Source organism: Eulemur rufifrons, chromosome 28 (assembly GCF_041146395.1).
Source record: "Eulemur rufifrons isolate Redbay chromosome 28, OSU_ERuf_1, whole genome shotgun sequence".
Lineage (NCBI taxonomy): Eukaryota > Metazoa > Chordata > Mammalia > Primates > Lemuridae > Eulemur > Eulemur rufifrons.
In genome coordinates this window covers 62,538,677-62,610,765 of record NC_091010.1, presented here as the reverse complement: position 1 = coordinate 62,610,765, position 72,089 = coordinate 62,538,677, and the positions used below count along the sequence as shown (strand labels likewise).

Sequence of the window (72,089 nt, the reverse complement as noted above, 5' to 3'; positions counted from 1 at the left end):
TGTGCTAAGAACTTCACAACTCAACAAGGGAAGCACTCTCATTAAGCCCATTTTACAGATGAGGAAACTGAGGCACAGGGACACTGATGTGTCGGGGCTCACGAACTGGCAGATGGCTGAGCTGGGAATTAGCTGTGGGCCCCGGCTCCTCAGTGCCCAGGGAGCTGTGCTCAGGCACGTGCAGGACTGCCATGGGGGACACTGAGCAGGTGGAGCGAGCAGACCAGGCGGTGGGACAGGGCTGAGGCGCCCCCTGTTCTGCCCCGACCCCACAGGCACGCACGCGGCGGGATGGAAATGCTGGCTTTTCAGGACAGAGGGTGCCTCTTGGTTTTGTACCTGTCTGCAGATTTCAGAGAGGAAAACACGGAACAATGACACATCGTTTTTTTTCTTGAAAGTACTTTTTTCTGTATTCATTAACTACAATAGAAGATGTGGTTAGACTAACTAAACACTCCAGTTATTAAGTCTTCTGAGAATTGCACTTACATAAAACACCATGTGTATTTTCTAAAAGAAATGAAATATGATGAGAGACAAACAGGGGGAGGGGCTAGTCCTGTTACTTGTGCCAGGGAAAAAATGGAAACTGTCGAAATGAGATTACCCAACACCTGTCAGGAACCTTTCTAGAACATTCTCCAGACAGTTTGGGGGGGGGGGCCTACCTGTCTGGGCAAAGTCTGGTGCCTTACAGGTGAGGATTCTGGGTCTAAAGCATCCCTCTGGCGCTTTGTGAATAGGCCCCAACCTGCAGTGGGGCAGAGGGACGGGGGTGAGGCCACTGAGTCCCCACCTCCTGGACCCAAACTGCCCTCAAGTGTGGTCTGCTGGGCCCCGCCAGAGTGGTCTGAAGGCCTGGCAGCCTCACAGCAGGGCAGGCTGGAAGCGTCTGCCCTTTCCTTCCAGCCCCTCTGTCCCTGCTTGGGCCAACCACGCCGCCCTGAGGACGCAGCTCCCCTGCCACCCACAGCAGCTGACGGAGTCATTGCCCCGTCCTCGGGTCAGCTGAGCACAGGCAGGACCGAGCCCTCCGCTGGGCCCTCCAGGAGGCATCAGAGCAGCCGGCCAATCCACCCCGTCACCGAGTCCTGGAGGGCGAGTGCCAGCGTTCCAGAACAAGGGAACCAGCTACTTGCTCTTGGCTCTGGGGCTGGGTTCCCAACCACAGCGCTTCCTGTGCTGTGCTATCTGGACACCCGGTGCTTGGTCCTCCCTGCCGGTCCTAATTCTGTCCCTCTGTCAGGGTCACGTGAAGATGCCTCCTCCTCCAGGAAGCTGCCAGGGGGTCCCCTGCTCTCTTTCTTTACTTGCTGTGTGACTCTGCTGGGACTGTTTTTCCCTGTCCTGAGCACCCAGATCCTGTCCCAGCAGTGCGAGGGGAGCGTGTCTCCGTGGGTCCTGTTCTATTCCTCCTTGGTCAGGGTGGCTTTCCCTTTCTGGCCAGGGTTGCTCCTGGCCTCTCTGCCCCTCCCACCCCGATGGCCTCAGTAAGAAAGCAGAAGGGAAGGGAAACAGAACAGCACAGCGTGGCCCTCGGAGCTGTGACCTATTGCTTTCCCTCGAAGGCCTTGGAAGCCTGGGACTGTCCCTTACTGCTCCTGCCCTCAGAAAGCACAATCAACCATGGGGGAAAGACAGACATCAGATGGAACCTGAAGTGACCAGGCCTTTTCTGTCCCTGCTGCTGGGAAGTCACTGATGGAGGGGCCGGGAGTGGGGAAGACGACCAGGCCCCAAAAGGCTCCATGCAAGTTCCTTGCTGTGCTGGCCCCTCACCGGGCCTGGAGAGCCCCCCGGCCAGCCTGGCTTCTCCCCGGCCCTCCCTGGCTGGAGCCCTCGCTCAGCTCACATGGGCCCCAAAGCGGCACACTCTCTCCTGCCTGCTCAACTCTGCCCAGAAGGTTCTCCTCTCTGGTGCCCACCTCGGGCCTGCTTGCTCTCCATTCATCTGCAAGTGTCCCCGCTCAGTCTCCACCCAGCCCCTTCTGGCGCACCATGAGCCCTGGCTGGGTGGCTGTCCACTGCCTGCCTGGTGCCTCCTGCAGGGGTGTTGACTCCCTGGAGGAGGGGGTGGCCCAATGAGTACTTGGAGCTTGGAGGTTCCCACAGATGGGAATGGGGCAGGGGTCGGGGTGGGGAGCGACTAGGGTGAGAGGCAGCAAAAGGGGTGGGGTGATCCTCGGGCAGGAGGACGCTGCGTTTGTGGGATTCCCAGGGCCAGGACTACCAGGAGCAGGCAGAGCCTGTTCTTAGAGATGCCTCGAGGAGAGAAGGTGCTCGCCTGGCTCCAGATTAAGTTCCTTCTGCTCAAAACAAGCTCTCTGCAATCACAGGGCTGGTGATCTTAGAGGTTTTAGGAACCAATCTTGCCCTCTTTCCCCTTTTTCCTCTCTCGTCCCCAGGTCCCGCCATTCTAACCCCAGCTCCTGCTTGTCTGCCTTTTAGGCAAGACTCCCGTTTGTGAATGAAACCTCACAGTGCGACAGTCTCATCCCCTTCCCAAGAGCAGCGTGTTGGCGGGAGGATGGCGCACGTTCCTGAATAACTGCCAAGGTGTGGCACGTCCTTTCCAGGCAAGTCCCTGGGCCCTCTGGAAGGTGCAATGGTACCACCAAAGCTCAAGCTCAGATCGGACCCTTAACATCATTTGAACATACGTGAGAGTCTGGTGGGTGGTCTAAAACACTACCCACTAGGACAGCTTTCTAGCTGCTTAACGGGATGAGGTGTATTTTCCTTGGCCCACTCTTGGCAAAGATCAGCACTTGAGACCAGCGAGGGGTTGTCCTTCAATTAAATTCCCGAACACTGGGACATAAAAGCTTGGAGGACTAACTTTGTCATTGGACAGGTGGTTCTTGAGAAAAAGATCTGAGTCATCCCCCTGTCCCCAATCGGCCTTGAAAAATCTTTTGTGTCTCAGGCTTCGCTCTCTGCCTTCCACAACGTACCTGTGCAAACTTAGGGTTTGCCAATTTCCTCCTTGACTTTTTTCCATTTGATTATATTGCAGACTTGTCCCCTCTTCACTTCCAATCATTATTGCACGTCCTGGGTCAGCTCTGCGGGGTCAGTTGAAGGCCTGGCCACCAGACACCGCGGGGGGCCTGCCCCAGGATTCTCTTCCCGAGTGGGACGCACACGAATCCCTGCACTTCTGTGGCAGGAGTGCACACCACTGCTTTAGGACCTAACTGTTCCGCACCCTCTAGCCCACCTGAAGCATTTGGGCCTAGAAATGATGACAGAATGGCAAAAGATTGGAATAGAGTGAGGATCTCAGAGCATCGTGTTTGGAAGTGTCTGAAGTAAGATTGAGATTTGCTTAAAAATGTTTTGATAGTGAAACAACTTTTGGGTGTAGATTTTTCTATCATCTCTTCATGCCTTTTACCTCAGGATTACCAAGAACAAGACTAAGGTCAGCTCTGGCCGATACACCCTGTAGTTTCCCGGACCCACTCCCACAGGAACTTGGGCCTGCGAGGAAGCCAGGTGGGATGAAGCTCGTAACATCCTTCCAAGGAGGCAGGTTCTAGTGCACCTAGTCGTGGAAAAATCACAAAGGACCTCACAGCAATCTGTAACCAACAGGGCCACGGGGCAGCTGAGATTTCATTACAAGGAGGAGTTTTGGCCCCAGAACAGGAGTTAGCAAACTTTTTTCTGTAAAGGGCCAGATAGGAAGTATTTTAGGCTCTTCAGGTCATGTGATGTCCATCCTACCTTCTCAACCCTGCTGTGGAAAGCAGACGATGGATGGGTGGGCACGGTTGTGTTCCTGTAAACTTTACCCAAACAGGCAGGGATGCGGGCTGCAGGGTGTAGCTGGCTGACCCTAAACCTGGAGCATCACCCACCAGGCACCATGACAGCAGAGACCCCTTCTCATGCACCTTTCCTCCCCTGCCTCCATGTCAGCCACCTTGCTTCACTTTTTAAAATCCCCTGGCTGCCAAGAGAAAGCTCACCGCTCCAGCTACAGAACTGCATTCTGAAAGCCCAGTGCCTTCTCTTTGCTTTTATTTTTTTTACTTTTTTTTCATTTTATTTATTTATTTCATAAGTAAACATAAACTATTATTTTTATTATCATTATTATTTCAGCATATTGTAGGGGTACAAAAGTTTAGGTTACATATATTGCCCTTGCCCCCTTGCCCCCCCAAGTCAGAGCTTCAAACGTGTCCATTCCCTAGACAGTGCACACCGCTCCAGCTACATTTTTCGGGCAATGACTGAGGAATATCTTTTTATCTAACTCAAATTCTCAACGGTTTGTTCAAATCCAGTCATTCTGAAGCACACAGGACAGGGGCTCCAATAAGCCTTCTTCCTTCATCGCCCCTGGCTTTGCTAACTCTAAATAAATATGTAAGACGAGAAAGCTAAAAATCACCCCAAGTCGACTGTGGAACCCAGGATGTCCTCCTTTCTCTTGTGCTCAGGACAGTCACTGTTAAGTCACATTTCTCAATGTCCCTGAAAAAAGTAAGGCCAGGGTGGTGTTTATGTGGCATTTTTAGACATGAGACCCAAACACTGCAGAGAAATGCCTGAAACTGCCCGCAGGGACTGGTCTGAGACTCTCGGTCACTCGCCATCTCCTGAGCGGGAGAAGGAGTGTCCCTTTCCTGACTTATTTGAGTGGGTGCTGCGTGGCCGACCAGACGAACACGTGGAAGGAAAGAAAACACGCAAGGCCCTTGACGGCCAGGCCAGGCGAGGACGCTGGGCAATCTGCTTTCCCAAGTCCCTTTTAGACCTGCCATCTCATTGCATTCCAGCAGTTCCCAGAACTGCATTCTGAAAGCCCAGTGCCTTCTCTTTGCTTTTATTTTTTTTTTTACTTTTTTTTCCATTTTATTTATTTATTTCATAAGTAAACATAAACTATTATTTTTTTTATTTTTATTATTTCAGCATATTGTGGGGGTACAAAAGTTTAGGTTACGTATATTGCCCTTGCCCCCCTACCCCCCCAAGGCAGAGCTTCAAACGTGTCCATCCCCTAGACAGTGCACATCGCACTCATGTATGTATACATGCATCCCCTCCCCCACCCACATCTGCCCGACACCCGATCAATGTTATTCCTAAATGTGCTCTTAGGTGATGATCAGTGAAACCAATTTGATAGTGAGTACATGTGGTGCTTATTTTTCCATTCTTGGGATACTTCACTTAGTAGAATGGGTTCCAGTTCTATCTAGGAAAATACAAGAGGTGCTATATCACCATTGTTTCTTATAGCTGAGTAGTACTCCATGGTATACATACACCACATTTTATTAATCCACTCATGTATTGATGGGCACTTGGGCTGTTTCCACATCTTTGCAATTGTGAATTGTGCTGCTATAAACATTCAGTTGCAGATGTCTTTTTTATAGAATGACTTTTGTTCTTTTGGGTAGATGCCCAATAATGGGATTGCTGGATCGAATGGTAGGTCTACTTATATCTGTTTAAGGTATCTCCATATTGCTTTCCACAGAGGTTGCACTAGTTTGCAGTCCCACCAGCAGTGAATGAGTGTTCCTGTCTCTCCACGTCCATGCCAACATTTATTGTTATAGGACTTTTTGATAAAGACCATTCTCACTGGAGTTAAGTGATATCTCATTGTGGTTTTGATTTGCATTTCCCTGATGATTAGAGATGCTGAGAATTTTTTCATATGTTTGTTGGCCATGCTTCTATCTTCTTTTGAAAAATTTCTGTTCATGTCCTTTGCCCACTTTTTGATAGGGTTATTGGATTCTTTCTTGCTGATTTTCCTGAGTTCTAAATAGATTCTAGTTATCAGTCCTTTATTGGATGTGTAGCATGTGAAAATATTTTCCCATTCTGTAGGTTGTCTGTTTACTCTCATGACAGTTTCTTTGGTTGTGCAGAAGCTTTTTAATTTAATCAGGTCCCATTTATTTATTTTTGTTGTTGCTGTGATTGCCTTTGGGGTCTTCCTCATAAATTCTTTGCCTAGGCCAATGTCTATAAGTCTTTCCCACATTTTCTTCTAGAATTCTAATCGTTTCACACCTAAGGTTTAAGTCTGTAATCCATTGTGACTTGATTTTTGTGAGAGGTGAAAGCTGTGGGTCCTGTTTCAGTCTTCTGCATATGGCTATCTAGTTTTCCCAGCACCATTTATTGAATAAGGATTCTTTTCCCCCGAGTATGTTTTTGTCTGCTTTGTCAAAGATTAGATGGCTATATGAAGATGGTTTTATATCTGGATTCTTGATTCTGTTCCCCTGGTCTGTGTCCCTTTACTTGTGCCAATACCAAGCTGTTTTAATAACCACAGCCTTGTAGTATAGTTTGAAGTCTGGTAAATTAATACCTCCCATTTTGTTCTTATCGCCTAAAAGGGCTTTTGCTAAACGGGGTCTTCTCTGGTTCCATACAAAGCGTAAAATTATTTTTCTATATCTGTGAAAAATGATGTTGGTAATTTAATAGGGATTGCATTGAATCTGTAGACCACTTTTAGTAGTATCGACATTTTAACAATGCTGATTCTTCTGATCCATCAGCATGGTATGGTTTTCTAGCTGTTTACGTGCTCTGCAGTTTCCTTCCTCAGTGTTTCATAGTTCTCCCTGTAGAGGTCTTTTACCTCCTTACTTAGATGTATTCCTAGGTACTTTATTTTCTTTGTGGCTATTGTGAAGTTCTCTTTGCTTTTGACACATTGACTGCCACACTAAAAATTTTTTTTCCTTGGGGCCATGGTGTTTTATTATGAAAATAGAATAAAAACTTCAAAAACAAAATGATCCTTTCTAATTTAATGAAAAATTTGTTATTTTTTATTGTTTTCTGTGTGTGAGTAACGTGCAACTTGAAAAATAGTTCTTGCATCTCCCAAGGTGAAGAGACACGTGAGTTACATATGCTTGACAAGGCCCCGAGCCCCAAACTAGCGTGAGTTAAATATAATTCACGTGGCAGCTAATGTGTTAAAGCGGCAGCCAAGTGTAAAGTGGAACTGATTGAAATCGCCATCACATTCAGGCTCCCTGAGAAACGGCCCCCTGGGCTAGAACATTCTCACTTGTCTGTCGTGCCTGCCTGGTGCTCTTGTGTTTCATCAGCACAATTCCACGTCTGTGCCTGACGCTTTACTGCAACCACGTATTGCGGCTGAGAATGAAACATCACGGGGAATCACAGCTCAGGGTTCACTGAAACATAACACCGTCCTCACGCAAGAGGAAGGCTCAGGAAATAAACAGGTGAGAGAGGAATTATTTTCTTAATCAAGGTCTGTTACGCTGAGACTTTCTGATTAGGCGTGTGTGGGAGGGACAAGAAGTTTGTACAGATCTGCTCTGATATCTACTTTGAAAGAACAGGATGTCCTGCCACCTCCTCCAAAGTAGTGGGAAGACCCACAGCAAGCCTTTGGTGAGCCATGCCACCTTTGGCAGAACGATCCATCAGCGAAAGAGCAGGAAAAAGGTAACAGTGAGTGACAGGCAGGAAATGGCTCCGACAAGCCCGGCCAAGAGGAAGCACCTACACTGGGCCCTCCTCCTGAGGACTCCCTCCTCCCGACGCCCACTCCCCACCAGGCTCTGTGGCCAGGGAAGGGCTGAGCCCTGAGCAGCAGCTCCTGTGGGGGCTGGCACAGGAGGGGCTGCTGCCCTGAAGTCATTCTCAGCCTCATTCCTGATGCCGGCCGGTTGTTTCACCCGCTGAAGCCGTCTTGCTAATACATCAATAACCGTGTTGTTAAAGATCCTTCATGAAAAGATCCGCTGATATTCAGAAAGGCTGAATGTGAAAAATGATTCATACTTATTCAGCTCCTGATTTCTAATGCTTAATAGAGGTGGCACAGCACAGTTCCAGCTCTGTGCCCGTACCGCCACCAGGGAGGGGGATCCCGTGTCCTGTTTAAAAAGGGACTCGCAGCTTTATCTTGACACAGGCTAGGTCTCTGTCTTGCTGTGAGAGTACGAACAGCTACGCCAGCCAGCTGGCTGACACGGATCCAGGCTCTCGCCGTGTCTGCCGCCCGGGTTCCTCCCCAGCTGCTGTGCCTGGCTCCTCTTTCCTTCCCACAGTCAGGCAATGCCTCATTACCTATTCGATGGCCTCAAACTCAGAGAATATTTATTTTTCAAAATGCACTACTCGGGAATAAAATTTCTTCTTTCTCCTCTCTGCTTACTAAGTTCAGCACAGTTGGTGGTGGTTATGAACTCAATGTTTGTGTCTCCCCCAAATCCTACCTTGAAACCTTTCCCTGCAATGTGATGGTTTTGGAGGTCCGGCCTTTGGAGGTGATCAGGTTCAGATCAGGTTCAGATTGGGTCCTGAGGGCTTCACCCTCACAACGGGATCAGCGCCCTTTAAGAGGAAGACAGATCTCACTCATTTCATGTGCACACGCAGAGGAAAGGCCACACGAGGACACAGCACAAAGGTGGTGCCCCACAAACCAGGAAGTTCCTCACCAGGAACAAGTCTGTCAGCACCTTGATCTTGGACTTCCAGCCTCCAGCACTGTGAGAAAAAAACGTCTGCTGTTTAAGCCACCCACCCACTCTATGCTATTTGGTAATAGTCCAAGCTAAGACAATGGGTGAATAAATAAAATATATCTGGACAATCATTTTAAGTCATAAACAACGTAAAGAGAGCTGTGTTTTCCCATGGCCTTTAGAAAGTCTAATGTAACCTGCCCAGCCAAAGAAAGGGTAGTAAAGTAGCCAGGTACAGCACAAATGATGGATCGTGGATTTCTTCTAGAACCGTTAGCCAAGGCCCTGACCTAGGAACAGCATTCCTAGGACGTTCCTCTCCATGGAGCTCAGTTCCTTGGCAGAGCGGATCACACTGTTTCAATTCTTTTTTGTTTTTTATATTCCTACAGCTTTTTTTTTATTTCAGCATATTATGAGGGTACAAAAGTTTAGTTTATGTATATTGCCCTTGCCCCCCGATCCCCCCGAGTCAGAGCTTCGAGCGTGTCCATTCCCCAGACAGTGTGCATCGCACTCATTATGTATGTATACACCCATCCCCTCTCCCACCCCCGACATGTGTCCGACACTCGATTAGTGTTACTCCCAAATGTGCACTTAGGTGATGATCAGGGAAACCAATCTGCTGGTGAGTACATGTGGTGCTTATTTTTCCATTCTTGGGATACTTCACTTAGTAGAATGAGTTCCAGCTCTCTCCAGGAGAACAAAAGAGATTCTATATCACTGTTATTTCTTATAGCTGAGTAATACTCCGTGGTATACATATACCACATTTTACTAATCCACTCATGAATTGATGGGCATTTGGGTTGTTTCCACATCTTTGTGATTGTGAATTGTGCTGCTATAAACATTCGGGTGCAGATGTCTTTTTTATAGAATGACTTTTGTTCTTTTGGGTAGATGCCCAATAATGGGATTGCTGGATCGAATGGTAGGTCTACTTGTATCTGTTTAAGGTATCTCCATATTGCTTTCCACAGTGGTTGCACTAGTTTGCAGTCCCACCAGCAGTGAATGAGTGTTCCTGTCTCTCCACATCCACGCCAACATTTATTGTTATGGGACATTTTGATAAAGACCATTCTCACTGGAGGTAAGTGATATCTCATTGTGGTTTTGATTTACATTTCCCTGATGATTAGAGATGCTGAGCATTTTTTCATGTTTGTTGGCCATTCTTCTATCTTCTTTTGAAAAATTTCTGTTCATGTCCTTTGCCCACTTTTTGATAGGGTTATTGGATTCTTTCTTGCTGATTTTCCTGAGTTCTAAATAGATTCTAGTTATCAGTCCTTTACTGGATGTGTAGCATGTGAAAATATTTTCCCATTCTGTAGGTTGTGTGTTTGCTGTCATGACTGTTTCTTTGGTTGTGCAGAAGCTTTTTAATTTAATCAGGTCCCATTTATTTATTTTTGTTGTTGCTGTGATTGCCTTTGGGGTCTTCCTCATAAATTCTTTGCCTAGGCCAATGTCTATAAGTCTTTCCCACATTTTCTTCTAGAATTCTAATCGTTTCACACCTAAGGTTTAAGTCTGTAACCCATCATGATTTGATTTTTGTGAGAGGTGAAAGGTGTGGGTCCTGTTTCAGTCTTCTATAGTGGCTATCCAGTTTTCCCAGCACCATTTATTGAATAAGGATTCTTTTCCCCAGAGTATGTTTTTGTCTGCTTTGTCAAAGATTAGATGGCTATATGAGGATGGTTTTATATCTGTTCCCCTGGTCTGTGTCCCTTTACTTGTGCCAATACCATACAGTTTTAATAACCAGAGCCTTGTAGTATAGTTTGAAGTCTGGTAAATTAATACCTCCCATTTTGTTCTTATTGCCTAAAAGGGCTTTTGCTAAATGGTGTCTTCTCTGGTTCCATACAAAGCGTAAAATTATTTTTCTATATCTGTGAAAAATGATGTTGGTAATTTAATAGGGATTGCATTGAATCTGTAGATCACTTTGGGTAGCATAGACATTTTAACAATGCTGATTCTTCTGACCCACAAGCATGGTATGGTTTTCCACCTGTTTACATGCTCTGTGATTTCCTTCCTCAGTGTTTCATAGTTCTCCCTGTAGAAGTCTTTTACCTCCTTAGTTAAATATATTCCTAGGTATTTTATTTTCTTTGTTGCTATTGTGAAGGGTATTGAGTCCTTAATTTGGTTCTCCGTTTGACTATTATTGGCATATATGAATGCCTCTGTTTTGTGTGTATTGATTTTGTATCCTGAGATTTTACTAAATTCATTTATCAATTCCAAGAGTATCTTGGTTGAATCCTTGGGGTTTTCTAGATACAATATCATATCATCAGCAAAGAGTGAGAGTTTGATCTCTTCTGTCCCTATTTGGACACCCTTGATTCTGCTCTCTTGCCTGATAGCTCTCACAGGGGCTTCCGGTACTATGTTGAAAAGTAACGGAGACAATGGGCAGCCTTGTCTGGTTCCAGTTCTGAGTGGGAATGCTTTCAATTTTTCCCCATGCAGTATGATGTTGGCTGGGGGGTTGTCATATATGGCTTGTATCATTTTTAGATAGGCCCCATCTATGCCTATTTTGTTAAGCATTCTTATCATAAAAGGGTTTTGAATTTGTCAAATGCTATTTCTGCATCTGTCTATTGAGAGGATCATATGGTCTTTATTTTTGCTTCTATTTATGTGGTGAATTACATTTATAGATTTGCATATGTTGAACCATCCCTGCATCTCTGGGATGAAGCCCACTTGGTCGTGATGGATTATTTTCTTGATAAGCACTTGGATTCCATTTGCTAGGATTTTATTGAGAATTTTTGCATCTATATTCATAAGGGATATTGGTCTGTAATTTTCTTTTTTTGTTGCATCCTTTCCTGGTTTTGGTATCGAAGTTATGTTGGCTTCATAAAATGTGTTGGGGAGAAATCCGTCCCTCTCAATGTTGGAGAAAAATTTATGTAGGATGGGCACCAGTTCTTTATAGGCGTGGTAAAATTTGGGTCTGAACCCATCTGGTCCAGGGGTTTTCTTTTTGGGAAGGTTTTTTTTTGTTTTGCTGTTTCGATTTCAGTTCTTGATATTGGTCTATTCAGGAATTCTATTTCTTCCTGGTTGAGCCTAGGAAGGCTGTGTGTTTCTAAAAATTTGTCCATTTCCTCCACATTTTCCAGTTTGTGTGCATAAAGATTTTTGTAGAATTCATAGATGATATCATGTATCTCTGTGGCATCGGTTGTGATTTCTCTTTTCATGTTCCTGATGGAGGTTATTAGAGATTTTTCTTTTCTGCTCTTGGTTAGTCTAGCCAGAGGTGTGTCTATTTTGTTTACCTTTTCAAAGAACCAACTTTTTGTTTTATTAATCTCCTGTATGGTTTTTTTGTTGTCCTTTTCATTTAGTTCTGATTTGATCTTATTAATTTCTCTCCTTCTGCTGGGTTTGGGGTCGGTCTGTTCTTCTTTCTCCAGCTCTTTGAGTCTATTCATTAGGTTGTCCATTTGTAAGTTTTCTGTCTTTTTGATATAGGCATTTATGGAAATAAATTTTCCCCTCAGGACTGCTTTAGCTGTGTCCCACAGATTTTGATAACTTGTGTCTCCTTTGTCGTTTAATTGAAAGAATCTTTTGATTTCCATCTTGATTTCTTCATTTATAAAATAATCATTCAGGAGAACGTTGTTTAGCTTTCATGACTTTGAGTAGGAATGAGAATTTCTGTTAGGGTTAATTTCTACTTTTATTCCGCCGTGATCTGAGAAGATCCATGGTATAATTTCTATTTTTTAAAATTTTTTAAGACATACTTTGTGTCCTAGGATATGGTCAATCTTAGACAATGTCCCATGAGCTGATGAGAAGAACGTATATTCACTGGATTTGGGGTAGAATGTCCTGTAGATGTCAGTCAGGCCCATTTGTTCTAGCATTCTATTTAAGTCCATTATTTCTTTGTTTATTTTCTGTTTGGAGGATCTGTCCTGTGCTGTCAGTGGGTATTAAAGTCTCCGGCTATTATAGTATTATCTATCATTTGGTTCAGATCAAGTAGGGTTTGCTTTATGAATCTGGGTGCACCTAAGTTAGGTGCATATATATTAAGTATAGTTATGTCTTCTTGTTGAATTGTACCCTTCACCAGTATATAGTAACCATCTTTGCCTTTCATTACTTTTGTTGATTTAAAAACTAAGTTATCAGAGATTAAAACTGCCACGCCAGCTTTCTTTTGGCTTCCATTTGCTTGAAATATCAATTTCCACCCTTTTATTTTCAGTCTAAATGCATCCTTGCAGGTTAGATGAGTTTTCTGAAGACAGCAGATACCTGGTGTGTATTTTTTTTATCTATTGGGCCAGTCTATGTCTCTTGAGTGGGGAATTCAAGCCATTCACATTTATTGAGAGAACTGATAAGTGGGACAGATTTCTGTTCAACCTGTTGGGTAGAACTTCATTGCTGTTTTCTCTCTTGAGCCATTGTGGTAACTGGGTTTTGATCTTTAGCTCTCGAGTAGTTTTACATTCGTGGGTTTTTCTTGTGCTGGTCCATGTGTAACTCTGTTTTGAGTACTTCTTGGAGGGCTGGTCTTGTCGTGGTGAATTCCCTCAGTCTTTGTTTATCTGAGAATGTCTTAATTTCTCCTTCATATACAAAACTTAGCTTAGGTGGGTACAAGATTCTAGGCTGGACATTATTCTGTTTCAGAAGAGTGAGAATGGGGCCCCAGTCTCTTCTTGCTTGTAAGGTTTCAGTTGAGAAATCTGGCGTTATTGGGATGGGTTTTCCTTTGTATGTTACTTGTTTCTTTCTCCTTATAGCTCGAAAAATAGCCTCTTTAGTGGATATTTTGGTTAGTCTGATGACTGCGTGACGTGGTGTCTTCCTATTTGCAATGAATCTCCCAGGGGTCCTTTGAGCTTCTTGAACGTGTATATCTAGAGTTTTAGCAAGGCTTGGGAAATTTTCCTCAATTATATCTTCAAATAGCTTATCCAACCCTTTCGTATTATCTTCTTCACCCTCAGGAATGCCCATAACTCTCACGTTAGGCTTGTTCACATAATCCCACATTTCTTGCGGACTCTGGTCTTTTCTCTTATTTCTTTCCTCTATTTCTGTGACTGACTTATTTAATTGTAAGGTGTTATCTTTGATCTCTGAGATTTTTTTCTTCTGTTTGATCTACCCTGCTATTGAGGCTTTCCACCATGTTTTGTAGTTCCCTGAATAAATTCTTCATTTCCAAGAATTCGGTTTGATTTTTCTTTAATATTTCAATTTCTTTAGTGAATTTTTCTTCCAAATCCTGGATTTTTTTGTGGTTTCTTTGTGTTGGTTATCCATTTTTTTCTTGCATATCATTCAGCTTTCTTACGGTCCATGTTTGAAATTCTTCCTGTGACATATTAGTGTTCTGAATTTGGTTCATGTCCATTGCTAGAGAGCTGGTGTTCTTTTTGGGGGGTGTGTTCTCCGTTTGATTCTTTATACTGCCAGAGTTCTTTTGCTGAGTCCTTCCCATCTGGATCAATGGTTGCTTCTCTCCTTTCAGCTTTCATCTGGATAATAACAGGCCTGTGCTCTGCTCCTAGGCTACTTAACAGCCTAGGTGTGTTGCTTTCTTTGTCCCTAGGGGGAGCCACTTATGTGTTGTTCAGGATTCTTCTACCACAACTGGGGGCTGCTCCTGGTGGGTCCAGCCCCAGAATATTGATTTGACCTAAAACTGGTTTGACGAGTTAGGTAACCGGGCTGACAACTTTTGATCTGCTGCCAAGATTCACACTGGCTGCAGAGAGAAAGTGTCTTTTTCTTGTCTCTCCCCCTCCAGAGGTGGTGCCTACCTCTAAGGGAGTGGTGCTGCTGTTTGCCCAGCGCCCCAGCAGCTGCAGATCCCCCAGCGATGGTCTGCCCCACCCCAATGCCTGCAGGGTCCATGCTCTAATCTCTCATGACTGGGGGAGCACTCAGAGTTCGCACATCAAAACTGGACCTTGGCCATAAGTCGCACAAGGGCGGAGCTCCTAGCGAGAGTCTGCGGGCTAAGGGAGGGGAGCATTGCACGGCAGCAGCTAGGCTGTGGACCCCGAAAATGGCGACTGCCTGCCCGCAGATCGCCAGCACTGGGGGTTAATGTTCAGGGGGTGGCGGGTGCCGGATCCAGGGGCTGTGTCATCAAGATGACCCCTTGTCTCCTTTATGTCGCCCTCCCACAATCTGATGCCCATTCAGCAGGAGCTCTTTCTCTCTCTGATCCACCCTGAGCAGGCCTAATAGCCTGCAGTGGTTTCCAGGTTAGAGTCCCCTAATTAGTTTTCACCTTTGTCAATCTAGACCTGCTGAGTGGTAGAGGCAATTTACCTGTCTCCTAGCTACCTCCAGCAGTAGCCCAGACCCGTCCCTCCCCTGCTAGGCACAGTCCTGGCACAGAACTCGGGAGTTCAAGATACTTCCCACTAATGTCTCCTCTCCACAGAGCCCCCACGTCTCACGCAGTGATTTTGCACTGACTTCAGGCAGATCCCTGTCTCAGTGCGTGTGGAGGCCAGTGGGGAAGCAAGATGTTCTCCTGTGGGACTGATCCCACCTCACTCGCTGGTGAGGTGGGCACAGCCACCCCATGCTCTACTCTCTATTGTCTCACATGCTCCAGATTTTCGCAATCTTATCTCCTGTTCACCTTATCTTTTTCTTGCTTTTTGTGTCCCATGCTGATTCTCTGTGGATTCACAACGCTGTTCTTACAGGGGAGCGATCCACTCGCATTGTAGCAGGTCGAGATCTATGCCTTCCTCTCTGGGAGCACGAATCCAGGCGGTTACCTCAACTCTGCCATCTTTTCTTTCCACACTGTTTAATTTCTAAGAGTAGAAAGAGGTTATGAGTCTCCCTAAAAGTCCTGCCTCCTGGCAGGTGTCAGGCTATGCGTCACCTACAGGCCCAGGAGAGGAAAGATGGGAATGCTCATTCCCTTGCCTCCGAGAGCCCTGCATGAGCCAAGGTCCCACTCGGGGACTCAGAGGTAGACTTGCCCAGGGTGCAGGAGTCAGTCCTGCTCTGTGCTGCACTGCAGAATTCTCCGTGCAGGTTTCTCTGGACACGGAAGGAGCAACCGGACTGCAGAGGATGGGCAGCCAGGTGACCCGAGGGGACTGTCACCTCACCTGAGCTCACGCACGGCAACGCAGAGAACACAGGCCTGGATGGCATTTTCATTTTATTATTTTGTAAGTTATAGACATTTACATTCTTAGCAATAATTTATAATAGTTACATCTTATATGTTTCAGCTATTAGAAGACCACAAAGAGAAAATTAAAGTACAAAGACAGACTTCAAAAATGAGGTGACTGTTCTGCATCACAGAAGGAGTTAAAATCCAAAATAGCAAAGAGCTCACCTACTGGAACTAAACATGAAGCTTGAACCACCCTATGAGCTTATGAGCCTGAAATTACAACATTTAGAAACTGCCTAAAACCAAGGAATCAACAGTTCTGTGTTTTCATGGTAAGAAAACAAAAAATGCTTTGGTAAGCTATCTTTAATGGTTAAACATTTCTGCCCTGTTTGTATCTTGAATGATTGTATATAAACACAGGCACAGCACACATCTGAGAATAGGTCTCACAAATTTCTTTTACTGTAGGTTTCTCAAACATGTTTAAATTTAGTCAATGAGAAAAGTGATTCAGTCTATTGAATTTTAAGTTCAAAAAAATTAAAAGTATTTCCAGGGACTCTTAATGTTCTCCTCCCAAAAGTATAAAATGTTCTGCCCTTTCACAATCTGAAGCAGTCACATTTTCTCTGAGATCAATGCAGGACAAGAACTTGCTCCTAATGCAGACGCCTGTATGCTGTTGTGCATGTCTAGCTTCAGAAAGGTGGTGAAACAGCTCCCAAGGACCCCGTCCTTCCTCATCAGTCTGGACTGCGATGGTGACCACAGCCAGACCAGTGCCCCCATCCACCTGCCTCCGAGGTCGGAGTCCCTGGCAATATTAGCCTGTCACTCTTCGGTCGGTTCTTTCTTCGGGGACTCAAGCTCCTTCAACAAATCTTCGCCAGCTCCTCCAGCTTTCGAAGCAAAAAGAACTGCTCCCTGTTTAAAACCGAGGTTCTTCAAACTTCGGGCATAATCTGCAAATATAGCAGCGGTGAGTTTCTGTAAACCCCAGTTAAGGAAAAGAAGAGCAAAGAGGGTTGTGACTGGGCTCACACAGGCTCCTGGGGACAGGGAAGAAGAGCAAGCTCTGCCGAGCTGCCCGGGAGGGACCTGGTATTCACAGGGGCATAGCACAGGAGGACACAGACACCTCTTTGCTGGGGGAGGGCGATTCCTGGCCACCGGAGGCCGTGTCTCAATCTGTAACAAACCATCCTTCGCACCAGCTGGGCCCAAAGCAGCTGCGTCCTGCTCCCCTTCACCCTAGATAGAGCTGGCACCAGCTATGCAGCCCCTACCTTCCACCTCCTACTCCTCCCACATCTCCCTCTTTCCTGGCTTTGGGGAATACAGAACATGGATCTTTCTCAGTATAATAAGTAAAATAACTAAAATAACTAAAGTTCCTGCCCAGGCAGTACAACTAAGAGGAATTTCCAAACCCACGCATGCCACTTTCTTCCGCTTCACCATAAATGACTTTGCAAAGGATATCTGTGTCCTCAGTGACCTCAAAGGCACCATACTTGAGGCAGGCTTCCACAAACAAGGCTGCTCGATCGAAGTATCGCATGCTGCTCAACAGAACAAAGTAAGAGTTATGCGTCGTGATTTAGGTCATTTGAGGGTAGAACCATCTAAGGGTATATTTTTCTATAATGACTTGTACACATTTTCCCTGGAAACCTGAGTATTGCAAAAGTTACACTAGCAGCTTTCTAAGCTCTGGTTTATTTAAAAAAAAAAAAAAGGGGGTGAATGAATACTTGTGTCCCTCACTCCAAGCTTTTTAAAAATTAATACTTAAAAAAACTGTGAAATAGTTCAAGTACACAGAACTCTACAGAGGTATGAGAAGTACCCACGTACCCACTGTCCAGATTTAACAAATAATCTTTTGTCATATTTGCCTCAACCTATCTCCCTTAGTTTCAAATAATAAAATGTCCCATAATAAGTGACGGGTATTCCTCTTGAAGGCTGCCAGAGGGGACATCTGCAGCTGGCCACGCCTCTGTTACCCTTCCTCCTTCTCTCTGGGCTTCCTCTCAGTTGCTCTATTCAAAGCTGAATCATCTGCAATTCTCTGAAGACCTCTTTTATATTCTTTTTAAATAGGTACCTGTTGGGTCTGACCAGTATATCACTAGGAAGACATCACAGCTGTTACACCAAATGAAGAATGAATGGACGTGAACAGCTTCTGTCACTCTGCCACCGACTACTCCCATCCACCTGCTAGGGCCTCAAGCCTGCGTGAAGCGGTTAGTCCCGGGAAGCCTGAGCAGCACGGGGGCACCCTGGGCATACCTGTGCAGCGTCTCCGCCACGCTGTAAAAGCAGCCCAGAGAGAGAAGGACCAGGAGGGCCTTTGACTTCTGATTGACTTGTGGAGAACAAAGGTGGTCAACCCACCGCTTTAGGACATCAGTGCACTCTTCAGAATTTAAACGGACCTGAAAAAGATGCCCATGTTAAAAACAAAAACATCCTGCACTCTGTAAAGAAAAAAATCATTCATTCGAAGTGAGCTCTATTCCCATGAAACAAATACTAGGCTCTGCTTGACTAACGCACTGCCCTGAAACCATGAATAGCAGTGATAACGACCTGTGCCTGCCTGCAGGACCTAGGAACCCGGCAGCCTCTGGACTCGGACGCCAGCAGGGAGAGAAGGCAGCTGCTTTCATTGAATTGCTAACAATGTGAGCTCCATTTTTCAATAAGAAATGCAATTTACACTCATAAAGCATAGAAAGAGGATGAGAGGTGTAAAAAAAATTTGCAAAGCAGGCGTTGCAGGCCAAAGAATGCTTCCAAGTCACGAGCCAACAGATCAAGACTGAACTCTCTATCCCAAAGCTGAAGGCACCTACTTTCGCGAGCCACGCTGCCCGATTCCACTCGCCATACGTCTGCAGGTAGCGGCAGGCGTCCGCAGCTTTATCTATCAGGCAGAGCAACTGGACGCCCTCTAGGAGACAAAAGAGAAGCCCCTAAAATGACGCTGCAGCTTTCTTTGACAAGCCATTAAAAAGGAAAATTACCACTTGATTTCATCTAGTCTTGTATATTTTATACCTACTGGAGACATTCTTGACTTGAATTTTAAGATCAGATATGAGGAGTTCTGCACTGCCACCACTCAGGATAGGAATAAAATACAGTCCAGAGGATAAACAGCAAAGCATGTCTCACTCACAGACTTTATTGTTCTAGTTTGCCTGGGATTATCCAATTTATGCCTACTGTCTTGGAAATTCTTTTTTTTTTTAAAGAAACAAGGTGTTGCTCTGTCTGCCAGGCTGGAGTGCAGTGGTGCGATCATAGCTCAGTTACCTCAAGCTCCTGGGCTCATGTGATCCTCCTGCTTCAGTTTCCGAGTAGCTGGGACTACAGGTATGTGCTGCTATGCCTGGCTACTTTTGTAAAAAAATTTTTTGTACAGAGGAGTGTCTGTCTTGCTATGTTGCCCACGCTGGTCTTGAACTCTTGGCCTCAAGTGACCCTCCAAAAGTGCGGAGATTACAGGTATGAGCTACCATGCCCAGCTGTCTTGGCAATTATTAATACTGCCCCCTTTCATTCTTAAAGTGTTCTGGTACAGATGATTATAGACATCTTATAAATAGCTAACAATAGTTTTTCCATTTTTCTTCAGTGTACATAAAAAAGAAAGAAATATCCCTAACAATCAAATACTGTGCTGGGAACAGGTCTGATTTTTCCAGCGTATTGACACATCTACCCACCAAGTGTACGGCCTTACCTGCCAACTTGCCATTGGCAATCATATTAGTTGCCACCAACTTAATAGTGCTCTGAGAGGGGCCCGATGAGGTGACAGTGGTGACCAAACAGGCTTTCAGTGAATCACAATAATAATGCTGGTTATCTGCACTTGTTTCCAATAGCAACTGCACAGCTCTGTCTGTCTAATAAGAGAAACAGTTTTTCTAATTATGAGAACATTTTCCTCCAACATAACCTTTTAAAATTCATAATGTAGAACAAGATGTTTATTTTCAAATAATGCTCTTAAATGTTTTGTTTACATACACAAAAACTGAACAAAAGTACAACACAACTTCTTTGAAATAAACAAAATCAGAGGCTGCTGTATCCAGGTGCTCAAGTAACTGCCTATTTTAGCTCTGTTTCAGTCAATTGAGAGACATAGAAACAAAACAAAAGAAATAGCTAGGCTTCGTTTGACATTATGGAAGCCTAAATTACCAGCTGGTTAACCATGTTTTTACTTTCTCATGAGGTTTACTGGCATTATTTTGAAAGAAAGCCTAAATGTACAGGAAGGAGATACATGTAGGAGGGAAATATTTATGATACACACATACACTGCTCTGAAATACTAATTAGCAACTTCATGCAGCATGAAAAGAGTTATGAAAACTGACATACCTGACCCAAGAGTAGTAGCTGGTCTGTACATTTCCTTGTATGATCGTAAGTTGACCGTTTTACTTCCTGTAGATTGACCCTTTCCAGTTGAAATTTCTAGAATAGGAAAAAAAGGAAAATTAAACCTGGATTATAAGACTCTTGAATTATTTAAATATACTTAATAAGTCATTTTAATAAATACTACTGTGACTTCTGGGGTTACTAGGTAATCAACTTTAGAGAAACCTAAGAATCTGAAAAGAAATAATGTTAAAATGCATTACTATTTGTATGCATGTCTGCCTACTTACAGGAACTGGTGCTTGAGTAAAACCGGATGAGAAAACACTACATGAGCTAATGTATTCTGCTGTTCTGCTGGAGATTAAAAGGTAAATTATAAAATTATGAAGCTACTATTATATATTTTAAATAGTAAATTCAACCCAAGTGAATAAAATATAGAAAATTAATAAGAATCAAAATGAACCTAAGTTTAAAAATTTAAGACAAAAATTAAGACTGTTTAATAATAAAATGTTAATGTATATTAAAAGCACAGTTAAGTGTTTATGTTCTCTTGAATAAGACCCTTTTTATGCAAATGTGCCAAGGGGCTTATTTCTGTTATATGGACATTACCTTAGTTTGAAAGCTTCCCAAGTGTAAGATACTTACAAAGATGTAAGTAATCCAGATGATAGCTTTAGAGGTTTTAATATATAAAGTATGATACCTGAAAATAGGCATTTTCACAGAGCACATCGTAACATATATCTAGTGGGTTGCTCAATCTGTCCCGAGGAGGAGCTGCTGTGGTAGCTGTCGTGCTTGCTGACTTTTCCTGGGACAAGCTGTGCAGGTAGTGGGCAGCGACAGTCCAGAAGTGCAGCTCCGACTCATCACCATAGAGCCTGAGAAGGGGTAACCAAAATCAGGACTGACCCACACAGCGCACCTGGGCCCAGACGGGGCTTGCTAGAGTAGCTGCAGTACTGGGGACACGGTGCTGTCCTGTCTGGGGCCTGGCCGGGTGAAAGGGGAGAGGCAGCAAGTTCTCCAGCCCTGCTACTGGGTATCCAACAACACAGGGCCTGACTGCACTGGCCCCCTTCAGACCCCAATGACTCTGTTCTGTGTGAAAAACAATTGTTTACCTGGTTTGCCATTAGCACACCTTTCAATTTGGGCCATAGCTTCACATAAGGAGGAAGTTCTTTTGGGATAACTGGCTAGATTCGGTGTGAAAGTAATTGGCTATTTATTCTCTGGGGAGTAGAGGAAAAGGTCTTTTTTATAATTGACAACTCTACTGTACTAAGAGGAAGTACAGGTTATTGCTTCTAAATACAAATTATTGTATATTTAAATCCATGCCATTTGTATCTGTATCTTTAAAACACCTATGTTAAAAAGCTATTTGTAGAAGGGAGGCATTTCAATAGAGAAGGCCTAGATCTCACATTTAAAATGTAATTTGATTTTTTTCCTGTTTGTATTACTACTTTCAAAATTATTTTTAGTCAAATCTAAAGGATGAACTGGTATCTTTTTCTAAAAACTAAGAGTCTGTCCGTAACAAAAACTCATAAGACTAATAACTTAACTTGAAATTCTCTGTTTCTTACATAGAACGCTACCAGCGATCTTACCTTGAAACAAGCAGGCACCTCTGCAGGAGCGTGAATTCTGGATCAAGCAAGAGTTTCTTTATGTCACTGCAGGCAGGAATCCAGACAAATGTAAGATAAAAGTTTTGAATCAAATAATAAAGCAAGGAAAGAAATCAATATACTCTTGAAATGGAAAATTCCCGTCAAAGAACATGTTTAGAACTTACAAAAGTTCTTTGCCATGACCCTGAAATTACAAAAGTTTAAGGGGGCTGAGAGTGCATCTAGGCTTAGAGAAATACCTGTCAACCACCACAGGGGGCTACAGGGCTCTGATTCCGGTTTACAGGCTTGCAACAGTTCAACCCACATTTTTAAAAAAATAAACAGTTGCCCAACTATTGCAACAAGAATGCCACTGTTGATAAAATCATTTTGCTAATCATCAGGAACAGTATATACTTTAGAGAAGATAACATTCAGAATTTATTCTGAAACTATTCCAAAAATAAAATACTTAAGGAAGAATGGCTAGTGTTTATTAAATTGATAATTCTAAAATAGCCAAATATCAAATATCCATAAATCAGGGAAGACAGTCTTTAAATCTATAGTTTGCCATTTAAACATAAAACAACAAAGTAATTACTTTGAATTTGCCATCAACAAAACATTCTATTATGCTTAGTTTGTTAAATATTGTATGTGGCAGGTTCTATACTACAAATGTGTTGTTTTACAAAGAACTCTTTGTGGACCCATAGTTTTCTCCTTCCTTTGCAATATTATTCCTCATACATTCTTTTAAATGCTCCTGGCTCTAGGGAGCATATTCATTTCTTAGCCAGAATTGTGCACACCCAGTACCTGACACAGACAACCCATGTTAGAGTAGGAGACAGGGCTGAGACCAGACGCAGGGGCTTGAAGACTGGGTACAGGTGTTAAAGTAAACAACCTCAGGCAGAAGCTAAGTGGGGGCTAATAACCAAAGGCAAGAACCAGCTTCAACTGGCTTGACAGCTCTCTGTCACCTTAGGTGAACTCTGGCTAAATTTCTCCACCATTGAAATCACCGTGACAGTTCCAAGACAAGCATATGAAGTATAAAAATGGAGGGAATCCAATTCTAGGAATTGCTACCCAAATTCTATTAAAAACCAACCCCTTACCCTTAAATATTCCTCCCCTCAATTAGTAAGACTTCAAAAGACCAAAAACCATTTCCTCCAGTGCAGCTGCTCTCTTTCTAGCTTGCCTGCTCTCTCTCCTGAGAGTGTACTTTTGTTTTCAATAAAAGCTGTCCCTTGCCTGGCTTACATGGTGCATCCTGAAATTCTTTTCTCCTGATGATCACCATGAACCTGGAAAAACTTCCACTCGGAGGCCGCTAACAATTTTAGAAATAGGAAGCAGACACAGAATAACCACCCTGAGTGTGTCCCCCAGCTTAAGGCTTCACGGGGGTTGTGTGGTGGAGCTGGCTGACATTACAGCGTTGAGTCCTGCCCCGATGGGAGACCAGAGCACTAGAACTTGGGAAGACAGATGCTCTGCCACTGTGACTAAGTGCTTTCTCTACAAAACAAAGATTCTGAAGGGAAGCAAACCTCTGCAAACAGAATGCTCTCTTCTTGGGCCACTAATATTTCCTAAAACATAAAGTCCAATTTATTGTATTTTTCTTTCTCACATCCTTATCTACTAACAAAACAGAGAGTGCTTACTTGGACAGTGAGTTCAGCTGCTCCTGAAGTAGATTCTTTATTTCTTTGTTTTCTGGATAATCACTGTACAGAGAAGATTTTGAATGAGTTTATTATTTCTTCACTTAAAACCATTCATTCTTCACCAGAAAAAAAGTTGTATTAATACAGAAATAGGCTCATTTGTCTTGGTTAAAAACCTGGTTATAGACCAAAAAGCAAAAATTTACCCAGGGCCCCTCCAATCATCTTTAATGTCTGTTTTCATCTTCTTGAGTCAAAAACAAAGAAATGGGTAATGAAAGCCTCTTTGGCTTTCAAGAAACCAGATAATTTATTAGCAGGCTCTGAAAATTATCAGGTTTAGATTCCTTTTAATGAAGAATCCAGCAATGACTAAGGGAACTTGCTCATGCTGCTCTGCAGAATGGACACTTGCTTCTCTGAGGAGACAGTTCTCGGAGCACAGACAGCTCATGGTACTGTCTTTAAATCCCCCACCCCATGCCCACCTGTGCATTTCACAGGGCAGAAGTTCAGTACTCTTTGTGGATTTGATTAATAACCACTAATAATAGTTTCTGTGAATTTTTTTGCAATGAGGCAGACACTGAGCTTTATATAAACATAATATACCCCTGAAGCAGGCCCACTAATGTTGCTTTTAGAAAGAATTAACCTGTCCCAAATTCCGCTTGGTCTCCATCGACCCTCTTCACATACATCCTTTTCCTTACCATGGCAGGTCCATGCTCAGATCACAAGAAAACCACACAGCCGCCTGAGAGCAACACAAGCACTGCAGCTCCTCGCTGACCTCCACCTCCACCAAGGCCCCAGAGGGGTGGAAGTGAGGGGCAGACTGGAGGTTCTTTCAGTGTCCCTGCCTTCTGTTGGCTTGGTTTTAAGGGTCCATTCCCTTTAAACCCTGGAGTATAGGCCATGGCTGACTTTCATGGGTGTCCTTCAACTCTAAGTAAATTATGAAAGAAAAACAAAAATGGAAAAACTTACACACAAGAAATGTCCAAAGAATACTGTCCACTCCAAGGCTGGTGTAATAAGAAGGCTTTTAAGGCAAGGGCAGCCCTTGGAACAAGGAGATACGGGCACCACACAGGCTCTACATCAAAAAAAAAAAAAAAAAAAAAGGGTTGCTTTTTTTAATAATATAAAGTTTTATACTAACAGTGATAAACTATGTACAGCTATAAACTGTATATAGAGTAGTCAGCAGAGAACAACGTATAAATCTGGTGCAAGTGAGAAAGTATATTCAACGTAGTCATTACTTAGGCAACACAGGCTAAGAGTGGAGAGATTCTCTGCATTCCAATCTGATTAATATAATCTTCTCCCTCCACCTTTTTGTTTTTAGAGATTGGGGTCTCACTATGTTGCCCAGGCTGGTCTTGAACTCCTGGCCTCAAGGCATCCTCCCGCCTTGGCCTCCCAAAGTGCTGGAATTACAAGCATGAGCCATAGCACCCAGCCGCATGATTACTTTTTCAATTGAAAATTTTCTAAAATATACATAAAGCTAAAATATTTCTGCTGAAAATCTATCCTCTAAATTGAGAGGGCAATTCAATTTATTTTATAATAGATGTAAAATACCAACTGGATTTCAAAGACTGAGTACTAAAAAATCATAAAATATCTCATTAGTGATTTTTTAATACTCATTATATAATGAAAAGATAAAATTTTGGATATACTGGCTTAAGTAAAATTTTAATTCAAATCTTTTTCATTTGTTTCTTTTTACTCTTTAAAATGTAGATACTAGAAAATTTAAACTTATATATGTGGGTCACATTTCTATTGGATAGCTCTGCTTTAGAAAACTTCATTCTATGTAGTTAAATAAAAATTAAATCATACACAAAATATTTTATGTGGACTTTTCAAAATAAAAGTCAGAAAGTGGTTGGGAATGTTTCTAATATTATTTTTTTTCACGCTCAAGAATTTTAATATTGATTCGATAAAATCACTTAAAATGCAGCCCATATTCAACAGTCCTCTGCTATTCCCCAAATATCCTGACAGCTGTATTCTTTTCAAAAATCTAGGGTCCAGCCCAGGCTCCAGCATAGCATTGTCATGTCTCTTTAGTCTCCTCTAATCTAGAGCAGTCCTCCTACTTCTTTGTTTTTGGTCTTACACTACATTTCCGTTTTTGAAGAATCCTGGCCAGCTGTTGTGGAAAATGCCCTACCTTCTGGTTTGTCTGTTTTCTGAGGATCAGATTCAGGGTAGACATTTTTGGCAGAAATGGCACACAAGGGATGTTGTATACTACTCGGTGCTTCGCAGCAGAAGGAACGTGTTAGTTGTCTGCTTACAGAAAACACTAAATCTGATCATCTAGTTAAAGGGGTACTCATCAGAGTTCTCTCTTGTCAGGGCACTTTCCCCCCTGTATACTTGGTAACGTGGGGGAGATACTGTCATGAATTTACTATCCTCAAACATCCTTTTACCGAATGATTTACATCCACAAATGATCCTTGCTTGAATCAAATACTGCATCAAGGGTTGCCAATTGGCGATTCTCTAATTCTGTCATTCTTTCTGCATTTGTCAACTGGCATTCTTCTGGACACTCAAGCTTTCCTTTCTTGCCCACTCCCTTTTTTCTCTCTTTCTTTGACTACTACACTATGGAATGATAGATTTTTTGTGTGTTCAACACTTACAGCAATACCATTATTCTATATAATGCACAGGCTGCCCGACATTTGGGAGGGGAAGCCTCTCAAAACCAGTTTGTCCCCTTATGCCAGGTCTTCCTTGGTTTTCCAATTACTTTCTTGAGTTCTGGTACCACAAGAGCTCTTGTAGCCTCATCCTGCACCTTTTCTGCCTCTGTCCTATAATAAACTATTTTTCCAAGGAACCTTGGCTCTTTTTAGTCAGGAAATGGAATTTATAAACCAAAATCTGGGTGCTACACGTGCTCATAAAAGGCGGGGGGGGGGGGTTCAAAGCCCCCTTTCATTAGAATTCCATACCGGTTAACTCTTGCTCATCCATTCGAAAACACGTGGACTTCATAGACATCTCCAGGACTCTGATGCACCCGTCATCTGATGCCAAGATCACTTTATCTGACGTGCACCAGTCCACGTCCAATATCCGAAAGGTCACATTTCTTCCACTTCTTAAACTGCTCACCATCTGAACCTTCAAGAGTGAATTTGGTTGTCATTTTCAGACAGAAAAGGAAGATTTTTATCATTGTGGATTAAATGGTTAAGCAAGACTGCCTGTGGCAAAGGCCCAGTGCAAGTTGAGAAGTGAATAGCCTTTGAAAATCTATCTTCCACATGTAGACCACATTTTAAAGGTCTCAAAGACAGTGATGACACATGAAAATAAATAAATCCGTTGAGCTGTTACCTCCAGAGCAGAAATACTATAAAGTAAAAATGCTAAACAGAAAATAATTTGTTATAAGAAACTTGACAAATCCATTATATAGTTTTCATTTCTAAATCAGAAAGAAGGGGGAAAAAGCTAGCCAGCTTCATTTACATTTTATCCTCATGGCACCGGGCCTACCTCTTTAGTATCCCACACCTCAGCGCCATCATTGTACATTGCTATTAACTTTTGGTTTCCTTTACCAGGAGCAAAACGGATCTTCTTCACCCAACTTCGGTGTGTAGGTATTCCTCTGAGGACAAACAAAAACAAAAACAAAAACACCAATACAATGTCGAGTAATAGCTAGTCACCAAAAACTATGTCCAATGTCTTTTTCTATTTCCATTTCTGACAGGTCTGTTGATGGGAGAACCACTTTCCTTTCTGGGATAGGGAGCTGCATCTGACAGAAAGGACCTGCCCTCTGATGTCAGCTAGAATAATGTCCCAGGACTTCTGCATGGGCCACCTGCAGATAAGGGTCTCCTATGAACGACCAAGAGCTTGGCTCAAGACCCCTCCTCCCAAGGGCAGGTGATAAAGGACCCACGTTTACTGATTCTGCTTGCCAAGTTACAAGCCTCCAATGAAACCATATCAACAGGTTATCTTTTCCTTTTTTTCTTTTTAACTAAATAACAAGATTTCATCCTTGGCTCATACCTGGATACTCTGCCTTTCAAATCCCAAAAGTTTAAATTTCCATCCATATCTCCAAGTACTAATATATCACCTTTCCAAGCGATGCATGTAATACTACCCATACTTCCCTAGAAAATAGCAACAAACACACATAAATTTCACTACTAATAAGTTGTTATAACAGAGAAATATTTTTACTTAATGATCATAATGAAATAATAAGGATTTTTTAATAAAACTTAATTATAAAGGGTTTTGCTTTAGTAAGAATGCCATCAAATCCTGCAACACTGACTTCAGACACTAAAAGGGCCACAAAGCATATCAATTTCAACTGCGAAGAAACAGGAGACTACAATTAGATTGACATTAAGTCATCTGAAGTAGATTTATAGAGAAAGGATGTCTTTTGAGGAAGAAATGCCTTAGGAAAAAAGAAAAAAGAAGTAAAAAAAGCCTTTTCAGAGAACTGACTCTAAGTTATCTCTCACTGCAAAGCAGTGCTCCCCAACTTTTCTGGCACCAGGGATCAGTTTCACAGAAGACAATTTTTCCACGGACGGGGGGCGGGAGGGGTGTCATGGGAAGGGCATGGTGCGGAGCTCAGGTGGTGATGTGTGGCCCATTTTCTAACGGGTCACAGACAGGTACCGGACCACGGCCTGGGGTTGGGGACCACAGTAAATACATTCCAAGAGAAACTTAAAGCTATTTCATAACTAATTATGCAGTAATTTTTCTGTTGGAAAACAGAATCCAGAGCTTCACTGATACCTATGGAAACTTCTGGAATGAAGATGAAGAGATGCTGTTTTGTGTACAATTTCAATGCACAGAAAGCTCTACATAGAAGTTACATACAGAAATGTAAATATAAAAATTTAGATTGTAATAAATCTAACTTGGAGAAAGAGAGGAACTTGCAGTTCTAACAGACGCCCAGAGGCAGCGTCATGGAGAACTTAGCAGCCTGGGCTCTGGAATCAGGCTGCCTGGGCTTGAATCCCAGCTTGACCACCTAGACTGGCATATGATTTGGGGCATGTTCACTTAACCTTTCTGTGCCTTGGACTTATCCATAAAGTAGGGTAAGTTCATGAAACGTGAGGAGTTGCTATCAATAGTGTTAATAAATTTATAAAGGTAAAGGCCTTAAAGCAATGCCTCTCATACAGTCAATACATGTTAGCTATTAAATAATATTACTGCTCAATTACTTCTCTATTAAAAGAAATTTTGTTTTTGCATTTGTTAAACAATATAAAAATTCACATGGCATCCATGGTAAGAAGTAGAAAAGCTCCAATGGTTTGACAAATTGACCCTTAATAGACTGGCATACACACCAAATATTGCATATATTCTACTGGCATTCAACAAACAGAAGAAAAAGATTAAAAAATCAATATTATAATAAATTCAATAATAAAAACATACTAAATAAATGAAATTCTGTATAATATGAAGGAACACTCCAAGATCTTATTTCTATTTTCCTGGCCACGCTAACAGAATGCTTAATTAAGACTTTGCCTTTAAACTGACTTCTGAAACTAGGTCACAAAAGACATTGCAGTTTCCTTCTTGCTTTCCCTTGGATCACTCGCTCTGGGAGGAGCCAGATGTCATGTCATGAGGACACTCAAGCAGCCTCATGGAGAGGTCCACAGGAGGAAGAGCTAAGGCCTCTCACCAACGCCAGCATTAATTTGCAATCAGCATGTGAGTGAGCCATCTTGGAAGCAGATCGTCCTGCCCCACTGAACTTGAAATGACTTCAGCAGCAGCCAACATCTTGACTGCAACTTCGTGAAACCCCAAGCCACCTATAAAATATGGGGTTGGCATTCCATTTTTAGATGGCAATTTTAAATAAATATACATATTTTTAAAAATCCCTTCATGCCTCTATTTAACCATTATAGTAGTCTTTATTAGTTAAAAATTTCCTTCATTAGTCCATCTATTAAAAACAACTTGTGAAATGCATGCTGACACAAATTATTAACTACAAAACTTTAGTCATAGAATTCCACAATGCCATAGAAAGAATTTATATGAGTTAGTAAATATTAATAATACCATTACACTTACAACCTGATTACTATTATCCAAAAATAATACTAGCGTGTAAGTCAAATCCTTGAGGGTAATGCCTGAAATGGAAAGAGGACAGATACTGAAGTCAGACAGACCTGAGTTTAAAACACTGCTCTGCCACACAGTTAAGCTGGGTAACCTTGGGAAAGTTACTTATTCTCCCTCAGTTTCATTACAAGTAAAATGGAAGTAATTCCTCATGGATCATTATGGGAATAAAAATGAGCAGCAGACAGTAAATATTTAATCAAAATAGTTATAATGTTATTCTCTAGCGGTAAGGAACAAGTTTAATCAATGATAATATCGCCTTAAATAGTAACGTTTATTGACATTAAGCTTTTCTGAAGAAGCTTTCCAACTCAACTCTGCCTTCACTGCACATGGAAGTAACACCATCTTTAGTAAGAACCCTTGATGAAGATGAATCGAGGGTTAGACTCACATCTGGTGGAATCCGAGCACTGTCCTTCACTGAGTTTCCTTCAACAGTGAGATGATAAACTTGGCCGTCATTATCAGTAAATACAAAATGTTCCCGGGCAGAGATGTTCTGACTGAGTTCAGATTTACTTTCTGCCTCCTGCAACAAGCTTTGGGATATACAAAAATAAGATAAAGATAGTACTTTTCCCTCAGGTGACACCTATAATTAATAAACTCCCCTAAAGTACAGATGAATTAATAGGAGGTCCAAAACCATTAAAAAAAAGTCTGAAACTAATCTTTGCCCAGTTAATAATGGGAAAACACAAACCACTCCCAAATAGTCATACCATGAGAGAAAGTTTACCCTACAGAGGAAAACGATGATCTAAACTTAAGGAAAAGAAACCTGTTAGCTCTTTCTGCTGTCCAACTCTCCTCGACAGAAGAGAGGTCTTGCCTATCATTGCCTCTGAAGCTTTTCGTTTGTAAAACGGGTATGGATGGAGATAGAACACAAGTTTAGAATTCCCAGTACATTTTCCTTGGTGTGCACAAATGATAATATGATCTGTTTGTATGTTTATGCTACGTTCATTTGAATTTCAGAAGCTGCAGTTTATGGGCCAGGATGCTGAGAAAAATTATATTCACTAATCGATGCTAATGGATGGATGATACTGCACATGTTATGGACTACATACACTAAGCAATACAGTACAATAACAAACTAACTTTTCAGTAATCTGGGTATAAAGCTGAGTCAAACTTTCTACCACAGATATCTTCAGATGACACTTGTCAGGTTCTCAGACGTGATACGCACAGTACAAACCACAGAGGCAGGAAACACGGTACTGTACCTGATCACAGACGACTCAACAATACTTAGTTCCGTGTCCGAGACTACAGTCTGGCGGGCCATAGCCTCTCGAGTAGCAAGTTGTTTCTTTCTCAGGCTCTTCAAGTTGTGAGATGGTGACCACTCCTGTGAAACAAAAACAGACAAACCTAGAAGTGCCAGGTTTCCTTCTGTCCAGGAATCCTTCCAACAGCTGGGCATACTCACCATTGCCCAGCATCACTCATTATTACTGTACATGAATCTGAAAGCAATGAATTCAATTATAGTACCTCCTATTCCCCACCTCCTTCCCCAGCCCTTACATGCAGAGTGAGATAATCATGCTCCTCCAACCAGGGCGCCTTTATCCTCCGTCGGTCAACCCAAGACCACTTGTTTTATTTATTTATTCTTTTCTATTTCACCTGTTCTAACGCCTTTAATCCAGTATCCTCTCATATGTGTAAGTTAACACATCATTATTTCACATGCACATATTTCTAATTTACATAAATAGTACTGTGTTATATATCTCATCCTGTTTCTAACCCTTTTCACTGTTTTTAATGTATTTAAGTCCTTTCCCTATTGTTTCTGCATGCTGTATACCATGCCATGGGAGAATGGACCAATTTTTAATGTCTGTTCTCTCAGCAGAAAACACCCAGATTGCCTCCAAACTCCCATGATATCAAGTAATACTACAGTCAATATCTTTGCAAAAGTTTGTTCATGACCAGGAGCTCACCAGACACAGAAGATGCCTAAGTTTGTCTAAGTGCTGCCAGTGTGTCAGTCTACAGAATGGCTGCATTGGTCAACATTCCTAACAACTGCGCATAAAGGTTCCTATTCTCTATATTCTACCCACACTTCACATTGTGTGGTTTTCCAATTTTTGTTAGTCTAAAAGGTATATCCATATCATAGTTATTTCACTTTGAACATCTCTGAAAATTGATCACTTTGAACATTTCTTTATATGCTTGTTCGCCTTTTATTTCTCTGCCATTCATTAACTGTTCCTATACTTTGTTCATTTTCCCATTGGGCTTCTGGTTTTTTCATTGTGGATTTGTAAAAGTTCCTTGTTAATTTTAGACATTGGAAAATTCCTTTCCCCAAACTGTCTTTTGTATTTAAATTTTACAATAGCATCCTTCATCAAATAGAAAGCATTACTCTTGATTAATCAAATACACTAAAATAGTTTTGCCTTTTAGTTTCAGCTTGTGATATTCTCTCCTGCTCCCAGGTCACAAAAATATTCTTATTTTGTTACATTAAATTTGATAGCTTTAACTTTTTTTATATTTAGGTCTTTAACATTGTAGAGTTCACTTTTTCTTATGGTATTAGGTAGGGATCCAGTATTTTTCTCATAAAGCGAGACAGTTTTCACAATGCTGTCCACTAAATAGCCTGTCCTTCCCCTTTGATTTGTGTGCTATTTTTCTTTTTTTTCTTTTTTGTTTAGGGATGGGATCTTGCTATGTTGCCCCAGCTGGCCTCAAACTCCTGGCCCCAGGCAATCCTCCCACCTCAGCCTCTGTGTGCTACTTTACTGTGTATTAAGTTCCCAAATATTCATGAGTCTGTTTCTGAGCTCTTTACTATGTTGGTCAAATTCCTGTTCTTATGTCAGTGCAACACTGATTTTATTTCCATGGTTTTACAATCTGTACTAATATCAGGTAGGATGGGCCTCAACCTCACCTGTACCTCCCACATTTACTCCTTTTTCAAGGATGACTTAGCTATTTATGACTTTTCTTCTTTCACAAACTTATTAGAATATGTTTATCATGTTCTCAAAATATCTGAATGAAATTGGAATTAGAATTGCACTAGTGTAATATTAGGTTGACCCATCCAAGAAGATAAGGGCTATCTCCATTTATTTAGATAATTTTCTCTAAACACATATTTCTAACAAGAAAATACATGGCAGTAATGATTTTAATTCAAGCTAAATAAAAACATTCATCATATATATCTAAATATTTACTTCTTAAACTGTAACTTACCAAAGCAGTTACTGCAGGGAAGTTTTTGGACATTTCTCTAAGAAGGGTACAAGTCCTAACATCCCATAACTCCAAGGGTTTATCTTTGAATACAACTGCTAAATACTGCCTAAAATAAACAAAATTACTAAATAAGCCTCTTTTTACAAAAATTTCACCATGAATTAGTACAAATAAAAAGTTCAGTAAATTGAAAAACTCAGATGACACATTCTAAACACAGTCATTTAGCCCCTATGATCAATAGTCATAAGAAGGTAAAGCTCCAAGATGACCTTTGAGAGCCCATAAAGACTCACACAATGAGGCAAGGAGTCCAGCTCAGTAGAAATAGTGGCATGGGTTCAAATCCTGGTGCCACAACTATGTCAACCCTCCTGGGGCTCATTTGCTCATCTATGGCATGAGAATAACATCACCTACCTCAGTGGGTTGGTATGCAGGTTATAGTGAAAATTAAATGACAAGGTATGGAAAGTTTCTATCATTCTACCATAATAGGTATTTAACAAATGCCACCTTCTTTATTCATTTTCTGTCAGAAAGTACTGAATGAGGTGAAGGAGTGCGATTCAACAAACACAAATTCAGCCCTAACCACTCAGTAACCACTGTGAGGAGCTAAAATGTTATCACCAAATGATGGACATTGAGGAAATACGACAGAGTACACAGTATATCAAAGGACTGAGATTCTTCCACTCAGGATCACACGTGCCACTTGATAACTATATGGCTTCAGATAAAAGATATGTAACCTTTTTAAACTTTATTCTACTTCTGTTTAAAATGGTGTTAATAATACCTGCCATGCCTACCTCACAAAATGCTGATTTTTTTTTTTAAAAGGACAGAACACAGGGAAAAATTTTATAAACCATGATGGATTATATAAATATAATATATTACATCATTTACTGTACTTAATATAAAAGCATATAAAGGCATGTACATAAATAACTAATATAAGGCAAAATGTAATAAGAGCTATAAAGATTCACTGTGAAAGAGGAGATTAATTTTGACAACAGGGAAATGGCATTCCAGGCAGAGTTACGAATACGACAAATGACAAAGACAGGAAAGGACTGTGTGTTTGAGGAGCACGCTACCTGAAATGCAGAGTATGTGAGAGCAATCATGAGAAAGAAGACTAAAATGTGTATTTTTGATCATATTATAAAAGACCTTAAATGTCATGGGCTGTACAGGAGTTTATTTTACAGAGACTAGTAAATCACTGAGGGTTTTGAAGTAGGGGATGATGTGATCAGTTGTTTTAGATGTATCAATTTAGCAGGCATGTATGAAGTCTAACTGGAAATAGAAGAGACTGGAGTCCCAAGTGTCTGAGCAATTCTCAAACTTTTTAGTCTCAGGTCTCCTTTATACTTTTAAAAATTATTGAGGACATTAAAAGAACTTTTGATTATATGGGTTATGGCAATTAATATTTTGCATATTAGAAATTAAACTTAATAAATTAAAAATATATTAATTCATTTAAAATTTTAAAAAGTATAAAACAATTAGCAAGATGATAGATTGGTAATTATACCAAATATGAATAATTTAAACATTATAATTAAAAAGCTGAGACTGCCAGACCAAATGGAAAAACAGAACCCAATCATATGCTGTCTACAATAAACTAACTTTAAATATAAAGACACTGATGGGTTATAAGTAAAAGGATGGAAAAATTGATACCATGAAAATATTAATCAAAAGAAAGCTGCAGTGGCTATCCTAATATCAGACAAATTAGACTTACTTCTGAATAAAGAATAGTACCAAGGACAAAGAGGATAGTTCACAATGATAAAGAAGCAAGTCATCAGAAAGATCTAACAATCTTAAATATGTATGTATCTAATAATAGATACCCAAAATAAAAAATACCCAAAGCAAGAACTTGAGTTCCTCAAATGAGAAATAAATAAATCTGTAATTAAAGTTAGAGATTTTGACACTCATCTCTAGTGACAGAACAAGCAGGCAGAAAATCAGAAATATGGAAAAGTTAAATGATACTATCAACCAACTTGAACTGACATTTATGTAATATCTAAACAACAGCAGCAGAATACACAACTTTTTCAAACGCACATGAAACATTCATTAAGATAGAACATATTCTGGGGCACATAACAAATCACATTAAATTGCAAAAGACTGAAATAATATAAAATATGCTCTCTGGCCCCAACAGAAACTAAAATTAACAGAAAGATACCTGGGAAAACACCCAACTAGTCTGAAGTTACAAAATGTACCTATGAATACCCTCGTGGAAAATTTTAAATATTTCAAAGTGAATTAAAATGAAAACACATCATATCAAAAATCGTAGGATACGGGAAAAGCAATGCTTGTATAGCATTATATGCTTATATTTTAGAGAACCACCTTAATCTAATTATCTAAATTTCTACTTTAAGAAACTAGAAAAAGAACAGCATTTTTAAAAAGCAGAAGGAAAGAAAAGATAAGCATGGCAGTAAATGAAAAAAATTAGAAAAATCATAGAGAAAAAACAAAGACATACAAGTGTCTTTATTGGCAAACAAGATTTTCTGTATAGAAAATTCTAAGGAATCAACAAAAACATCTATACTAGAAGTAATAATTAAGTTTAGCATGGTTACAAGGTACAAGGACAAAGTCAAAAAATTAACCGTACGTCAGTACACATAATTAAAAATTTAAATTTTAACAATGCCATTTATAACAGATCAAAGAAAACACAAAAAGAATGAACAAATGATATGTAAGACTTATACACTGAAAACTATAAAATATTGCTGAAGGAAATTAAAGACGACCTACATAAATGGAAAGATTTACTATGTTCATGAATCACAAAACTTGTTAAGCTATTAATTCTTTACCACACTGATCTATGGATTCAATGCAATCCCAATCAAAATCCTTTGAAGATTTTTTGGTAAAACTGATAAGGTGATTCTAAAATTTATATGGAAATTCAAAGATCCTAGAAAAGCCAAAACAATTTGAAAACTATTTTAGAAAGATTAATCTTTCTTTCCTTGTTCTTTTGGTTGGTTTTCATTCAATTTCTATTTTTAATAATTCTGCTTTTCATTTATTTTCCCTTGAAACAAAACAACTCAAAAAATTTCTAGAAGTAGAGCAGGTCTAAATTATAAATAAAGAAAATAAGTTCTTTTATTCACTAACTCCATGGTTAGGTGGAAGTGCATAAGAATTTCATCAGAAAACAAATAACGATTCATACAAAAGTTACCTCATCATTTTAAAAGTGCAGAATGATAGCAACTTAATTTTGTGAACAAAATATTTTTTTTGATATAGCTGCATATCACCATTTACTATCACTAAAAAATTCTAAATGCACTCTAATATAGTCCCACTTTCTTAAAGATTAAAAAAATCCATGATATTCCATTGCAGTAACACCATAGGTCTTTTTAGGTTGACACTTACTTCAAATGAGATACTTTAATCATTTCGATGGGTGACTCATCATTGCCTCTTTCACCACGAAAAGCAATACTCCTACCTTTAATTGCAAATATTAAAGAAGATATGAAAACAACACATAAAACATGTAAGAAACAAAATGCCATACAAGCATAATTTGATTAGTCTACCCTCTATCCTCCCGTTCATTCCTCCATTTGCTTCTAAGCTGTTTCTAATAATCTAAATTCAAAAAATATTCTCAAAAGTATTACAAGTTAATGATCAATAATATATTACTTATATTCAAATATCTATTTTATAAAAAGGCATTTTCATTTGTTATACAGTTTCTTGAATTCTGTAATTCAATTTTAGAAATACTAATTTCTAAAATTTTAAGGCATCTATGGTAAAGCAATTGTCCACCGTAAAAACTACTTGATTATTTGAAGTAATATAAACATTCCCATGTTTCCAAATACTAACTAGGGGGGGAGACAAACTCTTGAAACATGTATTTAAGATTTTCTTGTCCCATCTGCAAAATACTAAAATATTTTGAACGTGTTTCTACCAAAATGTCTCTATAAACTGAAATTAGGGAATGATAACCACAATATTCATGCGTGGTGTACAGTTACAGTGTGAGAATTAGCTAACAAAAGAAGGTAAATGGTTTTCTGTAAATGAAAAGTATAAATTCTACCTTATGTCTGAATAAATTCTACCTTATAGCTTTTCTTAGATTTTTATTCACATTAAATAAGAGTGAACATACTCAATTCAAAGACAGCTGAATGCCTAAACGTCTCCCTGCCGCTCGATGCCATCTAGTGGATCTCACTCTGCTCACTATTATACCCCAAACAGCCCGTGTCCTTGCCTGACTCGGTTAGTCTGCTGGCCTCCTTAGAAGATAAGCCTATAAAAGTCTAATCTATGAACTCAAACATCCCACTTAAGGAAGCCATTAATTATTACTATAGACATTAGTTCCTTAAGAATAAATCTGTGAAAGATTTTAAGTTATATCTTACAATTCTGAACTTGAGTTGACTGGAAAAAAATGAACAAGGATTTTTTTTAGTGAATGATGCTAAAATACAGCATTTTATCCCCGGGGTACTACACATAACTAGAGAGCTGGTGCCAGTTTGTTGGCAAATTAGGAATCTGGGGATAAGGGTCACTGGCAGGTCACTTCTAATGAGACTAGAACAACCCTGGACTACAGATGGGGCTGCTGCCTTAAGGTTCAGTAAAAAGCAGCTATATCTTTGAGAGCTTGGAAATATATATGGAGAATATAAGAAAACAACCATACACTTCATTTATTTACACCCATTTACTTGATTTATTTTACAAACACAGGTACACACATATATTGGTTAAAATCATCTATATATATTCATATTATTATACCATTTTAAAGAAACCTATAATTTTGTCAGAAAGCCTTTATGAAGTTAGTGCATGTACCATAAAATAATTTTAAACTCTCACCTTATTAGATTTTCAAGTTCTTCTCAAATTCACTGGGTTAACAATTCTGAACAAGTTACTTTACTGGAATGTTTCCCATTATAAAGTTTTCAAACTTCCAAATCAAGTTTCCCTATTCAGTCAGTCAGAGACTATCAAAAGTTTTAAATTTGAGCTTAATAATACTTAATCTCTAAGTCTTCTAAGGGTTTCCTGCAAAGCCTTTCTTTCCTCTCTCTTCTCTCCCTCTCCCTCTCTTTCTCTCTTTAGAGGCAGAGTCTCGCTATGTTTTTGAGACAGGGTCTCCAGTTCCTGGGCTCAAGTGATCCTCCTGCCTCAGCCTCCCAAAGTGCTGGGATTACAGGCATGAGCCACCATGCCTGGCCCAAGGCCAAATTTTTAAACAGAGAATCTAATAAACAGTAATTTTAAAATTAATCTTTTGATTATGTATAACAATGGACTTAAAAGTAGACCTGGTATCCTATTTTTTTTTATGAATCTGTTTAAGTTAATGGCCCTCCATTTTACCATGTATTTATGTTAACAAAATTTCCATAAAAACAATGATGAGATCTGTCTAGAGCAGTTATTACAAAACAAAAGAATATATAAACACAGAAAACAAGATAAAACTCAAAGGTAAAAGTACTTACGACATGTTTTATAAATAACAACATCACTGACCAATATGACAAACCACTCTGAATCTTTTAAAACAAACCTGTTGGAAGATCAACCAGTTGAAGTTCATTTCTCACTAATCCGATGTTGTTTGGTGTTGAGGTAGCAAAAGAAAGAAAGCTGGTTAAACTCGTCCATTCAATACCCCTATAATGAGAAATTAAACAAAGACTAAACTAATACCCTCTTTTGTTGGGAATGTTTATTTAAAAAATAAGTTTTCCTAAGACCTAAATTTTATTACACAAGTTAATCAAAAAATAATATGACCTTTTTCTTTTTTTTTGATACAGGGTCTTGCTCTATTGCCCAGGCTAGAGTGCAGTGGCATCATCATAGCTCACTGCAGCCTCCAAATCCTGGGCTCAAGTGATCCTCCCACCTCAGCCTCCCAAGTAGTTGGCACTACAAGCATGTACCACCACGCCTGGCTAATTTTTTTTTTTATTTTTTGCAGAAACAGGAGTCTCACTATTGTCCAGGCTGATCTTAAACTCCTACACTCAAGTGATCCTCCTACCCTCGGCCTCCCAGAGTGCTAGGATTACATGTGTGAGCCACCGCTCCCAGCTAACCTTTTATCATAACGCGACCTTATATTTGTGACTATATTACCATATATTTCTAACACATATACAATTATTTCTAATTAAAACTTTATTTCCAAATGTAATGACAAGATAGTTTAGTGACCAGGATTCATTAGCATTAAAATTCATTCAGCATTAAAATGACAATTACAAACTGGCCAGAGAGTGAATCACATGACAAGTAGTTTCCAAGAATTCCAACTGCGTAAAAAGAAGTGGCATAGAAATATTCTGAGTAGAATGTTTAAAGTTAGGTACACTTAAGAGTTGAATCAAATTTTAACAAAATTCTTGGTTCGGAGGCAGAAATTTCAGAAACAAAGAATAGAAACTGAGCTGTTAGATTTGGAAGTGGTTAAAAGTTCCAAATAGTACATCAATTAGAGAGAAGCACAAAAGAAAAATCTCAACGAAAAAGATATGTATGACAAGACGGCAACCTAATGCCCTGGGAGTCTCGTTTATGTGCGACAGGAAGTGATGATACATTTTTTCCCACTAACATAACTGGACAGTGCAAACCATCGCAATCTGCAGAGAATGGAAGAGAGAAGGGGGCCACTGGGACAACGAGTCAGCCCATCAGAGTCATGTGAAGGATCTGCACTGGTTACAAGGCGATAGAGGCTGGTGGGGAGAGAAGTCTAAACCTCTGTTCTATATGACTGCTCATCAGTATTTACCGGACAGCCATTTTTTAAAACTATTTATCATCTATGGCACCTCTCACAATACAATAGCAGTGTTGAGTAGCTGTGACCTTTTAAGGCCTAAAATCCTAAGCCTAAAATATTTATCATCAGGCTCTTTACAGAAAATGTTTACCGACCTCTGCTCTAGTTTATTCATTTCTATACCAATTTGAATGCTATTGCTAGGTTTGGCATGAAATACTGTTTTTAACATGTCTCCTATTTACCCAAGAAGGCACAATGGCTTCCTGCATAATATCCAAACTCCTCTATGTGCCCTTCAAGGCCATCCAGCCATTTGCTTCATCTTACCTAACCAAGCCGACCTCTCAATCATTTGAACCTTATCTGCTACTTTAATGAGAATAACCTTCCTTACTGATCCCTTTGTACCTACCTGTCTTTTCTCAGAAGGACAAGCATAAGCCAAAGAGAACTAAAAACGATTTGCAACAGCAGAGAATTGCTGTGGTTATCAAGGATTATAACTTTTTAAACATAAAGTTTCACTGAAACACTCAGATTAGGCTACTTATAACTGAGTACCTTTGGGAACATCCATGCCTGGAATGAACTCTCTCCTTTCCTCTTCAAATAATACTGGAGTTCAAGTCCTGGCTCGAGCACTTAATAGCTCTGTACTCTCTCTGTACCTCAATTTCCTCACCTGTTGCACAGGAATAGTATCACTGAGTACGTGAATAAGCCTGGCACATAGTAAGCACCATGTGTATTGGCAATTATCATTATTACTCTCACTTCAAGATCTAACTCAAGCCCTACCTTCTTCATGAGGCCCCCCCATTTCCTAAACTCAAACCATACCCACAATGAATGCTATATAATTTGGATAATTAGTCACTAGAAAAGTCCCTTGGACTCTTGTTTTTCCTTTTGTTTTCCTAACAGCAACAGTACTCATTAATTTTTCTACTTAGCATGAACAAAAGTTAAGAGGAATCATTTTGGATGTATTCTGCTCTCTGTATTGGTCTGGTAGCTTCAGTAAGACCTGTTTGTCCACAGAAACCCTAAGACCCACCCTCCAAGTCTTACAGTACGAACTGATCATGCTCCAGTATAGTGATGCCACTATCGTTGGACCGTAAGAATTCCAGTCCTCCCATTTCTCATTCATTATTTCCAAAATTACATCTGTTAAGTACCTGGTACATGCGAGTGACTGTGCTAAGCACTGGAAATGCAGCCGCGGACGAGACTGACATAATTGCTGTCCTCTGGAGCTTACAATCTAGCAGAAAAGAGACATTACACAAGTGCCTTCTGTATTGTCTACCACGAAAGAAAGTAAAGAGCTCAGCATGACTACGTTAAGAATCAGACATAATCTGGTCTCAGGGGCTGGGCAGCCCCTGAAGGACTATTAAAGATCAGACCCAAAGGACAAATTGGGCTTTAATCTAAGCCTGAATGACTGAGGAAACAGTGTGGCTGGCTGAGAAACACTGTGCTAGATTATACTCTCTTAGAAGGAGTTACTCCATCATTTCTCTCTAGGCACACGATAAGTACTCAGGAAATTTTGTTAGATTAAGGGAACGATGTTCAAGAAAAACTTAGCACTCCTTATGTTTACTGGTTCCATGTATTTTCAGAGAAGTGCTTTCCCCACTGTTTACAAGATGTTTCAGTATACAGGATGTAACAGAACACAGGGTAGCTGCTTATTTGTAACCTAGCAGTATGAGCATGTTGCCTTTGAATAGATCACAGAAGCAGCTTGTATATCTGATTCCTACTGAGGAAAATAAAAACCAAGTTGAACTTCAAAGTGGATTAGGTAAGGAGGGGATTATTTCTCAGAAGAAAATAAAAACTCTTATCAAACACAGCTGAGTATCACACTGCCTTCAGGATTAGAACACTATCATCTAGGTCTAACTGTACACTGAGGTCTATAAAAAATTAATAAGAACAGCAGCTCATTTTCTGGCTTGATCTAGGATTTTTTTTTTTTTTTTTTGTAGGATTCTTAACCACTGAACAATTATAACCTTAATATTATCAGCAGGTATTTAGGGTTCTAACTCCTACAGTTTCTCAAGCTGGGCCTGTTGACCACCTACTGGGGTTGCTGTAGAGAGGCTCCTTCTCAACACTGGGTGGCTAGTGGGAGCACACACTTTCTGAATGGCCTTGAAATTCTAAGATCCTTCTGCAAATTTACACACAGACAAAATAGACATCATTTTACTTTCCACAAATCACTCAATTTACTCAAAGCAATACTGAGTCAATGTCCTGATATCCACATATGCTACTGTTATAGTAATTTTTAACATTCAAAATAGTACTGGGCTATATTACAGGTTGAGCATCCCTAATCCAAAAATCCAATCCAACATGCCCTAAAATCCAAAACTTTTTGAGCACCATCATGACACCTTTGTTTTCTGATGGTTCAATGTACACAAACTGAGTTTCATGTAAAAAATTATTAAAAATATTATATAAAATTACCTTCAGGCTATGTGTATAAGGTGTATATGACACATAGATGAATTCTGGGTTTAGACTCAGGGCCCATCCCCAACATATCTCCTTATATATATGCAAATATTCCAAAATCCGAAAAAACCCCGGAATCTCAAACACTTCTGGTCCCAAGCATTTTGAACAAGGGATACTTGATCTGTATTGTAAACTCAGCCTACTGGACAAAGACACAAACTAATAATCTCAGAAAACCTACATGTATCTCTCTATTTTGTGTACTTCCAGGTATCTTTCACTGGATTACAACCATCAAAGGCTTTGTCTGTTTACAAGCATACAGAAGATTCTCAATAGATATCTGAGTGAAGTATCCCTGGTTAAAACATCCTGGTTTTAAAAAAACACACACATGCAGCTATCTGCAGGAACTGCAGGATTACAGTCCCTAGCTGTATGTATGTACAACATTCAAGTACTTAAGATTATGTGATTTAAAAAAACAAATTTAGTATAAGATAGAAAAACATTTTCTAAAAGTAAGCATTAATTTGCATATAACATCTAGAATGTATTGGGTTTATTGATAATAAGTTCTGAAATTTTTATAAAACATCTGCAAAATTTTTATAATGGCTTTAATTGTAATATTAAAATTGTATTAGTTGAGACACAAAGACAGCAGTATTTCAGCATCCCCTTGGGCAGAATCTCTGAATATAAAATGTGAATTATTTTCAACACGGCAATTAAGAGGGAAAATTCATATAAAAAATGGAGCATCTTTGTATGATCATTCACAACAGTAGACTGAGTAGCATATCCCTTAGTTATTCAATATCTCAAGTAACACTTTCTAATTAATTTCAGTGTTATTCAACCATAAATACTATCATAGCATGTGTAAGTTATAATATTTAGTGACATCTACAATCTGACTGATCCAGGATAACAAATCTTACTTAAAACTAACAGCTAATTGATAAATTAGCTATTGAAGGTTTCACTGTTAAGGGAAAAAAATGACAATGTGTTTGATTTTTCAGAAGCATGTGTCAAATTCTTTGCATGAATCTTGGCTCAGTCAACGTTTTTATTTTATTGCCAACATAATTCCTACTAATCTATGTGAATTTTTTTAGCTGGAGCTCTAGGACAGGCACTGTAAGCGTAAGTCAATACCTAAGGCCATGAAGCTTCTAAGGCCTAGACTAAATTCCATCTACCTCTTTCATAGATTACTCCGTAATTCACAGTTTCATCCTCTGTAAATTGGAAATATAGTGCTTATCCCATACGGTTGTAGTGGGGATTCAACAAAATGATGCATGCAATGTATTAATACTTAACATAAGCCTTAGAACAAGTACTGGTTAAATGGAGAGTTTTGATTGTTTGGTGTTAGCCAAAAGAGGAAACACCACACACAAAAGGCAAGGGAGAAAGGAAATGTCAAGAGAAGAAATTTACACAGGAAAGGAAGGGAGAGAGAAGATATCAGCAGTGGCAGCAGAGACTACCAGAAGTGCCAGAATGGCAAATTGCAGACATCATAACAGCAGAGAAGAGAAAAGAAGATGAACAACAGCCTGAGACAGTCCACACAGACACCTGTGTCACTGCACCCCAAAAGCTCAATGCATTTGAAGATATTCCTATTCCATGTAAACGTATCTGGGGAGATACCGTAGGGGCACAGCATAAGGTAGCAATAAACAGTCGCCTGAGCTGTACCACAAAAAAATGCACTTGAAAGAATAAGGCAATGTAAACTTTTCAGCGATTTTCATCACAATCAAAAGTTGTGATATTTAAAGGGTTAACCCTTCTCTGTTCAGAAAATGCATTTACTCAGAATAATGTGTTCACTAAGGGTTCACTAAAGAATTTTAATGTATACACGAGACCTACAATTATATAATATGTAGAAAACAGAAATATACTTTCATTAAAAGATCAAAAACTACTGGAAATTTCCATCATATATGTATGTGTAACTGTACAACCTATCATTGATAGGGCAAAAAATAAAATAAAAAAATAGCCTTGCATTTAGCAAAATAATGCTATGGAGTAGACAGGTATGTACCTTAAAACAAAAACAAGAGGTACTCCTCTATCAATGTAGCCTTTCCTCAGACATCTGTGCGTACACAGCCTCATAAACAGATCATATCTCAAAAATCAAAGAGAGTAAGTGCTATATAGTTTTGGTACTTTTTCTGGTGGTGTTTAAACAAAGAAATAAATAACATTAATTAACAATTAAAATGACTTTATTCAAACTTATCATGAGCAATCCTACTGATGGATCTTCACAAAAATAAAAAATAAACAAAATAAACTTGAACAAAGCAACACAGGGATTTCCAGTGAGAAACTAGCCTGGACCTCAGGAGAAATAAATAAGACATAGCAGTAAAAGAGAAAAAATTCTCCACTGCTTATGTTCTTTACAAAGCAAACAATTAGTACTCATCCTTATTTAACATAGCCATTAGTTGGATATGAATATTTATTATTCAAATAATCACCACTGCAAATACCACTGCAGAGTATTCAATGTAGAAAAGTCTATGAGAACTTTTTCCTGATATTACGTATGTTTGTGATCCCAACATCACAATGACATACTCACTTGACTTCACATGAATGGATGCTTAACTCCTTGTGTAGCAGACCGCTGGTGAGGTGGTACACCAGGACAGAACCATTTCCTGTACCTATTAAAATTATGTAACAGAAGACTATTAATTTAGTGGGAATTCCAGATCTTTTCAACACAAATCTTTCTCAAGATTTTAATCATTTTATAACATTTTATCTTTTACCAAAGGGACTCAAGCTATGTACAAAAAAAAAAAAAAAGAAAGAAAGAAAGAAAAAAAAAGAATGAATTTCTTTTCCCATCCCCTGATCAAAAATGGGCCTAATTTGATGTGCTCTAAAATCTTGCCTAACTCCAGGGATAGATTTTCACAGAAAGATTTTAAAACCTATATCAATACACATACAATTTGCAGTTTTCCTAAGCCTTTCTACACATTGCAATTTATATAATACTTTTTGAGATTCAGAAGGTTTCTTATAGCTGGTGCTCAAAAAGGCAACCTAGGAGAGCTCATCAACCAGGTTTTTCTATTCTTCTTTACAAAGTTTTTGTTTTTGTTTTGTTTCATATTAAATAAATCCTGACAAGATCATAAAGTATGATTGTTAATTATGGTTTCTGCAGTTAAAGAAGCCTGGGCTCAAGCCCTGATTCTGCCCGATACTTTTGGGTGAATTAGTTGCCCATACTCACTCTGTTTTTACCTCTTTGAAATGGGAACAGTAGAAAATCTATTTGTTAGAAATTAAATGAGAAAATATATGTAAAACACTTAGCACAGTATTTGGCACAAAGTAAGCACTTGGTTAACTATTAGTATTTCTGTTATCACTGTAATTAATAGTTTATTACTATTCCTAAAGCTTTTAATGGTCTCAAGTAGTATGTCTAAAGTTTAAACAGAAGGGACAGGAACATACTTGAGAAAGTAAAGCTTCTGTCTCTAAAATGTATTTATCAATTAAGCAAGAAAAGTGAACAAATTATTTGGACAATCACTTTCTTACTGCACATGATTTAAAATGATAAATGAATTCATACAAAGCAACAGAATGGAAGTAAAAATTCTAGGCAAATTCCAATTTTATCTTATTTGCAAAATAAAGCTCCAGAAATCTTTTGTAAAACCATTTTAGAAAAACATATTGTACAGTTGCTTATACTTACCATCTATTCCATAATAATACCTTCTAGTACTGTAAAAGTATTACTAAAGTTTTTCAATTAAAAGATCTTCATAATAATCAAATGATTTCTACAATCTGAAGTTTTCATGATGGTGAACCTATAAACTAATACTCTACGGGCAGCACAAGAATTCCATATTTGGACTCTACTTACCTCCCCTAGTGACACTGCAGAACTTTAGGCACTTATTTTGTATTTTTTACTTTTACTTTGTTATTATACTAAAGTCAGTAAATGATGATATTCACTATATGCTAGTACAATACAAAAGGCACTTATTTTGTATTTTTTACTTTTACTTTGTTATTATACTGAAGTCAGTAAATGATGATATTCACTATATGCTAGTACAATACAACTTATTCTGCATAAATCTCAGACCTTGCCATAGCTCTTATTTTATAGCTGTCCCAAGGAGTAATTTTCCCCAAGAAATTGACAAAATCCTAACAACAAATTAGGTACACTAACACTGTACATACATGTACATGTAAAGTACACGGATGGATCCAAGTTAAAATCTCTGTTAGAGTTTAAATATGAATCAATAGTTTCTAAAACAAAAATTAAACATTTATCTGCATTTATATAAATCTGGACACAAATACATAGACTATTGAATCTTTTTTTTTTTTGAGACAGAGTCTCACTCTGTTGCCCAGGCTAGAGTGAGTGCCGTGGCGTCAGCCTAGCTCACAGCAACCTCAAACTCCTGAGCTCAAGGGATCCTCCTGTCTCAGCCTCCCGAGTAGCTGGGACTACAGGCATGCACCACCATGCCCGGCTAATTTTTTCTCTATATATTTTTAGCTGTCCATATAATTTCTTTCTATTTTTAGTAGAGATGGGGTCTCGCTCTTGCTCAGGCTGGTCTCGAACTCCTGAGCTCAAACGATCCGCCCACCTCGGCCTCCCAGAGTGCTAGGATTACAGGCGTGAGCCACCGCGCCCGGCCGACTATTGAATCTTAAAATTCAAATTACTTTCAGAAGATAGGCACAGGAAAAGAACAGGAAAAGCATACTGCCAAATAGTAATACCCAAATGAATCTTTAGTACTGACAAGTCAGCCATTAAGCTGAGATGTGCTGCCCACAAAATAAATGTGGTTAGGTTTTCATTTAAGAAAGAAGAAAAAGAATCACAAATCACATGTTTATAGATTTGGGGAGAAAAACAGAAGGCAACTAATAGCAACTTAAGAAGAAACGCTGACAGTTTCAAATAAATACTATTTTTCAAGAAATTTGGAGAAATGTATTTTAACCTCATATATTTAATAGCAAACTAAAGTTTGTTGTTTTCTGTACACTGTAAAAAAAATTCAGTTCATCACCTTACTATGAAATTAATTGACAGCAACTTGAAACCTAGACAAATTTTCTATCTATAACATAAAAATATGCAATTTCAAACAAAAAAGCAAATCTTAGTTTATAGGGACCATAGCCACTTTAAACAATATTTAACATACAATACTTAGCAAATGAAGAACCCTGCTGTTATTAAACTGTTAACTCTGACTATATTTTTAATTAACAAAGACTGAATACAAAATGACATGCACAGAAAGACTGGGGCGGTCTAAGAAAAGACAAGAGGTCTGTGATTTAACATTACACCGGGACTAGCCTCCTGGTATTTCAGAAATATACTATAGTGTTAGAGACTCGATTGTCCAATCTCAGGTGGATGAGTTATCACTGAAATTAAAAATAAGACAGGTGGAATAAAAGGATAGAAAAAATAAGAAAAATGTTTCAAGATGAGTATTTACATGATTTTACTAGCCTCTACCTCCTTTTAAAGCATCCTCACAGAGAACAAAGGATTTTCTAGAAACTAGGAAACCTAAATATCTTATAAAGTGAGTTAAAAAAAAGATAGGTCAAATACTCACCAACAGCAAGCAGTGGCTGATACATCTTGATGTTTTTTGTGGTCAACGGTGGGCACATGCGGATAGCAAACTGTGGTGAAGGCAGTCCTGAAAGCAGTCCTGTTAGCAGGAATTTGAGGTGCACTTCCTGCAGAATGCAGCCTTTGGGATGTTCTTCCCCAGCAATTGCACTTTGTCCTGATTTGTAATAAAAATAACAATACATATTAATTATAACATATGCTGACCTTAAAAATCTAAAACTTTTCAGCAGAAATGTTCCTCAGGTTTAGAAGCAAAGGTGTAATGTAGCACTCTAGAGCTGTAGTTATTAAGGCCACGATGGCTGCGGTTGGCTATGGAACTTAAATCACACCAGCTTACAACTCAAAGGATAGATAATTCCAGAGTGTTGCTATCCAGAATTCAGGGACCCATGTCTTCTAAGAAACACTGTTTTAGCCAAAGTTTCTGGTATTAAGGCACTAAACCGAGGCTCCAGAACAAATCAAGAGAACTTAGGTTAGAGAACAGTCTCTGTGGTCTGGGATGCTGTACCACATTTCCATCTTACTGCTTTCTAAAGGGTTATCTTTCAATCTGATGTACTTTGTAAAGTGTATATAAAATTGGTAATCATGAAAAGTAGGTTCAAAGACCTCACTTGTGATTTCCAGTAAGAAATCTTAAAGTGTCAATATAAATAGAAAATTTAAGCTTTATAAGTAAATATATAAAATAATAAATAATCTGGATAATATATCAACTGTCAATGTTCACAGTTAAGTCTTAAATGGCATTATTTTCAGATATAACATCTGTACTTAGGTTCCCAGGTTTCAAACTAAAAAGATGATTCCAATAAAAACCATTCTAATAAAACGTGAACACAAAGAGTACAACAAAATCAAGACTGTTCATTAAAAAGGGTATATAAATTTCCTTCCTATAAACTACTATTGAACATTGGGATTAACTTCCCAAAAGCACATAATAAAGAATATGTGAGTATGTGTGTGTATGTATATGTGTGTGTGTATACATACATATATCTCTACATCTACATACACATACATAAAAACATGGAAATACTGTGAAAGGAAAAATGTAAATAACTACTAAGACTATGTGTGATGGGACTATGAATATAACCTTTTAAGGCTGTAAAGTTTTTTTAATAATGTTATTTAAAAATCCACAAAATATATAGGAAAAATGGCCAACAATTTAATCCAATTAAAATGATCCCTTAGGTTAGCCATACAGTTGATACCAATCTCTCTGCCTAACTTTGGTAACAAAAGATGGAATATAAAGGAATGAGAAGTTCAACAGGTAGGTACCACATATACCAACCCTATTAGCTTAGAGTTGACTCCTGGGAAAAGCCACATTTTTCTTCAAGTATTTTCCATAATGACAGGGTATGGCAGATTAGGCCTTAATAAGCATCAGCTTTTATCCAATGAATATACATCAGCCTCTGTATTTAACTGAATTGCTTTCAATTATCACTAAGTACACAGTGAATTTCAAATTAAAAGTTTAATTAAAAGTTTTAATTAAAATGTTTTCAAGTACAAAGCTTTATTTATTTAACACTTTAAAATCAACCACATTTTCAAGAAGTGCTATACGATCAGTATCCTTTTTTCTCTTAAAAACTGTAATTTATACCACTTAGATACCTAAACAGCATTAAATTTCAATCTCCTATGGGCTTCATATCACTGATTAGTTCTGTTCATGTGTTTTTATAATTCTTTTCATTTTAATATTTCATTTTAAGAACAGACAAGGTCAATTAACTCAAAAAATTGTATTACTTATGAAATGAATTTTGCAAAACAAGTCATGTGTCTAAACTTTTCATACGGATTTATGTCTAGTGAATAGAAAGAATTTTAAATATAAAAGTTAGAGTCATTCAGCAAAAGGATATTAGGACTGGTAAGAATCACGACAAAACAGGAGCCTAGAGAGGGGTCAGGGTCTTGCCCAAGGTAACAGTGGAGCCACCAGAACTGGAGGCCATTGCTAAGGAGGAGTATTCGGAGCCAGGATTACTGAGGTCACAGTCTGGCTCTTTCACTGTGTGGCTGAGTAGTTTGGGGCACGTTCTTTAATCTGCGTGGGCCTCAGTTCCCTAATATTATCTACCCTGCAGGGTTGTGGTGAGGGAATATGTATTTAGCACAACACATAGCATAGTATTAAGCACTCAATAAACGTTGATTTGATTAATATGATTAATAAGGTAATGCTCTTTCTATTACTTGTATATCACCTACCTGGCATTTCAACAAAAAAACCTAAATAGCATACATTTTCAATTACATTATGGAAGAATAAAAAATGATACAGAAAATCCTTTATAAACCCATAGCCACAATTTAAAAAGAATTAGATGTCAAAATTGCTTGGCATAGTTACAAAGTCTAAATTTGAAATTGCTTAAATTTAAAACCACAAATCCTCATTCTTCCTTTAATATGTATATACTAGCCCCATAATAATTAAATAACTTTGAATATTTTATCTACAAGTAAATATTTGTTGAAAGAATCCCCAACACAAAAATAAGAAAATTCATGTCAAAAAGTTAAAATAATTTTACTCAGTTACTTTATTCCATTAATAAATATTTACTGCAAATCTAAACTGCACAAGGCCCCGTGCTGAGGGATGCAAAACTGAATCTAACACTGCCTCACCCTTGTGGAGCTTATAACTTAGTGAATGAAACAGAAGCAAAAATAACTACAAATAAAACACAGCTGATAACTATGGGGGGAGGCACAAAAGAAGAACATTTAAATCGGATTTAGGAGATTAAAGAAAGAAACACTTGAGTTGAATTGTGAATTAGGAGTAGCAGAAAAGAGAGAGGAAGCGTATACTTAACTCTAAGTTGCGTGACCAGCGAACATGCAGGCCCTGGGAGGTACGGGATAGCTCAGCAAGGGCCACAGATCCCAGACCCAGATGCCTAATGTGTTCCTTTGTTTAGACCAGAGTCTCTCATGAGTGACCATTTTCTAATTCCAACAATTATAATGCCAATCTATGCTGCTTCAGGCATTTTTATGCTTAAATATTTTATACCCCTCTGATTTATTTAAAACATTTTAGTTTTCTCAAGTATTAACTTTGACTTTATAATAATTGCAAGTCAGTGACTCTATTAATTTTGCCCTTCAAAAGGAATGCCTAACACGAAAGTTAGAGGGAAAAAACAAGCTTACCAATCATGTTATCTAAGGAAAGGTCTGGGAGTTTATTCTGTAGCACTCCTACAGGAATTCCACAGAAAGACACTGGTGAATATAAAGGTGACACACCAGAACTACTGCAAAGACATAATAATTAGATGTTTTCACAAATTTAAAACCTGCATTACATATTACAGAACTCAAACTATTAATACCAGATCATGGCATTCTATCTATTTTTATAATATTAATATTAATCTTACACATCTATGAAATAACTTTAGCAGGTTTACAATATTCTCTAATAACCTAGAGCCTTAATTATCACCTTAAAAACATTTTTGATAGAAAAATGGCCCTGCTATTTCTGTATGATTCTGGTAATTTTAAAAAAAAAAGGAAACAAAACAAAAACACAATCTTATCAATTCACGTACCTGTTCCGTGAGCTTCGATTACAAAAAGCAGACTTGAGTTCCCATATCATGACTCTGCCATCACTCACTATGAGGGCAGCTGAATTCTCGTTGACAGGACAGCACACCATACTGAAGGGACGGACAGTTTTTGTCACCCTGATTGCATCACACTGGCTTCGTAAATCATAGGTAAGTTCCTGAACAGGATCTAGATCTTAATATAAAATTGTTTTCTTTTAAATATGAGAAAGTATCCATATCAATATCACTACTGTTTCAATTTAAATAAAACCTCATCCAAAAAGGATATCACTCCTTCACTAATGCAAAGCTTGTCAACAATGGGTTCACTTTTTACAATTACTACTAAATTTCCTCAGAATATAAAGATAATTCACTTTTATGACTGTATACTCCAAGCTTAATCTCCAAAATAACAACTATGATTGAGATACCTTTTTTCGACACTTTTGAAACAAAATACTTTGAAAAAGGATGAATGGTGATATATGATTAAATAATGGATATACTGCCATCGTAATTTGCAGTAGTCTATAATAAGCCTGAAAATAACTATACTTTACAAAAGATGTGAAAATCACTTTTCACCTTTCCATGGTACATCATTTCACAAAAACATTATTTCTGTTCTCTAAGATAAGACTGACCAGACAATTGAGTGCCTTGGAGACTTATTAACCTATATCACTTTACCATGGAAGTTCCTAAAACTAAGGAGAAGTCAGGGAGGTGTAATAATAAAGTCATACGAGCCTGGACTTGTACTGAAGAAAAATTCACAAAAGATAACATCTACCTGGTTCACAGATACAATCAGAAAGAATTACAAAATATTACTCTCTGTTGTATACAGAAGGTGCACAGTTATAGCAAAGAGATTAATCTTAGGCTTGTACTTTTCTATGCCTCATATTGTAACTATAATCTAACATTTATTTAAGGCAAGGATTATCATTAACTTTATGCCTTGGCTGGTATTTGCCACATGAAGCTTTATAAAATAACTCTGAAGAAAAATATAACATTATTGTGAGATAGAAACTCACCTGGCTCCTCATTTGAAGTGGTGAAAATGCTATTGTAAGATCTTCGAACACGTAAGGTTATACAACCATTTTCATGTAGACAAAATAAACCATCACGCTGAAAGCAGGGTATTACCTTTAAATAGATGATATATTTATTTTTTAAAACACAATAGGTTAATAAAGCATATACTGGGAAACTCAAAACTCATACTTAGAGAATATGGGCCAAATGAACAAACAACAAAAATACACAAATAATACCAAGCTTTAGAACTAAATAAATATTTTAAAACTCCATTTATAATCCTAAAAAATTTATCTTTATCCATTTAACTTAAATAGTTCACTAAATACCTTAGGACCAGTCACAATTTCTAGGATAAATCAAACTAATCAAAAGTTCAGAAAAATAAGGAATACAAAATAATGTTGTTAATCTTCCAATAATTATAAATGAGAAAATGGAACTAAGGACGTTTACAAGACTACGGTCTTTTCCAGTGTAACATTCATAACCTCTAGAAATGTAGCTTATAAATTGTAGATACCTGCAGAAATGGAACTCCTGTTCGTTCTATTGCAATCACACCCACTGTTTGATTCACCTCAAGGTCAAGGATTAAAATCTCCCGAGGATAGAGTAACAACATGTGGTTCCTTTTTGAAGGCAGATATGCCAATTGAAGGCAATCATTAAGAGTTATGAATTCAGCACTGAAAAAAGTAAACATTTACTTTAGGAATCAAGAAATCAGTCAAAGACATAATTCATATCAGAAAGAGCTAGAAAATGATTTAATTTTGTACTTTCCATAAAAAAATTGTCAATGAAAATTTACAACTCTTTTCTGAAATGACCAACATGGGTTAGCATCTAAAATGTAGACCTCTACTGTGTGCCAAAATCCAAATTATGACAATAATATTGTATGGGTTGAGTAGAAATGTCAGTGTTTCTAAATTTTTGAAATATTTAAAGTAGTAGAGTATTATGTCTATGATATGAGATGGTAAGTGACTGGCATTCATAAGACAGTTTTATTTTATTTTTACTTTGTAATTAGAAGTACTAGATAGACTGCCATAATCGAGACTCAGGATTAAAACATCAACATTTAGGGTGAGTAGGGCCACTGGACCAGACTGGACTACCTGTATGGCCTCAGGCAAGCCACTTCCCCTTCTCCACCTTCATTCACTTTTAAGCGGTCTCAAATCCTTTTTGAAACAAAGCAGGGTATTTTATTTACTTATATCACAGCATTTTCTTCTGTGTAAATAAAACAGATGAAACTATGTGGATTGTAATAGACTGTTACAGAGTCTCAAAAATCATTTTACTAATCTGTGATTGTTGCATATATTTAATCACCTTTTTAAATTAAATATTAATGTATTTCAATAGGAAAAGACAAAAAATTATGTACTATTAATATTTTCTTTTTATGTATGATTTTATTGCAATGCTTTGAAATTTAAAATAAAGTTAGTTTATAGGACTAGAAAAAGAGGAATTTTTATTGCATTAAAATCCTGACTTGCATTTCCTAGTTGGGTGAGTTTGAGTAACTATTTAAAATGATGTAGGACTCCGTTTTCCTCACCTGTAAAACCAGACTAGTACTACTGCCCAGAATTGTGCTAAGATTACATGAATTAATGAATGTGAAAGCACCCAAGGAAGTTCTACCTGAAGGAATAAATAATGTATTTTCTTAGGACTCACAATTTACATGTAATTCATATGAGAGAAAACTTAAGAGGTATAAATCATAGATTATAAAACTATTCATACTGCCAAACAGTTATCTGTTTACAACAAGGAATCCGTGAAAAATAGAAAGTTATCTTAAGATACTTAAGGAAAAATCTTAAATTATTTTGGCACAGGATAGGGGATAAATTAACTAGTGAACTTAACCAATCTATGGTTTAATATATAAAAATGATATTAACACACAAATTTGTAATGTAGTTGTAGAGCAATTTTTACTTTCCCCATATAATTTTCAGGTAATTACCCACAAAGTCTAGACAGAATAATTTTAGCACATTAAAAATAAAGGCTCTCTTAAAATGAATGCCAAAAAATCTGCCAAAGCAGTAATATATAGGTCATATCTCTAGGAAAAAAGATATCTCTTTCTAATGCATAAAATTAGTTACTTCAAATAACATTTTATTCAGTTGCAATTTCCTAAATACACAGTGACAGCTAGCATTTTCTAAGTGAATGCTTACTAAGTATTAACCACTACATTAAGTACTTTACTTACGTTATTGTATCGATTAATCTTTACAGCAACCCTATGAAATACTTTAAAACCCTATTTTAGAGATTCGGAGAGTGGAATAGGGATTTTTCTCAAAGTAACATAGCTACAGCTTCCCCTAGAGCCTGGAATTTTAACCAGGATGGGCAACATCTTCACCTGCATAAGGAAGACACCCATATTCTACCAGCTAATGAGACTGCGCAGCACCTAAGTGATGAAATTATATTTAAAATGAAAATCCAGCTTTCTTGCCCCAATTTTTAATGTATTCAATAACCACAACTTTAGAATCATCTATTTTCAGAAGTAGAAATCAGAAGTCAAAAATCTTAATCTGTAAAAATCAGTAGGGGAGTTTAGCACAGCTAGTGGAAACAAAGGAATCATGTTAAATGCTAAATTTTCTCTTAAGGAGACAAAATGAATATTTTTTCCTCTAATAAACTCAAAATTAGAAATGAGAAAAGATGAGAAGAAGAAAATCAATCTTAGTACATCTTCAGAAAAGATGTTTTCATATCTGATAAGTAGATGAGTGTTGTTAGTTCTACACTTATAACTTACCTAGGTTTCTCTTGAGTGATTAAAATTTTTACTTTATTAAGAGCCTTCTTGGCACCTGTGGCTGCAGCCAGCTTGTTATGAGCTGGGCTAGAGTGTGGGCTGGATATGTAAACTTTTTTCCCAGGGCCCGAGGGAGGCTTGGATGGAGAGAAGTCTGAGATGAAAACAATACCCTCGCTGGTGAGTACTATATTGAGAAAAGCAAAACTCTGATTAAAGTTTAATCAAGTTTAGCACAGTTTTATTCTGATACAATTTTCAGAGCAAAATAACGATAATTTTAATAACATAGAACTGGCAATATTATGTACTCATAATATAATGGGAATGTTCTTGAAGTTGAAGATAAACAGGTGGTCCATTATAATTCTTTAGAGGCCTCCAAGCTCAGCATTCTAAATTATGTTTTATATTAAAAAGATACCAGAAGGTTTTTGGCAGGAAGAACAAATATTTGTTCTTCCAGATAAATTCAGTGCACAGACTTTCATTAAAAGTCCCTTCCTCATTATATCCCATAACTTCAAAATCCAAACACTTTTCAGAATATAAGATTTACACAGGAAGAAAAAAATCCCACATTTAAGGAGCTCGGCATATCACAATTAGCTAAGCTCAAATATTTGACTTAATGATACCAAATTTTTAATGATCATGATGAGCTATATTCAGTCTAAATATATTTCCTTTTTCTTCTCAAGCATCAGACCGAACCTTAGCATGAGTAAAGAGTGTTCTTTTTCCTTTACATTTAGAAAAAAAGCAGCAGGGTACCCACTGACTAAGTGTCCATGAAACAAAAATATTCAAGGAGGGAGCACCACATTTAGCAATATAAATTAGGCCTTTTTATGACTGAAAAAATAATCTCCCTTAACACTGGAGCTGACAAATATTGGGATATATGAGCAGAAAAACCTTATCTATCCTGGATCCTGGCAATTAGTAAGGCTGCTTCAAGCACAGGGAAAAAGGAAGCAGTCAAGAGACATGACACAACCCTAGCACACTCAGCATGAGCATAATGTTAGGTCAGCTGACACTCTGAAATACATAGTACTTTCACCAACCAAATTATAGGGATGGAAAGAGTCGACACCATCAAGTTAGCCTAAAGCCTTGTCTCCTTTTCAGGTTCCAGAACTCATCCTTCAAGGTCCCCCTGGCTTCCCCTCTTTTGCGATGCCTTCCCTCCCTGACTCTGCCAGCTGACGTAGCCCTCCTGCTCCCACAGCACTGCATTTACATAAGCCAACTGGTGACTGAGTGTATGTTTGCACATGTTCATAAATAAACAGTTATATATGCAAAAGCCTAAACACACTGTATTGTAGTTTTTTATATAGGCCCATTTAACTTTTTTATATAAGCTCATTTAACTTCTAGTCTGCCTTTCTTTTCTGCCTTCAATAGACGGACGCGCACGCACACATACACACACACACACACACACACACACACACACAGAGGCACATACCCTTGATAAATCTTGATGGAAAAAAGTTAGAATTTTGAGTCATTCAAACCCAGGGAAAACATTCTTCACCATAGCTAATGCCCTTCCCTCCTTCACATTTCTGATCATTATCAAATGAAACCTACTTTGACCACTCTATCTAATATAACTTGCCCACCTCTTCCGCCATTCTTCTCCAACCCCTTTGTATCCTCTATTACTTCCTTTATACCATCTATCACCTCTTAATATACTACAATTTAATAATTTATTATGTTCATAGTTTATGATCTGACTCCCTCTCATGAGGATGGAAACTGTGAAGGCAGGAACTCTTGCTTTGGTTCCCAGAATAGTAACAGCTCAAGAAATATCTGTTGGATGACAGAATAAACAATATTTTCTAAATAATTTAGCCACAAATATATCTAAAACAAATCTCATTTTAAGATCATGAGCTCAGTAAAACATCAAAAGTACATTGGCAAAAACTGCCTCCTTAAGAAAAAATTCCCTTAGGCTTACACTATTCCTTACATGCATCTGTTTATGACACTCAAACCAACAGTATGAAGTAGGACAATTATTTAAAAAGCAAGAACTTAAATTGGTTACAGAATAAATGAAACCCTTGATTCAAGTTCTTTAAGTATTCCTAGAAAAAAAAACTTAACTAAGTCTGAATTAGAAAATCAAAGTAACTGTCTGTCCCTGGCTAGTCTAATATTATTCACAATTTAACATAGTAAAGGTATATTTAAATTTCTAAATATTGCTGACTTAACATTTCTAACTATTGAAATACTTGCAAATGATATAGGGTTATGTTTTAGTATGCGTATTAGGAGTTGCAGACATATGGACTAGATGTGCTTTTTCACTTTGCTCAGTTGTTTTAATGTTATAGATGTATAATGTGTGTGTATAGCTTATGTATATGACATTACGATATTATAAATACCTCACTTAAATCATTTTCCACAAGCAACCATTACTCACAAGTCAAATGTGAGGGATCAAAAGGGTCAAAAGAAAAGGAAAGAATGTTGTCTGCATAGCTCTTCTTCCACAGTTTGGTGCCAGTGTCTGCATTCCAGAGCACGATGTAATTTGGCGGGTGGATGGCAAGCAGTAAATCTCGGGAAGCATCTTGACTCCACAACCACTGAACATCTGTAAAGACCCGACAAATAAAGGCAAAATTCAGAAATCATCCACTTCAAAACACTTGGCTAACTTGTCCTTGATATTTAGTTTTTTACATGTAATCCTTAAAATCTTAACCACCCCTCACCTAAATCTGATGCACACGTGTGTGTATGGGTGTCAGTGTCAAGATTGTACAGAAAAAGCTAATTTTATATAAAAATGTTTATATAAAAATGTCAAAATATTAAAGTTATCTGAAATATTACTTCAAAGAAAATAAAAGGCAATTTTCACTAATCATTACTTAAAACTATAAAATATGTGAGACTCTCCTAGCCATGATCAAGATGTCAGACTCCCCTAATGTTTCTGTGGAATTACTTAATGGGACTTTACAGGTTTTCATGATTTTTCACAAGGATAAACAGAATACAAAAAGATCTAGTTTGGTACCCAGTACATATTAAGTACTGAAAAAATATTTTTAAAATAGAAATATAAAAAATTCATTCAGTCAAGAGATGTACTCAAGGATGTCAGTCTAAAGAATACTGTATTTGTTTTACGTCAATGACAAAGAAATGAGCAAACAATTTATATGAAAATGAGAATAAACTTTTATTCATCTCTATTAATATACAGTAAGTACTGATGGCTAATTCACAACAGCAGTTTAGCCAACTTTACTTATAATGTAGCTTAAAAGATTGTTTGTAGCAGCTTAATTTTTCTTATCATGCTTTACTGAGGCTGAGATTGAAACTAATGAGTTTTACCAAAGCACAAATAAGTTGAGACTTGAGGAAATATACCTAGAAATATATTGATAAGGAAAAGAAAGCTGGATTCACATCAGTAGAACAGGCTAAAAACAATCAAGAGTTAACTTAGAGGTGATAAAATTAAATGAATGGAAGAAAAACTACGTGTAGGTTAAGTGTACCAATGTAAACACTTAGCAGAGCACTTTCCTCACCTTGAATGGGTTTCGCATGCTCTTGGATTTCACACTGAGCTACTCCTGCTGCTACATCCCAAACGATGATTTTCCCATTGACATCAGCGGAAGCTAAGCGCAAGCAATACGGTGAGCCAATGTTATGGTGATAGTTTTCCCTGGCCCATTTAACCTAGTATCAAGAAAAAAATCAAATCAAGTAAATACTGGCACCAGATGAAATTAAACAATAATTTTCACAAAACAGCAACCAGAACTCATACTACATTTATATTACAAAAATCTTTAGCAAAAATAAATAGGACACTGGTTTTCATTTTGAAATTATACATTTTTATTATTTATGATATTTTTAAAAGCCACAGTTAAACATTTTTAAAAACATCACAATGTTCCTGCCTTTAAAATGTAAAAAATAGCATAGCCTTAATATTTTGGGAAATTCAGGTAAAAACTTCAGAATAGCTTAGAAATTAGTTTTCTTAAAATCTTATTATGAAAGAATATCTAAAATCATAAATTGTGAAGTAGAATGTTTTTCCGTATTCTATTCTTCTAAGTAAAAGGAAGACAACTTACAGACCAAAAAAAACTGAGTGAGAAGAAAAACAGGAAAAAACAAAAGCAAACAAAAAACTCTGGCTGTCCTTCTTCTATAAAAATATGAATGTTTTTCTCTGAAGAAATTTACCCTTCATACTTCTGGCAACATTATTAAGAATAGAATTTTTAAAATAAAAAACACAAGAATTCAGGACAAATCTGATTAAACTCTTCAACAATGAATACTGATAGTTAACGTAAAAGACAAATTACACAGTCCTCACCATGAGCAAAGGCCTTCCCTGGCCACTACTCTGGTTAATTCCCTGGACACTACCACCCGTCTCTCAGCATCCTGCTGATTTTCTTCAAAGTATTTACTACACAATTTATAATTATTTTATTTACTTTGTTTTGACTTTTCACCATGCCATGAACTGTCCGCACTTTGTTGATCATGTAGGCTTTGTTCACATTTCTATTCCCAGACCTCAGTATAACGCCCAAAGCTGTGTTTAATAAATGAATTTACATACCACGAAACCTTCAAATATATAAATATATAAACATATGTATACATATACATATGTGTATATCCATTAACACACTCATACATAATGCTAAGGTAGGCAAGTAAGCTAATCAATTGCAATAGTATTCATGAAGAAGATAGGAATGAAGTTTTCTGAACATCAATGTTAATAAGCCTTAAGGTTTTATAGTAGCTGATCTTTTCCTCAGGCAAATTTTTTTTAAATGAAATGTGTGTGCATGTGTACTTGTGTGTATGCATATACGTATGTGTATATGTTTGAATGTGTATATGTATAGATATATTGTGTGTGTAGTCAGTTCTCATTATTTAGACTCCACATTTGTGAGAATTTGCCTACTCATTAAATGTATTTGCAACCTCAAAATCAATACCTGCAGTGCTTTTGCAGTCATCTACAAACAAGCAGAGTGATGAAAAATTTGAGTCGCCCAACATACATGTGTGTTCCCAGCTGAGGTCAAACTAGGCATTCTTGCTTTGCTTTCACAATAAAAACAAGTGTCCATTTCATCTATGTCGTACCATATTTTTCACATTTTTGTGCTTTTTGTTGGTGACGTCACTGTTTAAAATGGCCCCTAAGCATAGTGTTGTCTAGCATTTCTAAGTGTGAGAAGTTGTGATGTGACTTACAGAAAAAAGTATGTGTAAGATAAGCTTTGCTCAGACATGTGCTGTTGGCCATGAAGTCCATGTTAATGGATCATCAGTATATATTAAATGTCTTTAAACAGAAACACATATAAAACAAGGTTATGCATTGATCAGGTGATGAAAATGTGGTGATCAGAAGCTCACAGGAACCTAACCCATAGGAGCAAACAATATTTCAGTATTTACTATTTCAGTTTTTGCATCAACTTTATAGAATACCATGAATAAGAACTGATGGGATGTATGTATGTGTATACATATGTGTATATATGTGTGTGTGTAGTTTGAATTCCATTTACGTAAACTTCAAGCAGTGTGTATATATATCTTAAAAATCACCTACACATATGATAAACTGCTGAGAACCAAGCATAAGGAGAAAATCTTCAAAGAAGTCAGAAGGAAAGAGATACAATGCAGAGAAACAAACACTTTTCATCAGAAATTATGTAAGGTGACGCCACAGCACTCCAGCCTGGACAACAGAGTGAGACTCTGTCTCAAAAAAAAAAAAAAAAAAGAAATTATGTAAGGTGAAAGATAGTAGAGTGATATCTTTAAAGTACTACTAGAAAAAAAAAATTGCCAAACCAGAAATCTATATTCTTTGAAAATGTCTTTCAAAAACAAAGGTGAAATACTCCCTCAGACAAATAAAAGTTGAGAGAATCAACCAATATTAGACATGCACTTGAAGAATTTACAGTAAACTCTTCGGGCAATGGGAACATAATACCAGACTGAAACTTGGATCTATACAAAGAAATGAAAGCTCCAGAAATGCCAAGGGTGGGGAGAGGAAGAGCAAGAGAAAAGGCAAATATAAAATATTTTTTCTCAAAAAGAAACCCTTCACCTTTCTATCAGACTTAATGGTGAAAGACTGAATGCTTTCCCTCAAGCTCAGAAAAAAGACAAGAGTATCCTCTTACCACACCTAGTCACTGAAGCAGAGGTCCTAGACAATGCAACATGGCAAGCAAGGTAAATAGGAGACGTACAAATTATCAATAAAAACATTGAACTGTTGTCATTTGCAGATGACATGACTGCGTGAAAAAAAAATCCACTCTCCAATTACCAGATCTAATAAGTTATGTTAAGATCACATGATAAAGGTCAATATACAAAAATCAATTGTATTATTTCCTTACTTCACATCATATATAAAAACTAACTCAAAATGGACAAGGACCTACATGTAAGAGCTAAAACTTTAAAATTCTTAGAAGAAAGCAAAGATGTAAATCTTCCTGATGTTGGAGAAAGCAATAGTTTCTTGGACATGGCACCAGAAGCACAAGCAACAACAATAAAATAGATAAACTGGACTATCATTAAAATTAAAAGATCCTTCTTCAAAGGACACCACCAAGAAACTAAAAAGACAACCCAAAGAATCGGAGAAAATATTTGCAAATCATATATCTGATAACGGATTTGTACTAGAATATAGTAGTCTCCCCTTATCCACGGTTTCACTTTCCACAGTTTCAGTTAGCCACAATCAACCAGGGTCTGAAAATATTAAATGGAAAATTCCAAAAATAAATAATCCATAAGTTTTAAATTGTCTGCTGTTCTGAGTAGCGTGATGAAATGTCTCGCCATCCAGCTCCATCCCACCTGGTCGTGACTCATCCCTTTGTCCAGCTTGGCCATGCTGTATATGCCACCTGCTCATTAGTCACTCAGTAGCCAGCTTCATTATCAGATTGACTGTGGTAATACTGCAGTGCTTGTATTCAAATAATCCTTATTTTACTTTATAATGGCCCCAAAGTGCAAGGGTAGTGGTGCTGGTATTGTTATAATTGCTCTATTTTATTGTTGTTGTTGCTAATCTTTTACTGTGCCTAATTTATAAATTAAACTTTATCATATGTATGTATGTATAGGAGAAAAAAACAATATATATAGGGTTTGGTACCATCTGCAGTTTCAGGCATCCACTGACCGGTCTTGGAACATATGCCCCCCTCAGATAAGGGAGGACTGGTGTTACAACTCAATAATAAAAAAAATTACAATTTTTAAATGGACAAAGGATTTAAATAGACATTTCTCCAAAGAAGATATACAAATGGCCAATAAGCATATGAAAATATGCTCAACACGTTTGCCATCAGGGAAATGCAAACCAAAACCACAATGAAAACCACTTCACATCCACTCGGATGGTTATAATCAAAAGGACAGAGAACGGCAAGTATTGAAGAGAATTTGGAGAAACTGGACATCTCATATATTGCTAATGGGAATATAAAATTTGGAAAATAGTCTGGCAGTTTCTCAAAAAGTTAAACATAGAATTACCATATGATAGTTCATTCCTAGATATATATACACCCAAGGAAAATGAAAACACAGGTTCACACACAAACTTGCATACACTGTTCACAGCAGCATTATTCATAATAGCCAAAAAGTGGGAAATACTCAAGATGTCCATCAATAAAATAAATGTGATATATCCTCACAGTGGAATACTACTCAGCAATTAAATGGAACAGAGTACTGAAACATGCTACAATATGGATGAATCATGAAAACATATTAAGTGAAAGAAGCCAGGCACAAAAGACCACATAGTGTATGATTCCATTTATATGAAATGTTCAGAATGGGCAAATCTACAGAGATAGAAAGTAGATTCGTGGTTGCCTGAGATGAGGGGTATGAAGGAAATGGAAGATGCTACTGGATAGGGGGTTTCTTTTTAGGATGATGAAATTGATTGTGGTGATGGCTGCACAACTGTGAATATACTAAAAACCATAGAATTGTATCCTTTAAGTGGGTGAATTTTATGGTATGAATGTCTCAATAAAGCTGTTAGATATAAAAAAGAAAAAGACTCCAAATCTCTATCTCCAGTCATGGTCTCTCTCCTAAACTTCAGATCTCTATACTATATTACAGGCATCTCAGTCTTTGCATGTTGAAAACGTAAAATCACTGACTTCATACACACTCATTTATCATAACTGGCAACACTGTCATTCAGTTACTCAAACAGAAACCTCGGAGTCAGTCTATTTTCCGACTCTTCCCTATATTGATGACTATAAACGCTATCAGGTTTATCTCTTATGCAGCTCCTAAATATTACTCCCCCATGCCTCAGCCTTAGTTTTGGCCCTTAAGAATTTCCTGCCAAAATCACAACAAAAGTCTCCTAAATGATCTCACTGTCTCCAGTTCTTGCCTTTCTCCAATAGATCCTCCACTGCTTCCAGAGTGAGTTTTTCTAAAATGCAAATAGTTATATTAATCTCCTTTATAAAAATCCAAACTCCTTCATAATCTTATAAAACTTTCAGGAATGGCAGCTGAAACTCTCTGGCTGCCTCCTCTTCCCTCACTCTTACAAGTGTACCAGCTTTTTGCCATCTTCACAGCATAGGACTTACCTCTGTATATATTCTCCCTTTTTCCTGCAATGCTCCTCCCCGATTTTTCACATGGCTAACTACCGTTTACTAGTCTTTAAACTGAAAAGACTTCTGTGACGCTCCCCACTCCCCACGACTAGGTCTTCCCACAGCCTGTTAAGCAGCTCTCACTTAGCACACTGAGTCTTCCTCAGAAGATAATGAATTGCCTGAGGGCTTTCTTCTCTATATCCTTAGCACATGCCAAGCATGCAACTAAGGAATGAATGAGGGGGGAGGTCTGGTAAATGGTAAAACAGGTGTTTCCCATCAGTTTTAAAAGGACCTAAGAACTAGTATTTAATAACTCATCCTGGATTGACATTAAGTCATATATATGGAAATGCTAGTATATCCCAAATAATCATATTTAAAAGTTATTCAACATTTATACATATGATTTAATGAGAACCTAGTGATATACAGTATTAAGCTTTAGACTACACAACATGATAGGGTCAAAGTGGGATTTGACTTACCTTGACAACATCAGCTTTATGTTTTTCTAAAACTTGAAGAGTTTGGGCCGTATTAGAATCAATCACTACCACAAGTGAATGACATCCATAAGCAATTAAACCTTGCCAGCCCCTAACAAAACAGTAATGTTAAAATATAGGTACAAAACAAAGCAGGACAACTTCTCTCTTGCCAATCCTAAATAAATGATAAATCTAACTCATATACTACCATTAAGAAAATATTATTTAAAACCCAAGACCAGTATTTAACAAGCTTAAAATGCTTGTTGAAATTCACTTTTCGTTCAGATTAAAAAAGGCTGTAAGAGATATGAACAAAGAGCCCTGAGGATGTATAAAACAACACATGCCCTCTGATTGTCTTTGTGGGCCTATGTCTTCTTTTATTCAACTTCAAATCCTTAGTATCCACGATGTGCCTGGCGTAACCACCCGTGACTAGTCCCTGTCCTTCCAACTATAAAAACCAAACACTAGACAGGAGGTTTCAGTCCTCTAGACAACATTCCCAGAGCCACAGCTACAGAATTTTGCATCACATTTGTCTCATTATTAGTTTTCAGAGTCGCGGTGGTATTTTACAGTGAAAAATAAGGAGCAATAAAGACGACCTGTTGAGGACAGAAACGTCCTACACAGGAGGAGTCATAAGACAGAAGGTGAGGAGATCGGCGCCTAGCACAGGGCCTGGGACACTGTTGAATGGATATAGGTGAAAAACAGGACTAAGAGAAAGAGGACAGGAAGGGAGAGAACCCTGGAAGTTGGAGGAGAGGTAAAGAGAGGGGAATGGGATGGTAAAAGAGGTGCGGAAAAAGCAGAGAAACAAATATGGGAGGAAAAGGGCAAATGCATAAATGGATTTCCCCGGGAATTTCCTACGCGGGGCATTTACTACTTTGTAACAACCGAAATCCATCAGCTAAAAGAAAATCTCATAATATGAGGGCGGCTCCCTGTCTGGGCGAGGCCAAACTACCAGGGGGTGAAACCTCTTTTCTTTCCCCTTCTCCTCACAAACTCCCGGCCAATCCTGAAGCCCTGGAAGCCGGCGCCCTCACCAGTCCACTGCCGCCTTGTTGTGGGCGTTTAGAGCCCCGGTGAGGGTGCGCGCCGACACCTTGAAGTTCACCGTATAGGGCAACATCGCGGGGAACAGCCCGGGCCCTCCTCGCTGACCCGCAACCAGGAAGCGGCGGACACTGCGCTTCCGTTCCAAATAGAATCCGGGTAGCCCCGTGGGCGCCGCTGTCAGGTTCCGCCGGATCCAAGGTTCCACGTTCGCTGGGCTCTACCGCCTCCTGATTCCATCCTCTCGAGGTTCGGTCGCGTTAAGTTCCACGCATCTTGGGTTCGCCCGTCTCCAGAGTTCCGCAACCCCAGGTGGTTCCCCCGCTCCGCGCCAGCAGGACTGTGCTTGGAAGAGGAAGTGCTGCCTCCAGTCAAATCTGTTTTCTTCAGGTTGAGACTGCATAGGCCTCCGTGCCCTGCTGGAAATCGTGAAAGGCAAGGGATCATAGTCCCAGTTATTCTTTCGGCCTTTGATCAGTTAACTTGGGGCACCTGCCAATGCCAGGCACGTTGTAGGCGTCGGGGATGTACCAATGAAGAAGACACAAAGTCTCCCCTCTCTAGGAGTTTACAGAGAATAAATGAAAGAGATTAATGAATGGATGAAAGGGATTAACTGAAATTGAGAGGGTGAATGAAATAAATGGCTCAAATACATTTTTATTTTATTTTTTATCTATATAAACAATTTCTAAATACAGAGAACGTTCCATATTTGGTCTTGGAAATACTCCCTTCACACTTGAGGGAAAAGTAGCGCTATGCCAGGGCCAAGTGACCTTTAGCCTGTTTGGTGAGGTCGTTTGCATTTTGCACTTTCTCCTCTGCTGTTCTCAAGTCAGACCCAAGCCTTACTTCATTTGTGCTCGGCCCCTGGTTTATACCCTTTACTATAGTACCCAATGCAATGATTTCTTTCCAGCAATGATATTTGGAGATGTCTACTTCTCACCCAATACATTGCTAGCTCCTTGATCAGCCAAAGGAACAACATATTGGTAGTTTTTTCATCACCAATCTTTGTGTTGGCCTTATCACTCTTGTAAAACAGCTTTCTCAAAGCTCACCTCCAGTATCCTCTTAGTTGTTAAAGCCAATGAGCATCTTTTGGCTTTTAGTTACTCCCTTGCAACTAGTCACAGCTGCTGCTTTCCCTCCTCCACCTTGCTGTCTAACTTTTCCTGACCTCACAGCCCAACCTGCTGATGTTGTGGGGGCCACCAGATGTGCCCATAACCACAGATCTAAATTTATCACTCCCTTGTCTAAAATCTTGGATGTTTCCTGTAACAAGGATTGCTAATTGGCACTCGAAATTCATTCTCTCCTTTCATAGGAACACGATTTCAATTTATATCTGGGCACATCATCACTCCATTAGATGAATATATTTCTCCACTCCACTTACAACTAGAGCAGGCCATGAGACTAAATTTCTGGTCAATGAGATAGATGAAAGTGGAAGTGTTGTGTAGTGACCTCTGAGAAGGCACTTTTTTGTGCTGTTCTTCTGTGCTACTTCAGTAGTTATACCCTACGTTACTGTTAGCTGCAGATATGTCTGTCTCAAAGGGGAGGCCAACACATTTTTAGGTAACTGTAATATAGGGAAATAAACATACCAGAGTAGCCTTAGAATTCCCCCCAGAAAGGAACAAAATGCTAGTCTTCCTTTCTCCCCAGTGCCTAGCACCCTTCCTGGCATGCAGTTAGTCCTCAATAAATGATTGATGGTGCAGGAGTTCCAAATGCCCATTAAGCATAAGGTCAAACAGTTACAAAGTGATAATCAGGACTCTGTCTAGGAGCTCACAATTGGAGGCAGGCAACAAGTAAACAGACCTTCCATTCCCCAGTAAGAAAAAGCCTCTTGGGGAAAGAGAGATTAATTAGCTTAAATCTGTAAAGCTACCTTGAAGATATGGATGTTAAATATTCAGGGCAAGAACCAGCCAGGGTTGGGACAGCAATATGTCTCCCATGGTACAAGAGTGTGCAATTAAGTAGGTTAATGGATTTTTTTGGCCTTCTCCAAAACATCTGTTTTGCCCAATGTGAAAGACAGAATATTGGAGATACTGGACAATTGTTTTCTTTAATAGGACAAAACAGGCTCCTCTTTCATTCCTGAAAAATAACCATGTCAGCCCTTGCCTGATGACATAAACTCCAAAGCCTGGTAATGTGGGCTCAGGGCATCCTGCTACTAAATCATTTGCATTCCTAAACCAAGACAACCTTTTTCTCCCTTTCTTTTAAAGTTGATGGAGATAAGAGAATGAGGAAACACCAGAAAGTGATGAGGACAGAAATAATATATAACTGAATAAACCCCTTCATAAGTAAACTTTCCAAGGTCACATAGGTGATGAGGTCAATAGCTTACTGCTGAGCACTCACAAAGTGCCAGGTGCTATGATAAACCCCTCACTTTCATCATCCCATTTAATCCACACAAAGTCAGAAAGACTGTTATCACATCACAAGTATCCTATAGATGACAAAATTAAAGCTCATGAGTTGCCCAATATTACACAGCCAATAGAAAGTAGAGCCAATGTTGGAACCCAGATGAGTCTAATTTTGAAACTCATGCTTTTAACTACTGACAGCACCACATAGCCCTCCATGTCAGATATAAAACCCAGCTGGAAAAAACTCCAGCTGCCTAGGAAGCATGAGATTTTAAAAATCATAAGCTTTATTGAGATATAGTTCACATACCATACAATTAATCCATTTAACATGTACAATTTGTTGGGTTTTAGGATATTCACAGAGTTTTGCAACCATCACCATAATCAATTCTAGGACAGTTTATCACTTCTAAAGGAAACCCTGTACCCATTAGCAGTCACTCACCATTTCCCCCACTTCCCTCAGCTCTAGCAACCACTGCTCTACTTCCTGTCTCTATGGATTTTCCTACTCTGGACATTTCATACAAATGGAATCGCATAATTATGTATGTCCTTTTATGCCTTGCTTCTTCCATTTAGTGTAATGTTTCCAAGATTTGTCCATGTTGTATCATATATCAGTACTTTACTCCATTTTGCTGCCAAATAATATTCATTATATGGATATACTATTGTTTATTTCTCCATTCATCAGCTGATGGACATTTGAGTTGTTGCCACTTTCTAGCTGTTATGAATAATGCTGCTATGAACATTCCTGTATACATTTTTATGTGAACATGTGTTTTCATTTTTCTTGGGTATATACCTAATAGTAGAAGTGCTGGCTCACAGGATAACTCTTCTGTTTAACTTTCTGAGGAACTTCCAAACTGTTTTCTAAAGAGGCTGTACCATATTACATTTCTATCAGCAGTGTATGAAGGTTCCAATTTCTCCAAATCCTTACCAACACTCACTATTACCTAGTTTTTTTTATAATAACCATCCTAGTGGGTGTGAAGTAGTTTTCATTGTGGTTTTGATTTGCATTTTGCTGATGGCTACTGATGTTAAGCATCTTTTCCTGTGTTTACTGGCCATTTGTATCTTCTTTGGGGAAAATATCTATTCAAATCCTTTGTTCATTTTTAAGTTGGGTTATCTGTCTTTTCACTATTGAGTTATAAGAATTTTCTCTGTATTCTAGGTATAAGTCTCTTATCAGATATATGATTTGCAAAAATTTTTCCACATTCTGTAGGTGGCAGCATGGACTTTGAGCCACTTAGCTGAGCAAACATTCCCGGTGAGATCAAGGGCTGCTATCAAGGTCTCATTTCCAAAACTAAGAAAGATAAAGCTGGCCTGGTTGTGGTCTGATTGTGGAAAGCAAAGGGAACCCACAACTCTGACAATGAGATGCTATGTATAAGAACAACGTGCGCTCCCAGGAATAAGGAAATGACTCAGTGAAAATTTGTGAATTTGTGAATATATAATATTGCATTTCTATAGCTTTTATTCTTGTTTGTTTTCAGTTATTTTACTTGAAATGGCAAGATAATAAGCAGCCTCAGGCACACCGTTGGTAGTCCTACACAATGCCTGCACACGTAAAAATTCATGGGAACATCACACTTGTCCCAAAGTCTCCTAGCACCAAGAGCTTCTGTGTGCACAAATCCATGAAATCCATGTACTCTATGTGATCCTTTGACGGCTTTCAAAAGCCCTTCTATTGCTAATACCAAATATCATTTTGGAGCATTTAACCATGTACTACAAGGTGAGCTAAGGACTTTCCATGTGAGCTAAGGCTTTTTGACTCTTTAATCCTCACAATGGACTTCCCTCTTCTGGAGTCACAGGTTAGCATTAGTACAATAGTAGAAGGGCATTCGTTGTCACTTTAGGGACATTACTTGATTCCATTAAGCTTCCTTTTCTTTTTCTATTATTGGGGGAGAAGAGAGTAACTATTCTTGGATGATTAAAAGCATTAAATTAGTTAATATATTAAAAGAGCTTAACACAGCACTTAGTTTCCTATAGTACCTTATTATTTTTGACAGGGCTGGGACATGAATCTAGACCTCCTGTTTTCAATGACAATGCTCAACCTTCTAAGCTATCCCATTTTGAATCTGAAGGAAGATCTTTCTCTTTAAGATTTCATTTAAGGTGTGGCTTGCATGAGAAGAAGTAATAAGGATTGGGGTAAAAATGGAGTGGAATTTGCTGTGTCGGTCACCAAGACACCAAAATTGCAGCCAGCTTTAAAAACAAGGGCTTTAAGGGATCGTAACAGTGAAGGCATCAGACAGCATTGGGGAAATCACTGCTGAGGTTGGCCTAGAAGGACAAACTCAGCTCTTTTTAAAAGGTCAGGCTGTCCTCAAGCACAGCCAAAGACACGACTGTTTGAGCTGCCAGGCAGGTCCCACCAGCACTCTGCAAGAGCCGTGGGTAGGGACAGCCACCCTGCCAGTCACATCCTGCTTACTGTGGCTGATGCTGCTCGGGGCTTTCCTCTGGTGGCTGCAGGGCTTAGCTTTTATAGGAGATGGGACTGCAACTTGTGGACCCTTCAGCAGGACATTGCTTCAAGTCTCTTCCCGGTTTGGCCACCACTGAGCCTCCTTCTCAGGCCTGGTCTCTACCCAGAACCTTCTCCTGATGCCTGGCTGCTCAGACTCCCACCAACCCTATACTGCCTTTGTTGGGTTATTTTCCTTATAACATTAGTATCTTAAATTGGCCAAGCCTTTATTATTTAACCAAAAGCATTTGGATTTCCAGCCAACCCTATGTTGTCAATGCTGGGTACCACCAACCCCATTTTCTAAATGAAGGAACTGAGCCTTAAAAGGGTTCAGCGACTTACCCAAGATCTTGCATCTAGCCACAAAGCTGGGCCAGGTTTTTTCACTCCCAAGCCAGGGCTCTGTCCCAGATATAGAGCTGCTTCGTGTGAGAGTTAGAAGTCATTGTGAAGTTCTCGTGGGGGATGATTGGGGACCAGGTGTGCACACTTTGTGTAGCAAAACATTTTAGAGGGACATCACCTGGTAACACGGAAGGCAAAGTCAGCAGCGGAGGGGGCGACTGGCTGAACGGGAGGGAACACTGAACCCACAGCTCGGGTTTGGCACCGTCCTGTCTTTCCTCGTGTTTTCCTTAAACACTTTCCACCTATTCCTTACTTCACTGTGGATTATCATCAATTATTTGGCTGCATGGTCATTAATCTCGTTTTATGTCTCTACATATTATGGGTAATAACTACAGTACAGCGGATTAGTCACTGCACTTTATGACAACGTAACTGAGTTTCATTAGACTGAAGGGTGGTCATGACGCAATGGATTCGTCCTGACTAGGCCGTGTGGGGGACGTGCTTCTCTTACACTCTTGGCACGTGGAGAGGCAGTCGGGTGTTTCCGGAAACAGTGAGGGCTTTGCAGTTTTAGACAGACAGGCAGGCAGGAGTCCTGCCCTGGCCCTGCCACCTCCTAGCTCTGTAACTTTAGGAATGTTTAGGGGATAAAAGTAACACATGATGATATCACTCTAAGCATTCAATAAAATATGTAAGGTGCCAAGCTAAAGTCAGTAATTGATAAATTGTAGTTAGTACAATGTAGAGAAAAGAACCCCAGGGTGGGAGCTAGGTGATTCGGGAGCCAGGGCTGAGGAGTCCATCATTTGCTGTGTGATCTTGGAAAAGTAACCCAGCCTTGCTGAGCCTGTTTCCTCATCTGAACAATGAGGGTAACAGGAGCCTACCTTGTAAAGTTGTTGTGAGGATTAAATGAGGCTATATATGTAACAGGCAGGGGCAAGTGCTTACTCAGTGTTTTTACTGTGGTGGTGAAGACAGAGCCCAACCCTGAATTCTGGGTCATTTTTCTGGACCTCTGACCTGCTCCCTTGGCCGTGCTGGATACCCTTGTGCCTTATTCCTGGGGCTACTTAGGTTCTGT

The 72,089-nt window shown here is 38.7% G+C and overlaps 1 protein-coding gene across 1 annotated transcript; it reads right to left on the bottom strand.

Annotated features, from left to right (window-relative positions):
• Positions 1-15,694: 15,694 nt before the first annotated feature.
• On the bottom strand, positions 15,695-66,095 carry WDR11 (WD repeat domain 11). The gene is made up of 29 exons (XM_069460334.1): positions 65,695-66,095; positions 64,631-64,742; positions 58,983-59,136; positions 57,857-58,030; positions 55,402-55,588; positions 53,110-53,275; positions 52,580-52,694; positions 51,531-51,726; positions 51,127-51,230; positions 47,903-48,079; positions 44,842-44,926; positions 38,508-38,614; positions 36,323-36,398; positions 32,855-32,963; positions 30,847-30,971; positions 30,003-30,150; positions 27,479-27,585; positions 26,951-27,065; positions 26,401-26,572; positions 24,398-24,506; positions 23,405-23,467; positions 21,717-21,782; positions 20,801-20,978; positions 20,083-20,178; positions 19,433-19,598; positions 18,540-18,637; positions 17,974-18,119; positions 17,158-17,237; positions 15,695-16,664 (listed from the first exon to the last, which is right to left on the bottom strand). The coding sequence occupies exons 1-29, from the start codon at positions 65,778-65,780 to the stop codon at positions 16,507-16,509; spliced, it is 3,675 nt and encodes a 1,224-aa protein (XP_069316435.1). The 5' UTR covers positions 65,781-66,095; the 3' UTR covers positions 15,695-16,506.
• Between the last annotated feature and the right edge of the window lie 5,994 nt (positions 66,096-72,089).

What these genes read in the sequence shown, in the direction of transcription:
- WDR11 (XM_069460334.1), bottom strand. Translation starts at nt 65,780, where the DNA reads ATGTTGCCCTATACGGTGAACTTCAAGGTGTCGGCGCGCACCCTCACC. An exon ending in CAGGAGTTCCATTTCTGCAG is followed by an intron (nt 52,695 to 53,109) that starts GTATCTACAATT and finishes ATCTATTTAAAG; the next exon opens with GTAATACCCTGCTTTCAGCG. An exon ending in TCCCTGCAGTAACTGCTTTG is followed by an intron (nt 30,972 to 32,854) that starts GTAAGTTACAGT and finishes TTTGTTTCACAG; the next exon opens with GAGTGGTCACCATCTCACAA.